General features: G+C 41.0%; 1 protein-coding gene and 1 pseudogene across 1 annotated transcript; both read left to right on the forward strand.

Moving 5' to 3' along the window:
• Positions 1–21,878: 21,878 nt before the first annotated feature.
• LOC142458545 (ribosomal RNA small subunit methyltransferase NEP1-like) lies at positions 21,879–23,403 on the forward strand (annotated as a pseudogene).
• Positions 23,404–52,467: 29,064 nt separating this feature from the next.
• On the forward strand, positions 52,468–53,361 carry LOC142459193 (ferritin light chain-like). Its single transcript, XM_075560527.1, has one exon. The coding sequence runs from the start codon at positions 52,660–52,662 to the stop codon at positions 53,185–53,187; it is 528 nt and encodes a 175-aa protein (XP_075416642.1). The 5' UTR covers positions 52,468–52,659; the 3' UTR covers positions 53,188–53,361.
• Positions 53,362–72,089: the final 18,728 nt, after the last annotated feature.

Genomic DNA, 72,089 nt, shown 5'->3' on the forward strand with positions numbered 1-72,089 from the left:
TGCTTCCCCACCTCACTTGCTGGTCTTTCCTGGGAGCACACATTTAATAAATGACACGGAGCTGATCCTGCATCTTCAGGTCTGCTTTCAGAAAACCTAAGGTAAGACACAGACATTAAAGAATGCCATTGAGACCACCACCCTAAATTTAAAGGTTTGGTTTTCAAGGAAGTTACTAAAAAACAGACAGACAAACCCACCGTCGTTTAGGTGATGCCAACTCATAGCAGCCACATAGGGCAGGGTAGAACCGCTCCTGTGAGTTTCACAGGCTGTAACTCTTTACAGGAGTAGAAAGCCCCATCTTTCCCCCGCGTAACGGCTGGTGAGTTTAAATTGCGGACCTTGAGCTTTGCCGCCCAACTCACATAGCACAACGCCACCAGAGCTCTTCTGAAGTAAGACACGCGCCACAGAATGATGGCTGGATTTAGCAATTACTGTTGATTCTAATTCCCCATATACAACATCAACAAGAGAACAAGGAGTCACTCGTGACAATGTCTGTGTCCTAGACACTGTCACTGCCAACATTAGTCGGGTCTTCCATTTCTCAGAAACCACACGTGCACATTAATCACATAGCTTTTAAAATGGTGAACCAAACATAAAACATAAAAAGCACTCAAGCCCTCCCCTATGCCCAATAAGCTATTGCATCAATTATTGTCTCTATTCATCTGCCCCTTCTGTCCTTCATAAACTAGGGAATATACCAAAGACAACAATAAAACAAAAACAGTATGTGCGCATTTATTTTTTTAAAAAGAAGAAGGAAGAAAGAAAAGACCACTGGCAATATCAAAATAAGCCAGAGAGAAAATCTCTGTTGAGAAAAAAGCAAAACATATTTAAAGGTGAACAAATCGAGAATGGGTCAAAAGGCAGATAAATTGACCAAGTATCATATTATGCTATTTCTATCTACCATAATTGAGTTTATAATAATTTCTGATAGGAAGGCTATTCATGTCCCTGGCTCGGTCAGGGGGATCTGCCAAAGGTTTACTCTAACTACTAACTTACTCTGACTAACTTCTAACTTACTCTGACTACTCCAAAAATGGATGTTTAGTTCCTGCTTTCCTCCATACCCTTCTGCAAACTGGGTGTTGGCAATTTAAACCCTGATACCTTTCCTTCCATCATATTTAAATTTTGTTACTTGTCATCTTTGGGTCACACAGGCTGCTGTGCTTCCTCCATCTGGACTTGGTTTAACAGCGGAGAGCAATTCTTTTCTCTTCTTTCGTATGAGAAGAGGTGATCTGTGGGTTCTTATCCTTGTTTTCGGTGTGTTATTTGCGTATATGTGTCTCGCTTATCACTTTGCTGTCGAATGCTTCTTGTGGTTCTTTCTATGTGAACAAAGGCAATGCAAACCGCAAGGCACTGGGTTGAGAGGAAGAGTAGCGGACCAACAGCTCGGAAATCTAAAGATTCATCCCAGAAAAAGGAGTAGGTCTGACACTGGCAAATATCCTAGACTTCTGCACTCAAGGGACAGATGCCCCAGGACATTGTTCAGCTATGGAATGGAGCCATGACCGCAGACACTACTGAATAGCCTACTTTGCAATTGCCTGATTTCCTACCCAAAATGAAATATTCCTGGGTTTTGCCATTTCTTCTGCATTTTCTAGCTCATAGTCTCATAAGAAATGGGAAAAACCAAGACTGTTTAAGACTCAAGTTTTCCATCTCCGTGATGGGGAAAATAGTACTGCCTGGAGGTAGGAGGATAAAACAAGAGCATGAATATGAACATGACTTTGAAACTGTCACATTCTTTTTCAGATAAGACAGAAATGGTAAGTCGATCTTGTGTTTTTATGCAATGCAATACCTTGTTTTGCTCATCTTTTGCTAAAGCAAATAGTTTAAGAGGTTATGCTGACACCGATACATTCCTCTTCTTTATTCCCAGAAATTCCAGCATTCAAAAGTTACTCAACTCATCAGACAAGACCAAAATATTATCACCAGCAGAAAACACTGTGGCAACACTGGGCAGTGTTCTCTAGGTTTCTATTGTTTATCTACCTCGAGAGAGAGCTTTGTGAGTCTTTGACCGCCAGACAAACATAACACTTCTGAGGCTCAAAGTAGTGTTCCCCGTAGTGTCCACTTCCCTGTGACCAACATTGAATACACACATGAAGAATTTATAGTCTATGGGGGGATGCGTCTACTCTTTGATAAAGGGCCTACATTTAATTTGCAAACATGTGGCTTTGACCTCCCTGAACCAATCGTTGGATACTTGACGCAGTGTGTGTGGGCCAGCTGTGGAATTTGGCTCCGCTCAAGGTTGAAGTCACCTCCCTTCCCTAAAAAATTCTCTGAGCTCTGGAAAAGAGTTGGGTGTGAGTGGAGGGGCTCGCAGGGAGGGGCGCCAGAGGTGTGGGGAGTCATGAACAAAAGGCAACAGATGAGCTCATGAAACTTTAACAAGCTTTGGGGAGCTTTCCGCGTGTGGGCCTGGAAGGCTGTCACCTCGCCTCTGGCGACAATAATAACTGTAGTAGAAGGGATGAAATGTTCCCATGGATTCTATTTTTTAAGACAGAGTGCTGTCTGTGACGAAGGAAAGGGCCTTGTGGTTCAGATTACACCGAAGGTCCCGTTGTGAACACACACTGGCTCAACTCGCGCTGCCACTTTTGTCCACGAAGAGTGGACACAGGGCCACAATTTTCTGTGAAATCGAGGGATTCCATGAGTGTTTGGAACGCAGGACAGATCTGAGTTAAACGTGGCTATCCAGTCGCAGACAGAGGGAAAAGAGCCTTGAGAATGAATGATGCATTACAGCACTTGCAAACTCTGAGCGGCCTTCCAAGGATGGCATGGCACGCGCAGCATCAGAGCGGTCCGTCAGAGTAAGCTCGAGAACGCTTCTTCTAGTCGAGTCAATGTTTTTGACTTGGCTTTTCTAGCGAGGAATTATTGGCCTCAAAAATTGCATGTCAGAGAATTGCTTTATTTATTGATGTTGATTTCATGCAGGAGTTTTTAAAAGTATACTCATGGGCTGTAGTATACATTTGCTCGACATTCCCGTAGAGAGGATACTCCCCAATATGGGTTTTGAAAAGAAAACCAGAGGGCTAAATTTCTTACCAAAAATACACCTGTGATTGTTTTATGTATTTTTCCACTGAATTGTACCTAAACTCATCAGCTAGATTGAAATGACAAGACATCGGCATGCCTTTTCTTTAATCATTGTTGAAATAAAACAGAATGCGTTATTTTAAAATAAACATTCTCAAAGTAAATAGCCCGCAGTCCTTTTTACAGTTTCCTACTGCTTTGTCTGAATGTCCTTGTTTATGTTCACAAAAATATATATTCTTTGCAGAATAAGCTTGATTTGCACTCTATTAACTACTTGACCTTCAGTAAATCACTAACCTCCAGATTTATTTTCACCTCCGAATATCAGAAAGTGTTCTAAACGACTCCAAAATTTCTTCTAGCTCTAAATATTTTATGATACCATGACCCCGTGGTCATTCTATAAAAGCAATGTTTTCATAGCATTTATATTTGAATTTAATTCTATTAAGTCTATTGTGCTATAGAGGCCTAGAAAAACTACAAGTCTGTAATCATAGAGAGAAACAATAAAAATACCTTTTAAAAGTTAACCTATTAGCATAATTTTTAAGTAAAGAAGAACGATACACCTATACACAAGAATATATAGGTGGCTAGTCGATTCAAGCAGAACCAAGGCAGGGAAACGGAGGTATTCATGAGGAGCCACTGTGTTTCAGGGAGGCCGTGGTGATTCAGTGGTAGAATTTTTACCTTCCACGGAGAACCACGTCTGATTCCCAGGAAATGCATCTCAGGCACAACCACCACCACCTGTCAGTGGAGGCTTGCTTGTTGCTACGATGCTACATAGAGCCTGGTGCAGACAGAGCCTCCAGACTAAGATGAACTAGGAAGAAAGTCCCACAGATACTGCCAGTGAGCCTCGGATCTGGAACGAATCATAAGGATGACCCGGAACAAGGAAGTGTTTCGTGCCCTGGTGCAAGCAGTCGCCACGGGCCGGGTTCACTAGACGGCTGCTGGTGGTGCTATGTTTCAGGCAGCCGGCCTGGGTTTCCGCATGTATTATCTCCACAGTTCTCAAAAGCAGACATTTTGTCCCCATGAGACAAGCATGATCAGAGGGGTTGTAATATCTAGCTAGTACTTTCAAGCATGGAATTATATCCATTAAGAATGCTATGTCTGAAGTGGGTGCATAAGCAAACGTGGTGAAGAAAGCTGATGATGCCCGGTTATCAAAAGATATAGTGTCTGGGGTCTCAAAGGCTTGAAGGTAAACCAGAGGCCATCTAGCTCAGAAGCAACAAAGCCCACATGGAAGCAGCACACCAGCCTGTGTGATCACGAAGTGTTGAAGGGATCAGGTAGCAGGTATCATCAAAACACAAAATAATATCATTGTGAATGAGGGGGAGTGCAGAGTGGAGACCCAAAGCCCATCTGGAGGCAACTGGACATCCCCTTACAGAAGGGCCACGGGGAGGAGATGAGCCTGTCAGGGTGCAGTGTAGCAACGATGAAGCATACAAGTTTTCTCTAGTTCTTAAATGCTTCATCCGCCCCCACCCCCCATTATCATGATCCCAATTCTACCTTACAAATCTGGCTAGACCAGGGGATGTACACTGGTACAGATAGGAACTGGAAACACAGGTAATCCAGGACAGATGATCCCTTGAGAACCAGTGGAGAGAGATCCCTTGAGAACCAGTGGAGAGAGTGGCGATACTGGGAGGGTGGAAGGAGAGTGGGGTGGAAAGGGGGAACCTATTACAAAGATCTACATATAACCTCCTTCCTGGGGGATGGACAACAGAAAAGTGGGTGAAAGGAGACGTCTGATAATGTAAGATATGACAAAATAATATTTATAAATTTTCAATGATTCATGAGGGTGGGGGAAGTGGTGAGGGAGGGGGACAAATGAGGAGCTGATACCAGGGGCTTAGGTGAAGACCAAATGTTTTGAGAATGATGAGGGCAATGAATGTACAAATGTGCTTGACACAGTGGATGGATGTATGGATTGTGATGAGTTGTATGAGCCCCCAATAAAATTATATTTTTTTAAAAGACGAAGAATGCTTTGTCAGAAAGTAAGAGTTTGTCAGAAAGTAAGAGCTGAATTCAATCTTACTGCCATAGAGTCGATTCTGACTCGGTGTGACAATACAGGACAGAGTAGACCTTCTCCATGGGTTTCTGAGACTATCTCTCTCTATGAGTAGAAGCCTCGTCTTTCTCCCGAGGAGCCGCTGGTGGTTTCAAAGTGCTGGCCTTGGAGCAAACCAAGGTGTAAACACGACACCACTAGGGCTTGCTGACTCCAAGAAGATTCTGTTTTCCTTAAGTTTCAAGAAGTCTGAAAGTAAGTAATTCCAAGAGTTATCAATAGCTCTATGCCATATCCGCTTCTCTGCGATTCTTGTTACCTTCTCCTCGTGATGACTGCTATGAAACAAACAAGCAAAAATCAAAACAATGTGTGTGCATGTGTGTGTGCGAAAGAAGGCTGGAGCTAATAGAAACAATAGCTTAAACCCAGCGAAAGCGAGAAGCTCCTAGAGATGCACACACCAAGCATCTCAGGCTAATTTTATCCAAAAAAGGACCCCAGAATAGTATTTTCCCAGGGAAGTGTCTTTAAAAAGGCAAATATAGCTGCTAACATGGCGAACTTTGCCTTCAAAGATGGGGTTTGCTGACCACACAAACTGGCAGTAAATGGTAACTTCTGAATGTGTGTTCATTTACAAACAATGACATGGCAGTGTGTCATGTCATCATGATCTTCCCCACACTACATTCCTCCTGCAGCACATACTTAGGACCCAGAAGGACCACGGATTGCATATATGACCTGCATAGCACCAAACCTTGTCACTACCAATGCTGTTTTTTCCATCTCAGCACACAATAGCTTTGAGACACCTTTGGTTTCCTGAATTAACCCTGCCTCTTCTTCCAAAATCTTCCTTCTGTTAGCCTTCTTCACCATCTCTCGTATTAAAATTTATCTTTACCTTTCATATTTTGTTTGTCCTTACTTTCTCCCTTTCTTTTTCTTTCCCTAAGAATTCTTCACAGTTGTAGGATCTATTTTAGAAGTTACCGTCATCTCGGCTCTCTGGGAGAGAGATGCTTCTTTACATTCTGCTAAAGGACTTTCCCAGATGTTCCTGAAAATCCGTATTCCAAGCAGGTTCGTAAAATGAACCAGGGCACGTTTCTGACTGGTCTTCCAGCATCACGTTGCTCAAATGGGTGAAGTAGGGTTGTTTATGTTGTGTATTATTCCCAAAGACTTCAACATGTGAAGAGAAAAAATTCAAGGACGGGTCTCGTATGGTCATTGTTCCATTCATATGTGGGGAGAAGGGGGTCACATCCTTTGAGGGAGAACAGTCATCTATATCTAGTTCCTACATTTTTTTTTTATTTCTAAAATTTTGACCGGATTCTTCTTCAGAAGGCATTAGGACAAAGGGGGAAACCAGCAATACACAATCTATTGTTGTTAGTAATTGTATACTCTACTCAGGCCATGATATTGATAAGCAGCTTCAGCATTGATTCATCATCAGTAATCAATTGCCATCAAGTCGATTCTGTCTCAGAGCGAGCCCATATACTTCAGAGTAGAATTGTGCTCCACGGAATTTTCAATGCCTGATTTTTATGGAAGTAGACCTGGCGTTTCTTCCAAGTACCTTGAGAGGGACTCAAACTTCTAACCTTTCAGTGAACAGCCTAGAACTTATCTGGTTACACTACCCACAGAGTCCTGAAATACGAATTGTGCCGCATTGTAAGTGTGTAGCCTCCTTGTATGAAGAACAGTGAGCTAGATACAAAACGCAGGACATAGCACTCTTGCAACCAATGTCAGGGCTGAGAATATGACTGAGGAAGATTTACAGGCTCGTGGTTAGATTGAAGCTTTATATATATTTTCTCCTGAGTGTGTGGCCTGGGACTCCAGCTATCTCCAAACAGCCCCCACCAATGGCACATTCAGGAGGTACTCAGACAGGACTGTGGCAGGAGGTCCTCAAATGCCCTTGAATCTGAGATCTGTCTCCTGCTGCAAGGTAGCAAATCAATTCCCTTCTGTAGGTCTGCTCCCGCCCTTGTAAGACGGGAATGTTCTCACAATCAATGTCAGACCAGGTCTGAAGTCATTTCTAACTACAGCATACTGTGTGGGATGCTCTAAAACCTAGCCAGTCCGCCTACAGAAAAGAACGAGGAAGAAACATGCTTGGCCATTTATCTCCAGCCATCTCCTCTGAGTCCCTACGATCATTTCTCTGAATCTTGCCTTGGGCACTTGCATAATGATTACCTGTGTGTGTGACAAGAAAGTAACAGGCACGGAGCTGTGAACTGCAAGATCGGTGTTCAAACCCTCTAACCACCTCAGAAATTCCATATAGGGAACCTAGGAGGCTGAAGAGGGAAAAAATATGGAAGGTACTGTGGACTGCCAAATGTATTAAATGTATTGGAATGTACTTTGAGGGCGATAAGCTTGTTTTGTGAAAAAAAATTAAATACAAAAGAGGAGCTGATGGCAAGGGCTTAAATAGAAAGTAAATGTTTAGAAAATCATGATGGCAACATCTAGAGAAATCTGTAGAACTGCTTGATATAATTGATGTAAGGATTATTATAAGATCCCCCAATAAAATGATCTTTAAAAAAAGAAGAACTGGGCTGCCCTGGAAGAAGTACAACCAAAATGCTACTTGATGGGAAGGATGGAGAGGCTTCTCATGTCCTCTGCACAGGTTGGTCAGGAGAGACCGGTCCCTGGAGAAGGACATCATGCTTGGCGAAGTAAAGGGAAGGGGCCATGAAAAGGAGGAAGTCCCTCAGCAAAATGAAATGACAGAGCGGCAGCGACAAAGGGCTCAAACACAAGAACGACTGTGGGACAGCGCAGGGCCGGGTGGGCTTCGCTCTGCTGCACATCGTCAGGTCTCTATGCCAGAGCGTCTCTACCCCTGGCGTCTAACACCAACGACGACGAGGGGAATCCACTCCCTGGCAGTGGGTTTCCTTGGGTTGTCATGTCACGGAGGCCAAAGGAAATACTAAACATTTCCTTTTAGTAAATAGTTAAATTCCAACAATGTAGTGAGTATGTAGGCCTAACACTTTGAGCCAAACAAACCATTGCTATCGAGTCAATTCTCATTGATAGTGAGCCTACAGAGGACTTCCAAGATGTTGTCGGTCTCTGCGGGAGCAGACCTTTCAGATATGCACCCAACGCTTACCCAGCCGTGCCACCAAGCAGGATTTAGATAGAGATGTTCCCAAAGAAAACTGAATTCTTCTACTTCATTCTCAAATAACTGCATCACTAATGAGACACTCACAGCTCCTCATAATTTTGAAATATATCCGCACTAACACCGTTATTTCCTGTTCTGGAGTGATTTTCAAGGGTACTGACTTTTTAAAGCAACCAATTAAAAAAACTGCAAAAATCCGATTCATTAAAAGGAACGGAGAGCTGAAGTTAAAGCTGCAATCTACTCTGTGTCCAACAGAGGGCGCGCGATCTTAAATTGTTTAAGTATCCTGGGTGATCTTGGCCCTAGGAAAGGCCACTGCACAGTGTCTTGAGAAGCCCAGCTCTAGCTCCTTTTACAGGGGAAAAGGGTTGGAATTAGAACCGAGGAAGGGCCGATTAGCACACCATTAAACCAAAGGGAGCAAGATAAAATCCACGGCCACCGAGTCAACTGCAACGCATAGCAACGCTATTGAACAAAGCAGAACGGCCGCTTAAGGTTTACAAAGCTGTAACTAGTTAGGGAAGCCAACTGCCCCTCTGTCTTCCAGTGAGCAGATAACGGATGGACTTTTGGTTAGCAGCTGAGCACTCTTAAGGGAAGCATCTCCAAACCACACCCAATTCCTGAGTTGTTTCCAATTCGTAGCGACAGAGTAGAACTGCTTCCTGGGGGTTCCGAGATAGCCTCACCTTTCTCTTACAGGCCTCATGGTAGCTTTGAAATGCCGCCCTTGAGGTGAGCAGCCCAACTCTTAACCTATACCACCACCAAGTCTCCTTTAACGGAAGCAAAGGTGGGTAAAAATGTGGCAGAGGAAGAGATATCAAAGCAGACGAGGGTGCGGGGAGAGGGCAGCAACTCTTAAGGAACCTTCTTGCAGGACCATGGGAACTGATAGTTGGTTCAATGAGGAAAATACAGTAAAATAGTCCACGTTCCTTTACCTCAGATAGTAGGCACATAAGTAAAGGTGGATGTGTCTGCTTCTCTCACTGGATTAAGGCCCAAGCAAGCAATCTTATTTGTTGCAGCATTTTCCCGAATATCTACGGGGTGCTGTATGCAATTCCCCTTGCCTGGAACACCGAGTGGAAAACTAATTGCAGTGCAACGTGCTAATTAATTTCTTCTGATTTATTTTACACCTCTATTTTATTTATTCAATACATGGATTAATTGAGAATAAGAAGGCTTTTCTATGGGTCTGCAACTGGAAACAGCCCCCCACTCCCTTTATCCTGCCGATACTCCAAGGAATGGTTTAGATTTCCCGTTTCCTTTATGCTTCAAACTGAGTACCTAAAGGAGGGGGAAATGACTGGCTAGGAGGGAAGTGTAAACCTAGCCATTTTCCCTCAAAAATGGAATCTGTGGGGTTAATTTTTCTTGTTTTTTACTGCGTGAGTATAATAGATGAGAAAATTGCTCCCTGGTTTCTGTTAGCCACAAGCTCACTGATGTCATCAAAATTCGATGTACATCTGGATCATCATTTGCCATGAACACATATAGCCAAATTATTGTTGCCCATAAAGATACATAAAATGTATGGCTCCTTTTTATACATTATTTTTGACATTTTATTGTGCCCTAGGTGGAGGTTTACATAGCGAATTAGTTTTCCAAATTAATTGTCCCATGGCATCGATTACAATCTCCGTAAAGTGTCAGTACTCCCCAATTTCCACTCTGGGTCCCCCCATTACCATCCTCCAGATTTTGCCAACACTCTTCTCTCGTTTTGTCATCCTAGGATGGCACGTATGTTACTGTAGTGCTGGAAGCTAGATCGTTGCTATTTCAAGTATCAGCAGAAACATGCATGGTGAGCAGGTTCCAGTGAATCTTCCAGAGTTAGATAGATTAGAAAGAAGCCTTTTATAGTCTACTTCTGGAAGAAAGAGAAGAAGAAGGAAAATAAGACCACTCAAAACTTTATGAATAGTAGCTGAACCGAGCCTGAGATAGCGCCAGAAGATAGTTCTGCAGGTTGGAAAGCATTCAAAATATGACGGAGTTGCCTTCTTAAAGTAGAGTCAACTTTAATGACATGCAGAGAGTAGCGCTTCGGATAGCTTCATTGATTCACATAGCCTGACTCACACGGAGAATAACTCCAAACATCCACGGATAATAAAGACCCTGAATGTACAAAGTGTGAATTGGGGGAAACTGAGAACCGAGAGGAGAGTGTATGTGGACAAATTCTCTACATTCATCTTGTAAGGAGTCTGGGAAGCCAAGACTCTCGTAGAGACAGGCCTTCACATTCATGGACTGAAGATGCATCCCGTCACATTCTGCTAACTAAAGTTGTTCCCCAGGATGCCCCCCATAATAATGCCAATTTTAAGGTGCTGCTTGCAAGTACATGGTTGCTACTATATACTCTTGGAGGTCAACTACTTGGAGGTTATCTGCTGTCAAAAGCAGTCAGACCATTAAGCCCTAAGTATGGCCCACTCCCTTCTAATAAGGATCATAGCTTGTTCCCTTAGAGAAGAGCTCAGAGACACCTAAGATGGAGTCAGCTCAGAGATGGCCAAAATTAGGATGCCATTTTAACTCTAGCACACACACCCCCATCTTGCTACATATGCACCATCCTGTCACGTGTGTGCCCCTAGCTCATCCCTTTCTGTTATGTGTACACCTCTAATACAACCCCTTTCCTGCCGGGCCACCCAAAGCCCATCTGTAGACAATGGGAAATCCCCTCTGTGTTAGTTACATAATCTGCTGTCAAGTTGAGAATTAAGAGCAAAGGGGTAGAATCTAGCTCATCAATCATTGTACAACCAATGAGGCCTCTGTGTGGGCATAGCCTTCTTGTGAGAATTCTGGGAACTCCTGTATTTCCACCTTGGAGGCAGGAGACTCTCTCTCTGCTCACGCCCTGGGAGACATTGCAGCAGACAAGATACATGGAATTGTGCTAGTGCCCTGAGCTGAAGGAGACATGTGGAGACCCTGCCAGTGCTGAGATGCTTACAGTGCCACTGGATCCACAAGACTTCCCACGCACTGGCCTGTGATCTTCCTGCATTCAGCATTATTGCATGTGTTTCCTGAGTCTGCAGAGGACTTTATAGATTGGTATCAGACATATGGGTTCATGTCGGACTTATGGACTTGATCTGAACTGGGTTGGGATGTTTCCTTAATATACAATTACTCTTTATATAAAGCATTTTCTCGTACACATATGAGCCTCCCTGGATTTGTTTCTCTAGTCTACTAGAACGAACACGCCCCCACAGAGGTGTCACAGGAAAGGGATGATTCAACCGGGGCACAGTAAAGCCTCGATGAAACACACAATATTCCTCTGGTTCCTTGAGGCTTCCTCACCCACCCCCCCACTGCCATGACCCCAGTCCTGCCTTTCACTGCTGGTTAGACTGGAGCATGTACAAAAGTACAAATAAGAGATAAGAGCTCATGACACATGGAATCCAGGAACAGGAATCGGAGTAGTAATACCAAAGGGGTAGGGGGAAAGTAGGGAGAAAAAGGGTGAAGGGGAAACTGGTTGCAATGATTGACACATAAACACACACACACACACACACACACACACACACACACCCTTCCAGGGGGACAAACAACAGAAACCATGAGGGAAGGGAGGCAGCAGTCAGTGTAAGATATGAAAGTAATAAGAACTTATCACTTATTAAGGGGTACGGGTTGGGGAAGAAACTGATATCAAGGGCTCAATAGAAAGTAAATGTCTACAAAAGAATGATGGCCACATATGTACAAATATGCCTGATGCAGTTGATGTATGGATTGTTTTAAAAGTTGTAAGAGCTCCCAATAAAATATTTTAATTTTAAAAAAAGAGGTGAGTCCTTGCATGTTTTGTCTGATGTTTCTTTAATTTACTCCTCAATTATACAACTGGCCCTTTAGACCCATTCAGTTGTGGAGGCTGGTCCCTCACAGTGAATTTAGGAAAATTGGAAGTTGTCGAAGATGAAATGAAATGTAAAAGGCATTAGTGAACTGAACTGGATTGGTATTGACAATTATGAATTGGTCAATCATATGGTCTACTATGTTAGGAATGACAAATTAAATAAGAATTGCATCACATTCACCATTATCAAAAGGAACATTTCAAGATCCTAAAATATGACCCTGTTAGTGACCGGATAATATCTATATTCCTACAAGGAAGGTCAATTAATATAATTATTTTTCAACTTTAGGCATCAACTACTGACAAAGACTTAAACACTAAAGATTTTGACCAACTTAGGCAATCTGAAATTGATCAAAAATACAATAAAGAGATGTGCTGATAATTACTAATGATTGGAATTCAAAAGATGGAAACAAAGAAAAAGGATTCACAGTTGGAAAAGATAACCTTTGGTCAAAGAAATCACTCCAGAGATTCCATAATGGAATTTTGTAATATAGACATCTTCATTGCAAATACCATTTTCGACGGTTTAAATGACAACTAAACAGATGGATGTTGCCAGACTTAAAGAGGGTCTCAAGTAAATTTGCTACATTGAACACTAATCACGGAAAACCAGAGGAGTTGTGGGATTACACCAAGAGCATTACACATTTAAAAAAATACTAAAAGACAAGAACAATAGAAAGGACCTAAATATATGGCAGAAACCTGCTCTTGAATGTAGGGTAAATAAAATCAAATGAAGAAATTATAAAGTAAAAGAGCTTGATAGAAGATTTCAAAAGGTAGTTTGACAAGTTACTGTAAAGCCCAAGCATTATAATGAAATGTGAAAAGATGGTGATAGAAAGCCAAAAGGGGAGAAGATGATTGGCATTTCTCAAGCTGAAATTCAAAAAGTTGAAATATTGAATAATTCTGTGGATGAAATATGGAAGAACGCATGAAGCATGAAAAGAATATGAAAGAAATGTAATCCCTGTATGGGTGAGAGGTCTACTGTGCCATTCCAAAGAAAGTTACTGCCACAGATTAGAAATTAAAGAATAGTATCATTAATATATTTGTAAGTAAAATTTTGTGAAAGATAAATCAAAAACAGTTGGATCGGGAACCACCAAAAGGGATAGCTTTACTAATATCAGGTGAATCTTAACTGAAAGCAGAAAACACCAAAAATATGTTTAAATGTACTTTTTGACCATGCAAAGGCATTCAACTCTGTGGATCATAATAAATTATGGATCACATTGTGAAGAATTAGAATTTCAGAACACCATGATGCCACTGTGGCCCCGTAGACAGACCGAGAGACCAGCCCCAAACAGAACAAGGAGTTACTGTGTGGTTGAAAACGATACTCATCCTACCTACCTACCTGCTGAGCAAATAATCTTAGAAGCTTCCCTCTGTGAAGAAAAACACGGCACCGGGATTGGAGGAAAAGCCGTTAACACCCTGCAATAGGCAGATGATGCAACCTTGCTTGCTGAAAGCGAGGAGGACTTGAAGGACTTACTGAAAAAATCAAAAGACTCTCGCCTTCAGTGTGGACTCTATGTCAACATAAAGTAAATAAAAATCCTCGTAAGTCGGTCAATAAACAACATAAATGGAGCAAAGACTGGCGTTGTCGAGGATTTCATTTCACTTGGATCCACGCCCGGCAGTCCTAGAAGCAGTCATTTGGCTGGTATTGCATTGAGTAAATCTGCCGTGAATGATCTCTTTGAATTATTAAAAGCAAAGATCACTTTGAAGAATAAGAAATACCAGACCCAAGCAGTGGGATTTTCAGTCTTCTCTTATACACGTGAAACGTGGACCAAGAATAAGAAAGACCAGACAATCGATGCTTCTGAATTATGGTTTTGGTGAAGCATATGGATTTTGCCAGAAACTCAAATGCCTCCTTAGAAATAAGGGTGGCAAGACGGTCTGAAGTACTTTGGCCACGTTGTCAGGAGGGAGCAGTGCCTAAAGAAGGACATTATATTTAGTAAAGTACAGGATTAGTGAAAAAGAGGAGGATTTTCAGTAAGATGAATTGACTGTAAGAACAAGCGCAAACACAGCAACATTTGTAATTATGACACAGGTTTGGGCAATGGTTCTATGTATTGGAACCTATTCCACAGTACCTAAAACAACAGTGATTAATAATCAAGGGCATCTTTGCATGTGTGCGCTAGATGCGTGACATGTGCCCGTTGTTTTACTGGGTTGTTTGTCTTTTTGTTGTTAAGGTGTCGACATTTTCTATAAACTTTGGAGAGCCGACCTTTATCAGATATGTCATGGTCAAAAATGTTGTGCGGTCCATAGGTTCCCTTTTTATTCTTTTAGAGGGTTTTTTTTCCATTGTTAGAAGGTCTCATTTACCTAATTTACCATATGCTATCTGTGAATCATTAGTTATGTTTGATTCTATTTGTTCCAGGTGTTAGGGCCCTTAGTGTTCTCCCTATTTTTCTCCAATAATCTTGATAGTTTAAGGTATTGCATTTTTGTGTATGGTATGACGCATGGATTTTGTTTCATTTTTCATCACATAATATTCAATTTTGCAGCACCCTTTGTTAAAGAGACTAGTTCTCCCCCATTTAATGACTTTGACCCTGTGTCAAAGGTAAGCTGTCCGTAGAGGGGAGGGTTAACTTTTGGGTTCTCAGTTTGTTCCATGCATCTGTCATTATGCCAGGATCAGGTTGTTTTGTTTACTACGGCTGTGTAATAGATTCTGAGACTGGGGAGTGGGAGACTTCCTACCTTGTCCCTCTGTAACAAAAATGCATTGCTTAGGCAGGGTCTGCTTCCTTTCCGTATAATGTTGGTTATTAATTTTTTCATCTCCTTAAGCAATGTTGTTAAAATATGCAGGAGGAACGGGTATAGTTAGGGCATAAGGGCTAGGTTGCAGTGTCCCCAGCCATGTGAGATCAGAAAGAGAAGAAAAGAAAATAGCGAAGTAAACAAACAGTTAGAAGATAAACATAGCATGGACACAGGTCCTAGAGACAGGAAACTGAGGTATAGGCACCCAAAATGGGCCAGCACCCTTTGCCAGCTGAGGAGCTGGGGAGAGGAGGGACAACCTAGATCACTCCTGCTGGCCGAGATGGTGTCTGGGTTCAGGGTACCTGCTGTGGAAGTAGTTTGTGGCAGCTCACAGGGTGGATAAGGTCCTCATGCCTGCTCCTGGAAAGAAGCCTTTGGGACCCTGAGGACATCTCTTAGCAGATTAGCTGGGGCTAGGAGGAGTTCTGTCTCTCCCAGAGGTGACCAAGCAGGGACTACCTGTCCAGCACGGTGCCTTCCATTGGTCTGATGAGATGGATTCCATGCACCTCTGAATGCAGGGCTGGTGCACCCAGCACCTGATCCACAAGGGTGGCACCCTGACCTCAGACAGAGCAGGGTCTTTGCAAGAACAGGATGTCCTCAATCTTTAGGTGAGTGTGGGTGAAGCTGGTCACACTTCTGGTCACCTGGAAGGTGTAAGGAACAAAGAGAGGACCATGCCTTTCTGGTCAGAAGTACTTGTACTTCTGCCGTCAGGCCATGATCTAACGCTGTTTACAAAACTTCAAAATGTTTGCACTGTGTTCAGCTAGCTGGCAATTCATGCATTCTCTCTGTATCCTCTCCTTCAGTTTCTTCTCCTCGTTGGTAGTCATTCTACTTCTCTATCCTTTCCGTTGAAGCTCTAGATTCCAAGATTATCATCCATCTCTGTTTCATTTGGTGTCTTATGTCTCTATTGGAGAGGGTCTGAGCAACGTGTATGCCTAGTCCACCAACATGCCATGTCTCCCACACACCGAGTTTACGGTTGCTTGTTCGTTCTACATAAAATCTAAATATATTGAGGAAGTTCAAGAGATTAGTTCTAGAATTTACCAGATGTGTTTCTGTATCAGTTGAGATCATCAGAAGCTATTGTGCTTCGGTTGATTTCAGTAGTGGATGACATCATCCTCTCATGCCAGGTGTGGAGTCCACTTGGTCTTAGTGCTCTCTTTGTTTTTTGTTTTAATATTCTGTTATGTTCAGGTGCTAGAATTTTTACATTGATATGTATGAAAGATATTGTTGTACATCTTTTCTTCATGGTGGTGTTTGATATCAAGATTAAATTGGTTTATATCAAAGTGGTATTTGGTATCAAGATTCAATTGGCTTCATATAATAAATTCAAAGATACACCTTCCTTTTCTGTTTTGGAGTAGTATGAGCAGTATTGTTATCAACTCTTTTCTGAATGCATGGTAGAATGAACCAGGGAAGCTGCTGAGCCAGGGTTTTTTGTTGGGAGTTTTTTGTGACTTTTTGTTGTGCGTCTGTTCAGATTTTCAATCACAGTTTGTGTTGATTTGAGGAGATTTTGTGTCTTCTAGATTTTCAAATTTAGTGGCGTATAATTTTTTTCATGATTTTCTGTTATGGTCCTTTTCAATTTCACCTGAGTCTGTTTTTCCATGTCTTATTTTTATCTTCTTCTTATTTATTTTTTGTCAATTTGATCAGTGGTTTGTTAATTTTATTGAGCTTTTGAAATAATCAACTTATAGTTTTATTGATTAATTTTATTTTCTATTTTCTGGTTATTGTAATTTTTGCTTTAATTTTTTGTTATTTCTTTTCATCATATAGTTGTGGATTTCTTTTGTTGTTCATTCTCTATTGGTTCAAACTGTTGGGTTAAGGTTTGGGTTTGGGCTCTCTGGTGTGTACATTCATTACAACAAATTAACTTTAATTACTTCTTCTGCTAGGTCTCAATCATTTTGATATGTTGGACATCCATTCTCTGGTGGTCCTAAGAATGTTTTTAACTTGTCTATTGTACAGTTGTTTTTAAGCAAGGTATAATTAAATTTCCGTATTTTTCTTTGTCCTTCCCATTATTTAAAGTATTCTGATGAGAGAAGATACATTGTACAGTTTCTATGTTTGTTGTTTTTAATTCAGTGAAGCCTTCTTTGTGTTCTAAAGTGTGGTCTATTCTAAAGAATTATCCCGGGGCATTAGAAAAGAATGTGTACTGTGCTACTTACTATTAGCTCATGTGTTCTATATGTGTGTCTCTATATAGGGGTCTATATATAACCCCCTCTAGGGTCACTCAGTTAAGATTGATTCAATGGCAGTGGGCTTGGTTTTTTGGTTTGAGAAATGTTTAATAGTAAACAAATAAGACGATTTTCAGTCAGAGATCTATAAGGTCAAGTTGGCTAACTAACATTTAGGTCTTCTGTGTCTTTCTTGTTTGTTCCAATTGTTCTGTTATTCATCAAAGTGGCATGTTAAAGGGGTCCTACTATCATTATGGACATCTATTTCTCTTATGAATTCTGTTAGAGTTTTTACTATATCTTTGAGCTCCATCATGGGGTGCATAAGTGTTTATTAAGAGTATAATTCCTTGATAAATGTACCGTTTAATCGTTATAGAATGCCCTTCCTTATCTTTTGTGGTAAATTTTACTTTAAATTTTATTTTATCAGATATTTGCTTTTCCCTCCTGCTATTTTGGGTTGCTGTTTGCTTGATATATTTTTTCAATTTTTTTAATGTTTGTATATTTTGTATCGAAAGTGCATCTCATATAGACAACATATTGGTAGGTCTTTTTTTTTTATTATTATGTATTCCACTTTACTTTGTTTCTTCATTGGTACATTTAACCCATTTTATATTCATTGTTATTATCAATAGAGGTGAATTAACTGTTGCCATTTATTTTGCTGTGTGTGTGTGATATTAAAATAATGGTAATAAAACACATATGTTGATAAATTAAATTATGTAGATGAAGTGGAATGGGATGACTGGTTTATATCCTTTCTGAAATTAGAAATGTCATCATTCTTTCAATTTACAAGTTCTAGAGAGAGTGTTTTTGTTCTTTATTTTGTTTTAGTTTGATGATATCATTCTTTTCACATTCTTGGAGTTCATCATAGTTGGCACTTACCTGTCATCAGAAAGTCACTTAGCCATTGAAAGCCCTTGCCATCAGATTCTCCTTTGTTGGTTGTGCAAAATAAGCAAGGCAGCTCTTAGAAATCAAAGAGATAAAGGAAGACAAGCCACTAGGTTCAAAATTCAAGAAAACCCTACCAGAAAAGGCACCTGAGAGTGCAGCTGGAATGGAACCAAATACCCCAGGGATCAAGAGAAGTGCCCACGTAGCTTGTGCCTACAAACATGCTATGGTCTTTCTAAACATCATCTCTTTCATCTGATTCCACAGATGAAGAAACTGAAGATATCCACGCAAATATAATTTTCCCTTCATCGATGAGAAATAGAAATCAAGATCCGGACCTTAGTTTGCTCTATAATCAAGTCAAAATCTCATTTGCCACTCTTTTTCCAGTCTGTTCATCTGGAAGAAAGTGCTGAACTTGAAGAGGAAAAGCAAATTCCTGGATTCTTCTTTTAAATCAAAGCATCACCCTACCTCAGGTGATATAAAGAGAGATTTAGTCCTTACATAAAGAGGTATTAAATAAATGGACAAAATGATACTGTACTGACATGTCTCAGCCGTTTTATATGTGCTGTTGTTGTTATTCATTTCTGTTAAATGGGCTCAGCGTCATGGAGACCCCACACACAACAAAACAAAATCTTGCCCAGGCAGGCACCATCCTCACAAATTTTGTGATACTCCAGGTCCTGGTCACTAAGAGCTGGGCGTGCTTAGAACGCCTTCCAACCGCTAAGCCACCACAAAGACCACGTGCTGACAGACCACTGGCTGCAGTCCACTGCGATCTAGTGATCTGTCCCTGTTCCATACTTACGGCCCATATCATCATTTCCATATAAGCACACATGCCTGCCCATCAGAATTCTTAACATTTGTGAACTTTACCTTACTAATGCTCCTTGGCTACAATTGGGTCTGATGTGCCTCATATGTTCTTCCTGCTTTCAATCTGTTAGAACTAAAAAAATGTTTAAAGCTGGACAAAGCGGCTACTGTTCTCAAAAAATGCTTTCAAGGAAACAGACTTGTATTTCACATCCCTTCCCTTTTTTGCTCAATCATTAAATATAGAATAAAGAGCCCAGGTGGCACCATGAGGTAGGCACTGATCTGCAAATCTCCTATTTGGCCAGTCAAAGTCATTAGCTACTCTGAGGGATATAGATAAGTCGTCTGCTCCTTTAAATACTGTCTCAGAAACCCCAAATAGAGTCACTCAGTCAAAATCGATTCAATTGCAGTGGGTTTTGTTTTTTGGTTTGGAAAATGTTTAATAGCAAACAAATAAAACCGGTTTTGGTCAGAGAACAGGTCTTGGTGAATATCCTTCACAGATTTTCAACCTACACGGTTTCAGAACAAGGACTTGCTCTGAATTTTAAGTCAACTTTTAGACAACTGCTAAAACCAAAGTTCTATCTTTTGTTTATTTTCTTAGGTTGGTGCTTCCTGTAAACAGAGCTAGAGATATGACTTTAGGCATCTGAGATTTATGGACAGTGTATTCTTTGAGAAAAAATAAACACTATAAAAGTGTAAAGGAAACAGGATATAGGAGGGGAAGCGACTTTGACCTTTCTCATACTGGAAAAAGAGAACAGATGGAAGAGGGGAGGTAGGGAGAATTACTCTGTTCTGTAAATCATACCAGAATAGCTCCACCTTGATATGAGAGGAGAGAAAGCTTTGATGCACACCTGTTAGTCTATTTTTATGGCTAGAAGTACTAGGAAGGAGGTTAGTAACTTCCAAAATACCTCCATTGAACCAAGGGAAATGTTCTGGAATAGGTTGACTGTGGTATATACTGTGAACTGCATCTGACATACAGTGGGTGGATGCATCAGCTGGAAAGGGGATCTGGATGAACACCAGGGCGTCAAATGGTGCTTTTGATTAGGGTTAAGTTGACTGTGACTCATGAGGACTCTGTGTCATTTTTCTGATCATTAATATGAGTCCATTGTTGCAACTACTGTATTAATCCATCTCATTGAAAGCGTTCTTCCCAGTGAGAGGATAATAGTGGGGAAAGAGGAAAAACAAAACCATATATATATGTGTGTGTGTACATGTATATAAAATATATAAATATAAAATGTGTGGGTTTTTATGTATGTATATATATGTAAATGCAACAAGGAAGCAAATGGGTTTGGGGCCTTTACTTAAATCTTAGACCCATACAAGGATGGTTTGTTCTAATAATGTGGCACTGTACGATACCCACCTTCCTGACATGATCACTAAAGACATAATGGGAGCATAAGCAAATATGTTGAAGAAAGCTAATGGTGCCTAGCTATCAAAAGCTATAGCATCTGCAGTCTTAAAGGCTTGGAGTTAAACAAGCAGCCATCTAGCAGGGAAGCAACAAAGCCCACATGGAAGAAGCACACAAGGCCGTATGACCATGAGGTGTCAACAGGAAGAGGTATCAGAAGTTCAAAACATGCATCCAAATGTATATGAAGGGAACTGGATGCAGTAGAGAGCCAAAGTCCACTAAAAAACAATTAGTCCCTCTTCGGGAGAGCCTCATGAATGGGTAAACCCAGGGTGAATATGGCATTAATGAAACACTTAATTATCCTCTAGGACAGTGGTTAGCAATCTTCCCAATGCCACAATCCTTTAATACAGTTCCTCATGTTGTGGTGACCCTCCAACCATAAAATTACTTTTATTGCTACTTCATAACTATAATTTTGCTACAGTTATGAATCATAATGTAAATATCTGATATGCAGGATGTGTTTTCATTATTACAAATTGAACATAATTAAAGCATAGTGATTAATCACAAAAACAATATGTAATTGTGTATGTTGAAATATTTATTTCTAATTAAAAATAAATGAAATTTTGTCTTGAAGCATGGTGTAGCATGGGTAACAGTCTTAATATAACAACAGTAAACTACATTGCTACATTTTGGGACAGTATGCATAAAGAGCCAGCGTCAGTGCGAAAGTTGAGATAGCTTCTTTCTCACCAGGTCAGAAATTCTCAGGGCAGTCTTTGCAAGAGCAAAACAAAGATAATCTTCCACAAGTCTACTTCCATATTTAGACTTGATAACCAACACACTGAAAAACCCTGTTTCACAACAATATTATATCGGAAATGGAAGAAGAAGGCGCAACACACTCTCAGACAGAACAGGATATGACTGCAAACACTTGATCCAGAATTGTGTAACTGGCATTGTAGAGAAATCAGTTGTCGCTGCATTGCTGTCTAGTGCTGTCTCAGGAACATCTTCAAATTTGACTGTGAATGGACTTCCTGCAAGTGCAAATGGGGTGTCAGGTGGATTTGGAAAGTATGGTGAAATTTTGTCTGCAAGCAGGTGCAAGTGTTCTTTCACAGATATCATCTTCATAATCCTTTTGTCTGGTTCAATGTCATGTTACTCAAAGAAAACAAAAGGTAGGCAACATGTAAATTTTATTTTCATCCATTTTTTTTTTCAAAAGCTGAAGTTTCATTTGGAATGATTGGATATTTTCAGACAAATCGAGGCATGTGGAATTTGGTCCTTGCAGTGATCAATTTAACTCATTCAAGATGGCAAGCAAGTAAGTTATTTTCTGCAGTTCACTTTGATCGCTGAAAAGTGCTTCCAACTACAGTCTTGCTTTCTGATTAAAAAACATTTTGAGTTCATCACGAAGCTCAAAAACATTTTTTAAAACTTTTGCTTTCGACAACCATCTCACTTGAGTGTGAAATAGCAGAGCATTATTCGGGGCATTCAACACATGGCACGTTAGTGAAAACAGTCAGCTGTTTGAAGTGCTCGCCTTTGTAACACTGACAGAACTTACGCTGCCTTTCATGACTTCTTGTAACTCTGTGGCAGCGTCTTCATTGCTAATATTTGCTGATGAATCATCCAGTGATTTCTGACGACTCATTCAGCACCAAACATTGAAATCCAGATCGACACCTAGCATAGCTGGAGCACCATCTGTGCAAACACCACAGACCTTTTCCCAAGAGATTGTATGCCCTTTCAGAAATGAACCAACGGTGTCAAATACATCACGTGCAGTAGTTGTCATTTCAAGGGGTTTGCAAAAAAAGAAGTTCATCTTTGAAGTCGCCATCATTAATATACCTCAAGTAAACCAGTAGCTGAACAGTTTGCAGCGTCTGTAGATTCATCAACTGGGTGCTAAATATTGGAAATGGAGCAGATTGAATTTCCTGGATTACCTGATCAAGAATATCAGCAAAGGAAGCGGCGCAAGTTCCGGCCAGCCTACAAGATCACTGCGCCTAGCGGCTGCTTCCAGCCTGGCAAGCAGCGAACAGAGCTGGGAGGCTGGGGCACCCAAGCGGCCCCGACTCGGGCCAGGAAGCAGGAGCGGAGGCAGTGGGCTCATCGTGGTGCTGAAAGGGGCCAGTCTGGAGACCGTCAAGGCAGGCCGGACATATGAACTACTCAACTGTGACAAGCCAAGGCTATGCTCCTGAAGAACGGTCGGGACCCTGGAGAAGTGAGGCCGGACATAGGCCACCAGAGTTTACTAATGCTAATGGACAGCCCCCTGAACCGAGCTGGCTTGCTACAGGTTTACATCCACACCCAGTAGAATGTGCTCATTGAAGTAAATCCCCAGAACCTTCGACCGTTTCTGTGGCCTCATGGTTCAGCTTTTACACAAACTCAGCGTGCGAGCAGCTGACGGTTCCCAGAAGCTGCTGAAGGTAATTAAGAATCCCGTGTCAGATCACTTCCCAGTTGGATGTATGAAAATTGGCACCTCTTTTTCCAGTCCAGTCGTTAGTGATGTGCGAGAGTTGGTGCCCAGCAGTGACTCCATTGTCTTTGTTGTGGGGGCCTTTGCCCATGGCCAGGTCGACGAGGAGTACACAGAGAAGACAGTGTCCATCAGCAACTACCCGCTTTCTGCCGCCCTCACCTGCGCGAAACTGACCGCAGCCTTCGAACAAGTGTGGGGCGTTGTCTGACGGCAGCCCCTTGACTCCCCAGCACAGATTGTTGACACCCCTTGACTCTTGCTGAGCTGCCTGCTGAGAGATGACCTTCCTTCATTGACCCTGGAGACTGGAAGCCAGGGCTGTACATGGGGCGTTAGTTTATCCTATAAACACAATTTTTATGTTAAAAAAAAATATCAGCAGATATGTCATCTGTTCTTCAGGAATTGCACTCAATTTCCTAACAAATTCATCTCCCATCGTAACTCTAACAATGTCTTTGGCCAAACAGTTGCCAAACAGCAAATCCTCAGCAATGGTGTGAGGTTTCATAGCTCTGGTGATTCTGAGTGCCACCAAACAGGAAGCTTCCACAGCTGCTACGTTGTGTTTGTGGTACTTGTCACCAGTGTCAAGTCTGACTTTCTTGAGTCTGTCAGCCTTGCTTCTAAAATAGTTGGTGTCCTTGTTGGCAGTGCTTGCATGCATGCTATTAGAATGGCATTTTAGTTTGTTTGGCTTCATAGATTCGCCTGATAGAACTTCACAGCAAACAACACATTGTGGTTTCTCAATTCCTGCTGTAATTATTGAGGGAAAACCATACAGAAAAAAATCCTCACTACATTTTCTTTTCTTAATGTTCTTCTCTACATGATCCATTGCCATGGGATGGTTTGCTAATGAAAATAATATATAATAATAGCTTAAGTGATACAAAATGATACATGTCATAGTTCAGCCAATTCAGTTCATCAGCATTTCCTATGAGTGACCATTTTTTTACATACCTGTTACAATCACAAGGGGCAGCATTCACATCAACCACAGCTGAATATAAAAAGACCGAGCAGCATCCAGATTATATTCCCATGGTACAGATGTTTTCTTTTTGCAGTAGTTGATGATTTTAAAGTACATGATTTTACTTTTACCCAGTAATTATAATCATTACATGTTGTTTTACCTCCAATATTGCTGCTTTCAACACAGTAGCTGCTTTTAAAAAAATCATTTTATTAGGGGCTCATACAACTCTTATCACAATCCATACAGTCATCAGTTGTGTAAAGCACATTTGCACATTCATTGCCCTCATCATTCTCAAAACATTTGCTCTCCACTTAAGCCCCTGGCATCAGCTCCTCATTTTTCCCCTTCCTCCCTGCTCCCCCTTCCTTTTGAACCCTTGATAATTTGCAAATTATTATTTTGTCCTATCTTGCCCTGTCTGATGTCTCCCTTCACCCACTTTTCTGTTCCTCCCCCAGGGAGGAGGTTATATGTAGATCCTTGTAATCGGTTCCCCTTTCCAAACTACCCAGCCTCCACCTTCCCAGTATCGCCACTCACACCACTGGTCCTGAAGGGATCATCCACCCTGGATTCTCTGTGTTTCCAGTTCCTGTCCGTACCAGTGTACATCCTCTGGTCTAGCCAGATTTGTAAGATAGAATTGGGATCATGATAGTAGGCGGGGAGGAAGCATTTAGGAACTAGAGGAAAATTGTATGTTTCGTTGTTGTTACATCACACCTTGACTGGCTCATCTCCTCCCTTAGTCCCTTCTGTAAGGGGATGTCCAGTGGTCTATAAATGGGCTTTGGGTGTCCACTCCCACCCTCATTCACAATGATATGATTTTTTGTTCTTTGATGTGTGATACCTGGTCCCTTCTATACCTTGTGATCTCACAGGCTAGTGTGCTTCTTCCATGTGGGCTTTGTTGCTTCTGTGCTAGATGGCCACTAGTTTACCTTCAAGCCTTTAAGACCCCAGACACTATATCTTTTTATAGCCAGGAAACATCAGCATTCTTCGCCACATTTGCTTATGCACCGATTTGTCTTCAACAATCATATCAGGGAGGTGAGCACACAATGATATGATTTTTTGTTCTTTGATGCCTGATAACTAATCCCTTCAGCATCGTGTGATCATGCAGGCTGGTGTGCTTCTTCCATGTGAGAGTAACTGCTTTCAACAAAGCAACTGCTCTCTACAATGTAACTGCTCTCTACACATGTGTGACTGGTCTGCATAAGTATATTGTGGCGCCAACCCTGTCACATACACCTGTATTTGTATGGCGTGTATGTGATGGAGTTGGCGTGATGATGTCATCACACCAGGTACTCGTATGTGGGCGTATCTGCATGTGGGCAGACCTGCTTGGAGATAGATAAATAAGCAGTGTATCAGTTCCTAAGACCACCAGAAATATGTGTTTTCCGATGGTCTTAGGTGACCTCTATGAAAACATCACTTGACACCCCCCCACCAAAGGGGTCACGACCCACAGATTGAGAACCACTGCTTTAGTCCCTTAATATTTCCTCCCCTTATTATTATGGTCCATATGTGATATGCCTCATTGGTCATGTTAGACTTGTGTTTGTTCATTTTTGCATTTAAGATCATTCGGTACATGGCAGTCAAGAGAGATGACTCCTCAGAGACACTAACAGGAGTAAGGGTTCCCTGAGGGTTGGGAAGTGAGGGGTGGGAGGTAGGTGAGGAGAGGGGAAGTTTATAGAGTTGATAGCATTGATGATTGTGTAGCCCCACCTGATTCAATTGAACAACAGAGCAGTATGGGAAGGGAAGGGATTTAATGAAATGAATAAGATATGTCAATAAAAATATTATTTGGTCAGGGGGTGAAACAAAAGTGTTTTTCTTTTTTGTTGACCTTTCTAATTTATCACACATGACGATGTTTTAAGGGGATTTATTTTCTTGATGACGTGTCCAAATTATACATGATCCTTGATACCTCCGTGCTGTTATTATAGTTTGCTGCTGTTGTTAGACGGTGTTGGGTCGATTCACAGTGACCCAATGCACAATGAAACGAACCACTGCTGGGTCCTGCACTTGCTTCACAATTATTATGTTTGAGCCCATTGTTGCAGGGACCATGTCAACTCAACTCCTGGGAATCTTCCCCTTTTTCAAGCATAACATCTTTTCCGGGGCCTGGTCTTTCCTGATAACATGTCCGAAATATGCAAGTTTCACCATCTTGGCTTCTAAGGAGCATTCTGACTGGACTTTCTCCAAGACAGATTTGTTCTTCTGGCAGTTCACAGTACTTTGAATATTCTTCACCAACAACATGATTCATATGCATTAAATTCTCGGTGGACTTCCTTATTCATTTCAAAGCTTTCATATGCATATCAAGTTACTAAAAATACCATGGTTTGGGCCAGGTGCAACTTAATCCTCAAAGTGACATGCTTGCTCTTCAACACTTTTAAGGAGTCTTGTGCAGATTTACCCAATGCAATACTCACTCACTACCATCGAGTCAATTCCAAATCAGGAGGTGTGATGGAATTATAAGCTTTGTGCTGGACAGCTAACCACATGCCAGGAGTTGAAAACCACCAGTCACTCCACAGGAGAAAATGAGGCTTTCTACTCTCCTAAAGAGTTCCAGTCTCCACAGAATCCAGGAATAGGAGTGGCGATACCAGAAGGATAGGGGAAAGGTAGAGAAAGGAGGGGAGGAAGGGGGAACTGATCGCAATGATCAACACATACCCACACACACCCCCTCCAGGAGGACAATCAACAGAAACTGTGAGGGAAGGGAGACAGAGGTCGGTGTTAAGATAGGAAAATAATAATCATTTATCATAGGGTCACCAGGGGCTTGAGAGGAACTCATAACAAGGGCTTAATAGAAAGTAAATATCTACAAAATAATGGTGGCAACATATGTACAAATATGCCTGATACAATTGATGTATGGATTTTTATAAAAGCTGTAAGAGCCCCAATAAAGTGGTCTTTTAATTTTTAAAAATTGCATTGCAGTGAAAATAAGCCAACACAATATATGTCATCTCAGCAATTCCTACAAGTGCAATTCAGTGACATTGATTACATTTATTTTAATATTGTATTTTCTTTTCATTGCTTAGTATATACATAGCAAAACAAGAAAGCATGTCCAGGTAATACCAGTATTTCAGTTGTTTTTTGCAGCTATGCTTCTCATTGAAAATCTACAAATAGATCGTCACATTAAATTATAAGAATAGGCAATTATAACCAATTTTTCCATGATTCTTGCCTGAAATAAATATCTGTGGTGCTTGCCAAATATTACTGTTGATATTTGTATATTTATTAGTTGAAATCCACTGCTAAGGAGAATTTTCTATTTTCCATTCATTTATTTGTCACATTATTTATATTATTTTTTTTAAGAGTTATAGTCTCAGAAGCACACAAAGACAATTGTACTTTGACTTACAGGGTCTATATGAGCCCAGTGCAGTGCAACCTTTGATTTCTTGGCTGCTGCTTCCACAAGCATTGGGTGTGGAGCCAAGAAAAATGAAATTCTTAACAAGTTGTCGATTGAATTGTTGTAGCCAGGTTCCAAGCCAGTCAGGACCACACCATACTGGTCAAAGGAGAAGCTTTATTGGAGCCAGTGACCGGGAGTCGGTTATCATCACTCTATGTGTCTTGGTCCAGGGCGCTGCTCGTACTCCAGTTGATAAAGCAACAAGCCACAAGTGGGTGGGGGGACCCTTCAAGTCCAATGACAACTGCCCACCCTGACTAGGGGGATGAACAGCTAGGGAACTTCCCACGGGTTTTTGTTATGGTCGTGGGCAGCAGCCCGCCAAAATTTTGAATCTGGTGGCTCTAGGCAAGAAAACTAACACGGAAGTAGAAAGCTTAAGCCATGGAAAAATACAGAAGTGAGAGTCAGCAGGTTAGCACATGAGTCTTCGGATATTTCAATCCCTCATCTTCTTTTGTGCAATAGTTGATTTATGTGGGGTCCATATGTGGGCAATTTCCAAAGTCATCCCACGCCTATGTAACCAGATGAGTGCATGTAAGTAATTACCCCATCGGAACGATTTCTTATGGAGCTTATATCTGAACACTGAATACCTTGATCCCCAAACCCCCTTTCCCTCCATTCAGTTTGAGCAAACACGCACACGCACAGGCACACACACACACATACAGGTTTAGCTTGAGGGGCTGGTCCTGGGTCAACTCCTATACATCCTCACATTGAAGCGGGTCGCCACTCAGGTCATCACCTGGGAGGAAAGTGGCTGCGTTCAAATTGTGTTGTGCAGCAGAACGAGTCGAGGATGGTCCAGGAGCAAGCTTTGGTACGAAATCAAATGGTTTATTCGCCATTCACCAGTGGCTGGCCTCCCACAGCAGTGTTTCATCGGCAGGAGGTGTGGTTATGAGCAAGTCCTGTCCCACCTTGAGTTATCAGCCTCCTTGCCCAAGACCACCGTGGCTGCTACAGGCCGGCCAAACCGAGGTTACTGCCTCCAGAAGTTTAGACAGGTAGGTTTAGACCTGGGTCGCTTCCATGGGCCCAACTGCTGAGCAAGCATCCCTTTTCCACGCTGTGGTTCCACGCACAAATAGCGGAAAGGGTCTGCTTATGTCCGGTAAGGCCAATGGGGGTGCTGCTCCAAGGCTTCAATGAGTTGAAAGAGTCCAGTGCTTTACTTGTCCACTGAAGGGATCTGTGGATCATCAAACGGGAGACTGCTCTTAAGTCATCTAATAATGGGCTTGTTGTTAGAGGGGGTGGATATTAATTCATGAAGCACATTCTCTCCAGTCAGGGGACAGTTAGAGCCAATGGAAGTGTGGTCTTCCCCCACCACACCCTCCTCCCCTTCTCTGTTCTACAGGTGGAGGGAGATGGCAGCCCCTGATTTGTGCAATAAATCCCACCCCCAACAAAGGGTAGGGGCTATCTGGTAGTACTAAAAATGAATGAGTGTTCCGCTTCTGTCCCAAGTCTACAAGTGTCTCAGTAGAGCGAGGACACTCCGTTGCTCCAGTAGCTCCCTGGATTTTGATGGTGGCCTTCATTAAGAGCCCCAACGGGCTAGGTTAGAACTGATTTCTTCACTCCAATGTCCAGTAACAAGTGACACATTGGCCCCAATTCAGGCATGTTCCAGTAGCTCATAGGGACCAAAAATCAAGGAGCCCTGTCCTGTTCATCCTCTCTGGCTGAAGACTAAAGGACCTGTTCCTTCCTTTCCCTTCCCCTACCTTCTTTGTCCCTGAGGGGAACATTCCCATCCCCAATGTCACTTTTTTTAGCACCAGGCACACTGATCTCTACCCAGTGGGGGGCTTCTACTCTTCCTTAACTGGCCTGTCTTTTCTCATATCCGGAATGTCAAACGGGGCGCCTGCGAGGCAGCAGCCAAACCCTTACATCTGTTCCTTGGTGTGTTTTCCTTCTGCCTTTGCCGTCTGGCATCCCTATTGCTGTAGACCCTCCGTGCCACTTCCCCAAACTGGGCTGTGTTCATACCCGCAAACCCATCTAGTTTTTGCAACTTTCTTCTTATGTAGGGGATAGCCTGCGGGACACAGGCCACATTCCATGCTCTAGCATTTTCAGGGGCTTGGGGGTAAATGGGCTGTATGTCCCATAAGCCTCCCATCGTCACTCAAGAAAAAAACACCTGGAATTTCTGCCAGTCCCTGAACCACCTCAGTAGTTTTAGACAAATTCATCGGCTTTTGAGAAGCTCCCCTCAACCCTGCTATTCGAGCCTGGTGGAACACTTCAAGGGCTTGAACCCCGCCAGAGTATTAGGGTCCCAATCTGGCCAAGTAAGGGGAAATATCTTTCTATTCTTTCTACATCCTCCCTCCCTTTCTTCCACACTTCCTTTTAATGGCTTCCAGGCATCTTCTCTAATTCTCTCTCTCTCTCTCTCTCTCTCTCTCTCTCTCTCTCTCTCTCTCTCTCTCTCTCTCTCTCTCTCTCTCTCTCTCTCTCTCCCCCACCTCCCTCCCACCCTCCTGCTTTCTCTCTTTCCCCCCTCCTTCCCTCCTTTTTCCCTCTTAGCAGAGGGTCAATAAAAGTTGCTGACAGTTGTCCTAGTTAGGTGGTGAGTGGGTAGCACAGATTCTAGCCAGGAACCGAGTGCCTGAGGCTTTTCAGAAAATAGAGGTTTTGTGTAGTCCAATTATATCAGTCTGAAGAGGAGAAAGGCAAATACATACAGCAAAAATGGCCTGTCCCCATATCAAGCGCTGTCTGGCTGCGGTGCCTCTCTTGATGATAGCGGTGGGACGGATGTCTGAGCTACCTTCTGTGGTTTCCACAGTGGATGGGGTCTGCCGTGCTCTCCCACAGGTCACAGGAGCTGAGGACCAGTCTGGGAATGTGGGATTTGGGGTGTGCTTTTTTTTTTTAACTAACCTCACAGGGTTGTAGGTCGGCGGGAGGTCTGGATTTTTGGGATGGGGAAGGGGGCAAAATATGGGACCCTCTCCTGCTCCCCCTCCCCAGTGGAGCTAGTGAAAGGCCAGGATGCCAGAATATTTGCCAATCATGCATCCTTGAAGCCATGGTTGGGGCTGCTGAACCAAAATTAATCACTGATCTATATATAGGAATTGATCTGGATACCCTGAATGTTTGGCCACTATTAGCCACACCTATACGAACCAACTCAGAGTCAAATAATCCCGAATCCAGACAACCCATCCCCCAAAACTGGGCCAATCTAATTGGCCAAAAGTTTTAAGCTTTGTTTTAGACAGTCTTACTCCATAATTATTGGAAAATCCTATTGCAAAATTCCATAGCATGTATTGTAACGTGCCTGGGGTTTATTGGGGGCATTTCCCATGCTTCCTAGTATTCTTTCAGCCCTTATCTTATACCCTAAATATTTATAATGCCTCCAAGAATCAAAAGAATACAGCAAAAAGAGTGCAAATTCAGGCAAGGGCAACAGGATTTATCTGCCTGCCTGCTCCTTCAGGGGCATCAGTCCCTATGCCCTGGTTCTGATAGAAACAACATTTTTATAAATTTTCCTTGGTGAAACATTGTAAGAGTTTAACTAATTTTTAACTTGGTCATTCTGAAAGCCTTTGAGTTTCTTCCAAGTTAAAATGAGGAGAAGCCAGGGAAATCTCCTAACCCTAGTCTTCTGGATTTCCAGGTCTCCACTGGCTTAGTTGTACCTCCTCCTGTGTGAATGGCAACCAAACAATAGGAAACCGTGGAGGTTAGCCGGTCAGCTAGAGGGGGTCTTGTAGCAGTCCAAAGTGCAGCAAGAGGAAATAAAGGGAAGAGACTCTCATGGCGGAAATCGATACCTGACACGAGCTGGCAAAAAGGGCAAAAGGTCTCCAGGGGCAGAGAAAATGAAAGCAATTGAGTGTCTTTGGGTCAAGGAATTCCTCAGAAATTTTCTCAAAAAGAAATCATCCATTTATCCAGGGACAAATTTTCTTCCGAACATATACTGGGCTAAGTACTCCTTTGAAATCCCTTTTACTTCCCTCCCGGCATCTCGTTACACGGGAAGCATTATGCCTCTGACTGGATCCCACAACTGCAAGTTTGTCACCTTGTGAGCAAAAAATCTTAACCAAGAACACCCAAGGGTGAAATTAAAAAAAAAAAAAGATGACTAGAAATATACACCTTGCCTCTTCAGATTTTTCAGATAACCTTGAAGATCATATAGAACATAGATTGACTATAGCAAATATCATGAATACTACATAATTACAAAGTGTGCTGAAATGGCCAAACATCTGAATTCACATAGTTCACTGATCTAGCCAACCTCAACTATGATTCTCTACCTTGGTTTCATGAGCTGCCTTTAGAATTTTCTGTTATGTCTTTTTACGCCATCATTATTTTAGGTGCCATCAAGTCTATTCCAAATCATAAATATCCTTTATATTCATACAACAGACCAAAATATTACCTGCTCCTGCACCATTTCCACAATCAGTGCCGTGTGAACCCATGATTGTCGGCTCATCTCACCGACCATTTCCCTCTTTCCCACTGACCTTCTACTTCACCAAGGATGATGCTCTTCTTCAGGAACTGGTCCCTTCTAATAACATGTTCAAAGTATCCTCAAAGATTCTCACTTCTAAAGAGAAGTGCACGTCTTCCAAGAAAGATGCGTTCATTCTTCTGAAAGCCCATGGTATGTTCAATATTCCTCACCGAGACCATAATCTGAAGGCATCCATTGTTCTTGTGTCTTTATTATTCATTGCAGATGGTGAATAATATGCATGCATGAGATCACTAGAAATTACCATGGCTTTGGGACAAGTACACATTAGTCCTCAAAGTGACATTTTGCTTCTTTGCTCCTTTTGAACACTTTACAGAGTTTTGCAACAGGTTTGCCCACTGCAATATGTTGTGGGATTTCTTGACGCCTGCTGCCTTGGGTAGTCATTGTGCATCAAGTAAAGCGAAATCCTTGTCAAACACAGTACTCTCTCCATTTATCATAATGTTGTGTCCGTGCCTTTGGGAAGATTTTTGTTTTCTGTCTGGTGAAGTACGAAGTGAAGATTTTAGTGTCTGATCTTCATCAGAAGGTGATTAAAGCCTGTGTGATCACGAGCTGTCAAAGGGATCAGGTATCAGGCATCAAAGAACAAAAAATCTAATCATTGTGAATGAGGGGAGTGCAGAGTGGGGACCCAAGACCCATCCGTAGGCAACAGGACATCCCCTTTCAGAAGGGTTGCAGGGAGGAGAATACCAAGTCAGGGTTCAGTGTAGCAATGATGAAACATACGATTTTCCTCACGTTCCTAAATGTTTCCTCCACCCCCCCCCACCCCCATCATGATCCCAATTCTACCTTCCAAATCTGGCTAGACCAGAGGATGTACACTGGTACCAATAGGAACTGGTAACACAGGGGATCCAGGACAGATGATCCCTTTAGGACCAGTGCTGAGAGTGGCGTTACCAGGAGGGTGGAGGGAAGATGGGGTAGAAAGGGGGAACCAATATCAAGGATCTACATATAACCTCCTCCCTGGGGGATGGACAACAGAAAAGTGGGTGAAGGGAAACATCAGACAGTATAAGACAGGACAAAATAATACACCACCAGGGTTTTACCAAAACACCACCAGTGTTCACCAATACACCACCAGGGCGTCTTTGAGACACCATGAGTCTAAATCAACTGGCGAGCAACTGGTTAGTTTGCCTCACACATTTTCAGCTTTAGTTCATTTTTCTAATTTCCTGAACTTTTCCAATTATTTAATTCCCTGCGCCATATCTTCCCTCAAGTCCTTTTAAGGGCCTTAATTGGACTCATCTCTTAACAGGGTCATCAAGTCCACCTGCTCCCAAGGGAGTGGTTTGTAGCTCAATAACAAAATTGTGTTGTGTTATACTCTTCTTCTGGAATAAAACCCATAAGTACTAAAGTGACATTTTGCAGTCTTTGGGCCCCAAATAAGACTTTATTATTTTCTTAACTAAGCAAGGTGAAAAATATTAGGTATCCTACAATCGAATATCTTTGTTCCAAGAAGTCATGACTAATGAATATTCTAGGGTCACTGTTTCTCACTAGTCAGAGGGTTTGGAATAGAAGTTTGAAAGATCATTTTTATACTCCTTCAACTTTCCTTTGTGCCATTAAAAAATCTACATTTAAGTATTATCTTAAACACTGGAAAAATATGATAAAAGTTGTTTTAAAGAATCTGTGCTTTTTAGAACTACTGATTTTTTTCATGGTTATTCTGTCAAGCTGGGTTTTTTTAAATCATTTTACTGGGGGCTCATACAGCTCTTATCACAACCCATTTATACATCCATTGTATCAAGCACATTTGTACATGTGTTGCCATCATCGTTCTCAAAACATTTGCTTTCTACTGGAGCCCTTGGTATCAGCTCCTCATTTTCCCCCTCTCTCCCCACTCCCTCTCCCTTCATGAATCCTTGATAATTTATAAATTATTATTATATTGTCATATCTTACTCTGTCCAACATCTCCCTTCACCCACTTTTCTGTTGTCCATTTCCCAGGGAGGAGGTTATATATATATCTTTGTAATCGGTTCCCCCTTTCTCCCTCACCTTCCCTCCATCCTCCCGGTATCACCACTCTCACCACTGGTCCTGAAGGGATCATCTGTCATGGATTCCATGTGTTTCCAGTTCCTATCTGTACCAGTGTACATCCTCTGGTCTATCCAGATTTGTAAGATAGAATTGGGATCATGATAGTAGGGGGGTGGGAAGCATTTAAGAACTAGAAGAAAGTTGTATGTTTCATATTTGCTACTCTGCACCCTGACTGGCTCCTCTCCTCCCTGCAACTCTTCTGTAAGGGGTTGTCCATTTGCCTACAAATGGGCTTTGGGTATCCACTCTGAACTCCCCCTCATTCACAATGATATGATTTTTTTGTTCTTTGATGCCTGATACCTGATCCCTTCAACACCTCGTGGTCACACAGGCTGGTGTGCTTCTTCCATGTGGGCTTTGTTACTCTGAGCTAGATGGCCATTTGTTTATCTTCAAGCATTTAAGAGAGTAGAGAGAAAAAATTAATGATATTTATTCCCCACCTTGCGGATTTTTAAACTATTAAATATTTTGAAAGCATTTTCTGACCCTTTCTTTTTAATTGGTGACATTATTATTTTAAATTATTTTTTATTATAAAAAAGCTTTATAGGCAGTGTTGGGATTCATTTATACCCCTCCTCTATACCACTTTTTTCTCCCTGGCATTGACTGACTTTTCCCCCATCGGCGTTTTATACTTTTTACATTACATTGATTCATAAGTTGTGTATAGTAATATAATAAGCATGTGTACACTTAATATAAATGATGGAACAATATGTATTTTCTCTGGCCATTTTTTTGTCCTTTATCATTTTAGGTGCACAGGGTTCATTCATTCTTCATGGAACACAAATATTTGTAGACTCTTCAATATTCCCAATTTTCCCCTTAAACAAAGGTAAGAAAAACATACTGTTATTGCTTATTTCTACTAAGCTATTTGTATCCTTGATCTTAAAACACTAAAAAGAGCATGGGATCTTCAACTGGGCAGTGGTGGTGCAGTTGCTCATGATGCCAAAGCCAAGGAAGCATTTCGGAAAGGGGCTTTGGGAAGAAGAGATAACCACTGCCCTCTTAAATGCCAATTTGGGAGAACCGTCTGGTGCCTGAATGCAGAGGACCCATGAGGGTCACAGCAAAAGGAAGTCCATCCAGAGGGATCCAGTGAGCCCACTCCTTCTGCACCGGTAGAGTTCTGTGGTCATTTATGGAAGCAATCTAATGTACTTTACTTTTTTATTTTTCATAAAGGTTTGCATTGTGTTATAGGTTAACATTAAATGTTTTATACAAAGAAACAATGTATATATGACTATTAGGGTTCCAGTTCACACATGCATGAGTTTATTTCAAATAAAACGTGTTTAAACATGTTTCTGCAGTCCGTGGATGACTGTGGACAAGGCCTCTTAGTAATATACTTCTTTTTTTTTTTCAACAGATTCACCATTTATTTTACCATGTCAATGCCTGAAAAGCACATACCATTTGAAAGATTAACATACAGAACTCAAATAAAGTCACTTGTGTTTATTATGACTAGTAATACACTTCTTAATCTCTTTAAAACAAATAAACAACAAGAAAAACAAACTTACTGTCATCAAGTTGATTTTTACTCATATCTCTTTAGTGTGCATTTAAAAATGTTTAGTCAAAGCAGTGGCTTCAGAGGGCATTTGCTTGGTCAGTTAAATTCAGACAAGAAATCAACTTCAAAGGTTATGGTGACTGATTTTGGTTTTGTTTTTGAATTCTACAGGGGTGATCTTGATAGAGGTATTCTTCTTCAAGAGGGATTTCCAGTCCTCTTCACTTGTAGTAAGCAAGGTTATGGCATCTCCATATCACAGCCTTCCTCCCAGCCTGAAGCCACGCTCTTTTTCCTGTAGCCCAGCTTCTCAGATGATTTGCTCCGCATACAAATTGGATAAGGAGGGTAAATGGTACAGTCCTGACTTGTACCTTTCTTGATTTTGAACTCCACAATGTCTGCTTGTTCTGTTCAACTGTTTCTTGGTCTAGCTAAAGAATCAGCATAAGCAATTAAATGTTCTGTTACTCCCATTCTTTGCAATGTTATCCATAATTTGTTATGGTCTGTGAAGTTTGATGACTTTACATAGTCAATAAAACACAGATAAATAGATTTCTGATATTCTTTTCTTTTAGCCAAGATCCATCTGATGTAAGCAATGATATCTTTCAGTCCACATCCTCACATTGTATTAGTTAGAAGAAAATCACTGAGTACAATCTACACTCAAGGGAAAAGAATTACATCAGGTCATGGATGTTAGACATTTTTTAATGTTTGTGGAGGATTTTGCCAAGAATATCTATCAATATTGCTAGTTTTAATTGGGTAATTTATTGGTTGACATTTAATTGTTGCCTTTCACTAGTGTTGCAATCTCATGCACACTTAGCCCCTGAGATGAGTTAAAATGGGGAAAAATTATTCTGTAAGATTTCAAACATAAATGTAGACCCTAACTACATTACTACATGTTATTTTAACCTCAGAGTAGGTGCCTTATTTCAAGAATTGGGCTGGCAGGTAGGAGACAATGATGGAAGGGGAAATGATGGGAGATTGGAGAGCCTGACACTAACATCATTTATTTCTTGGTCATATGTATAAAAAATAATTATTATTACCTATCCTTTACTAAAACTACATTCCCACCAATTGCTGCAGCAAAATGCAATTTGAGAATAATGGGCAGAATTAGGTCATTTGTCCTTTATCTGTTGTTAGAGCTTAAAATGTGTCTTGATTAAAGAGGTCACTGACATAGTTTAATTGGAACGTTTTATAACACAGTCAAATGGTACATCTTCAGACTTTATGCATTATAGGGATTAGAACTTTCGAGAGGAGCTAATGTTATGCACCTGTTGCCAACATGATATCCTGAGCAATGGAAAATCCAACTTCATCTTAGCTGTCCTTGGCTCTTCCAACCAAAGAGTGTGCCTAGTCTCCCTCATGGTGGCAATGAATCAGTGGTACTGTCATCTCTGGGTATAGTATCTCTGTTTAATTGTTGAAAATGACAACTATTTTTGCTTCTCTGTTCATGCATTTCTTCTCTCAGATTTGAACCTTGTACCAAGAAGTTACAAAATAACTATTGAATTATTTAGTAGTGGACAGGCATCTACATTAGGTTTATTATACTATTCACCCTCCTATCTCTAGATCATGGTGCCTTGAACTTATGAAGTACTGACATCTGGTAGACCCAGTGAGTTCCACTAGACTACTAATCTCTGAAAAAACATAACTGAAGTCATAATTTCTATGTTTATAGAACTAGGATATACAACTTTACCATTAGATAAAGCATAAAAATAGGATAGTGTATGTGAAAGAGTTTTATAAATGGTGGGTTTTATTTTTTAAGTAAAACATCATTATGTTGTTATTATTAATAATCACAACAGGCATAGTTTATATTCTATTATGTAAAGGTTTGGTCAGAATGGCAGTTTTTGGTAAGAAAAATCTACCTAATAAGCATAACATGATCTGAGGTTTGAGAATATCATTGCTTGGCCAAAGTATAGAATATTTTTATTGCAATATATATACAGATAACTTGGCTTAAATAATGTAACCAGAATAGGATTTTAGAAACCTTCATCAAGCTAACCCTAAACTACTATTTTAAAAATATTAGTGATTCCCACCAGGCATGATAATTAATCCATGAATAAGTACATGTAAGTATTATATCCTCCAGTCAGCCATCTGTATAGCTATTGACAAGACCCTCTAAGTAAGGTAATAATGAGACCTATGTACAAGAAAACTGGGTTGTCACACTGCTCAGCCTTTAACTAATTGAGATGTATTTTCTAATGTGTTACTTCACATCTCAGTTTCCTCATGTGCTAAAGAAAAAGATTATAGACTAGATCCCTGGTTTCTGGAACATATTGTATGGAACTCTAACACCACTAGAACTAACCTACAGGACCAGGCTGGGGTCAAGGATGCTAACATAGTAGGGCTCAGATATTTGCATCCTTCTGATTTCTATTTTGGGATGACCCATTGATTTTCACTTGAAAAGTGATTCCAATTTGTGTCTTGTCCGTTCAGTAAGCTTTTTAAACTTATCTTATCCAAAATTGAACTCAGCAATGTCTTCTCGTCTCCATTAGACAATGAGGGTATGCTGATAGTGGTAAGAGAATCAGGTTCAGATAAAGATATTTAGAATAAAGAATAGAATAGTAAGAGGTACCATTTGCTTATTCCTTCCAATGTATAGGAAGTGCTTCTAAGTGCTGAAAATGATCGACTAATTCAATCTTTCCAACAACCTTGAAGTTGGTAACTTATTAGAGCCATATTTTACTGAGAGGAAAGACTATCCGAGATCATAGAGAGAGTAGCAGAGGGGGATTTGAGTCCTGAGAGTCTGACTTTAAAGTGCAGAGACCCTAAATTACAGACTCAGAGTTGTGTGGACCCCACACTGCTGTGGCAGTGATGCGAGTGTGTGAGGACAGAGGGAGGTAAAGCCAAGATTTTGAAAGAATTCATAAGCTATAGCAAAGGAAGGGAAGTGAGACCCGACGGCCACACCATTGCAATGGCATTTTTCACTCCCCATTATGCTCACAGGAAGATTAAGGTGAGGTTGTCACATCTGGAAAGCACTTTTAGAACAAAGTTGCATTAGACAAGCCAGTCAATCTATTTCCACAGGAGGAATAGATAACAATCTAATGCTAGATGATAGATAAGACTATTATGGGCTAAAGAAGGAGGGCATGGAAAGAGTGCTCTATAGAATTCACCAGTGAGCAATAAGATCACTCCCTCGGAGTATGTCACAACACACAATGGCCAGGTTTCTCTTTGTCTATAATGTAGAGTTAGAGAACAAATCATCAAATTTCAAAATAAAATAAGATACTAGGCACTGTCTACTCTGTGTATTGGATTTCTCAAATTATGATAAAAAAATTTTCTGAGTCAATGTGAACACAGGCTTGGTATTACATAAAATGAAAGAATCATTGGTAATTTTAGATGTGATAATGGCATAGTTATAATACTTTGTTTTTCAGTTTTATGTGTTTGAGTTGAACACGGAAATTCTGACAAACAGAATGATGTTGCATTTAGGATGGAAAGGATAGACATATTACTCGCTCATTGACTTCGAGTCAATTTTGGCTCATAGCACCACCACCCCATCCTCCACCACCACCCCTGTGGGGTTCTGAGACTGTAGCTGCTTACGGGAGTAGAAAGCCGAGTCTTTCCCCTAAGGAGCTTATGGTGGTTTTGAACTGCCAATCATGTGGATCACAGCCCAATGCACAGCCACTACACCACCAGGGCTCCATACGTATATGTTGGCGTGCCATAATGGAAGAAATTAGATTCTCAAATGTTGAAAACTTATTACACTGAATGCTGGAAATAAAGGGTTCGTTAAACCAGTCTCTTTACCTTTATGCAGGTTTGAAAGTTTCCATGAGAGTTGTTTTAATTATAGGTGATAAAGGCATAAAGGGGTAGTTTGATTTAAAAGGAAATGGTAAGCAAATGCCAAAGGCTCTGTCTACCTAAGGGTTTCTTTGGGGTTTTTTTTTGTTTTTTTTTTGTAGAAAATAGCATTGGTAAAAACATTAAATACTGGAGAAAACTGCAGACTTGATATCCCAAAATTTCAATAGCTCAACAAAATATCAAAATACACACCAAGGACAGAGAAATATGGCACTTTCAAATTAACATGACAAAGGAAGTGGAATTCTATCTACATATGAGCTTATTATTTTAGTTTTTATCATTATTAATGGAAGACTAAAGTATAATGAGCCCAGGTGGAATAGTGCTTACACGTTAGGCTGCCATCCACAAGGTCCACAGTATGAAACCATCAGTGGCTTCTCGGGAGAGATGAGACGTTCTACTCACATAAACAGTTCGTCTCAGAAACTTGAAAATGGGCAGTTCTACCCTGCCCTAGAAGGTCCACTACGAGTTGGCATCGACTTCATGACAGTGAGTCTGGTTTGGGGTTGCATAGCACAATAGCACTAAACATAAAGGGCTAAATGAAAACATAGATTAAAAGTTAATAGAAAGAAATAAACAATGCATGGACAAATGGGGACATAAAAACGAGAGCTAGCAACTAGAGAGACAACCAGAGTGAGGAAGGCAATAGGACTTACGAACTGTGCTAGACAGGGTTCTCTAGAGAAACCAAACAAGGACACTTATGATTTTATAGAGAGATGGCTAGATGGATGGATAGATAGATAGATAGATAGATAGATAGATAGATAGATAGATAGATAGATACAAACAACATGAAGGAAAAAACAGCTAATTAGTCCACAGCGTAGTACAGAGGGTTCTGTTCAACTCACTTCCATGAGACAGTTAATATACTGATAGCCCTTCAACTCACGAGGGCTGCTGGGTGCAAATCACAGAAGCAGACAGCTGAGTCTTCAGCAATACAGGCAGTCCAGCCACAGGCAGCAAGCAGCAGGGCAGGTCTCCAACAGGCAGCCAGATGACAGGATCCGACAGTCCTCAGCTCAAGTGATGTATACACCAGCAGTGTAGCAAATCAGGTCTTTAAAAAAAAAAGTTTTATTAGGGGCTCATACAACTCTTATCACCATCCTTACATACATCAATTGTGTAAAGCACATCTGTACATTCATTGCCCTCATCATTCTCAAAGCATTTACTCTCCATGTAAGCCCTTGGCATCAGGTCCTCATTTTCCCCTCCCCCCAGCTACTCCCTTCCTCATGAGCCCTTGATAATTTATAAGTTATTATTTTATCATATCTTGCCCTGTCTGACATCTCCCTTCACCCCCTTTTCTGTTGTCCATTCCACAGGGAGGAGGTCACATGTAGATCCTTGTAATCGGTTCCCTCTTTCCAACCCACTCACCCTCTACCCTCCCAGTATTGCCACTCACACCCCTGGTCCTGAAGGTATCATCCGCCCTGGATTCCCTGTGCCTCCAGCGCCTATCTGCACCAATGTACATCCTCTGCTCTATCCAGACGTGCAAGGTAGGATTTGGATCATGATAGTGGTGGGGGTGGGGGGTAAGGGTGCGGGGGGGGCATTTAGGAACTAGAGGAAAGCTGTATTCTTCATTGGTGCTACATCACACCCTGACTGACTCATATCCTCCCCTAAACCCCTCTGCCAGGGGATCTCCAGTGGCCCACAAATGGGCTTTCAGTCTCCACTCTGCACTTCCCCCTTCATTCACTATGGTAAGTTTTTTTATTCTGATGATGTCTTATACCTGATCCCTTCGACACGTCGTGATTGCACAGGCTGGTATGCTTCTTCCATGTGGGCTTTGTTGCTGCTGAGCTACATGGCCGCTTGTTTACCTACAAGCCTTAAAGACCCCAGACACAATCTCTTTTGATAGCCGGGCACCATCAGCCTCCTTCACCACATTTGCTTATGCACCCATTTGTCCTCAGAGATAGTATCATGGAGGTGTGCAGCCAATGATATGATTTTTTGTTCTTTGATGCCTGATAACTGATCCCTTTGTAACCTCGTGATCACACAAGCTGGAAGGAACCTCAAAGTATAGCAACATGGTCCACATGTTGGGTGTCCAACAGGTAGTGTAGCTCGCAAGTTGAAGCAGAGAACTAGCTAAGGCAGCCACACACTGGTCTGAACATCAGAGGACAAGAGACAGAAAGGCGAGGCTTGCAGAGCCATTTATCTCTTTGCCCTTCAATTAAACTGCAATTTTATTAATCCCATATGTGTTTATTAGCCAGGTTAGCACAATAAACTTATCTATCAAACCAGCAGATTTAATCAGGCAAAAGAATGAGTCCTTGAATTAGAGTATAAGATAATTAAATGGCATACACTGAAGAGCAACAAGAACAAAGGTTCGAGAAAGTTGAGCACAGTTTAGTGCACACAAAAAGGAGACTGACTATATGTGGCATGGGAAATACAAAAGGAGATTTTTTAAAAAGGAAAGAGCAGAAATAATATTTGAGGAGATAATGACAACATTTTCCCAATCTAATAGAAGACAACTTTCCTCTGGTTTCTAAATGCTCCCCACCAGCACCCCCCCCCCCCACTATCATGATCCCAATTCTACCCTACAAATCTGGCTAGACCAGAGGATGTACACTGGTACATATAGGAACTGGAAACACAGGGAATCCAGGACAGATGATCCCTTCAGGACCAGTGGTAAGAGTGGTGATACAGGGAGGGTGGAGGGAAGATGGAGTAGAAAGGGGGAACCAATTACAAGAATCTACATATAACACCCTCCCTGGGAGGTGGGCAGCAGAAAAGTGGGTGAATGGAGACATCAGCCATTGTAAGCTATGACAAAATAATAATAATTTATAAATTATCAAGGATTCATGAGGGAGGGGTAGAGGGGTGGGAGGTGGGGGGAAATGAGGAGCTGATACCATGGCCCAAGTAGAAAGCAAATGTTTTGAGAATGATGATGGCAACAAATGTACAAATGTGCTTGACACAATGCATATATATATGGATTGTAATAAGAATTGTATGAGCCCCAATAAAATGACTAAAAAAAGACATATCCAAGAATCTCAAAGAACCCCAAGCAGAATAAATATCCTCTGAAATCTTCTTCAAACCAAACAATAGCTTAGCTTAAGTAGTCAAAAATGTCTGCCTTGAGCATTATGCTGTTTTGAGAACTATTTATTACAACAGCAACTTGAAAAGTTAGAGTGGAACCTAGAGGCAATGAGCTTATGTTAACAGGGAACAACTCAGAAAAGGGAGTTGAAGATGGTTATACAAGTAGAAGAATGTGGCCAATTTCACTACTTGGCACATGCAGACACTGGTGAATTGCTGTATCTTCTACTGTGCATATTCTCAACAACAACAAAATTTAAAATATTCTCTTTTAAATTGTATACTATGGACAACTGAATTATATTTCACCTTTATTTGGGAAGAGGAAATAGAGGGCCTATTCCAAAAGAACTAGCTCCGTTATGTTTTTCTTTTAGATGAAAACAACCAAACTACTTCTCTTAATGGGATGGATCAAGGAACACTAAAACATGTTTCTTTCTTCCCCAAAATATGTTTTCTTGTTCGATGGTTATAATCTAACTTCTTCCTGTGGACTGAGAGGATTCCTTGAACTTTTCAAGTGGAAGGTCTATAAGACCAGGTCCAAATGTTCTGTTGTGAGGCTCCCTCTGCCCTTTTCCATCCCGAAAGTGCAAGTCTGGGACTCCTGGCACTTCCGTCTGTGGCACCCGGGGCATGGTTGGTGATAACACAGAACAAAGGAGAAAACTCTGGAGCTCTACTCAGCTCTTTGTGCTAAGCTGCTTTGGGCTTGTCACTGAAACTCCCATAAGCACAGTTTCTTCATATGTCAACTATAAAGAAGAGCATCAATTTTATTGTATTAAGTAAATATGTCTAGTGCACTGTCTACTCCAAAAAGTTACATAATGGACAGCTATTGAATAAATATTTTTGTTTAAAATCAAAAGCCCAAAAAGTATTAGATCCTAACTATATTTTGTTTTCTTAATGGTACAGTATGTGAGATCCCCCTTCTCGATGCAGAGAAGAGATTTAGTGTTTAAATTAGTAGGAATCCATCTATCCATCTTTACTCAACTAGCGCCTCCCACACACACCCTACCCAACCATTTTCTGCCTTGATATTTCCTATTCATATGTAATAGGAATTCTTTCCTCCCGGTGTTCGTGTCCTGTGTAGTCTGTCCCACGGTGACTGAGGCTGACCTGCATAGCAAATAGGATAATTGTAGAAATGACAATGTGACTTCTGAGTCTGGCTCATAGAAACACATTGCCATTCTCAACTCGCTTCCTTTTGGATCACTTGCTTTGGAGTAAACCAGCTGCCATGGCCAGGGATGTTAAGCAGCATTTTGGAGAGAGCCACACTGTGAGGAACTGAAGCTTCCTGCCAACAGCCAGCACTAATTTGCCAGCATGACAGGTGACCCCACCTTAGAGGCAAATCCTTCGGTGCCAGTCCAGCTCTCAGATAACCGGATCCAGGCAAACTTGTTAACTATCATCTCTCTCTTTGAGCTATAAATAACCATCTGAGCCACTTCTTAATTCCTGACCCATGAAAATGATAGGAAAATACAATTTGATTTTTTTTTTTTAAATCATTTCACTGGGGGCTCCTACAATGCTTATCACAGTCCATACATCACTCCATTGTGTCAGGCACATTTGCACATTGTTGCCATCATCATTTTCAAAACATTTTCTTTCTACTTGAGCCCTTGGTATCAGATCCTCATTTATTCCCCTCCCTTCCCCACCCTCCTTCCATCACGAACCCTTGATAATTTATAAATTAATATTATTTTTCATGTCTTACACTGACCAATGTCTCACTTCAGCCACTTTTCTGTGGTCCATCCCCTGGACAGGGTTATATGTAGATCACTGTGTTCGGTTCACCCTTTCTCCCCCGACATCTCCCTTACCCTTCTGGTATCGCTACTCTCATTATTTGTCCCGAGGGGTTGTTCTGTCCTGGATTCCCTGTGTTTCCAGCTCTTTTCTGTACCTGTGTACATCCCCTGGTCTAGCCGGATTTTTAAGGTAGAATGGAGATCATGATAGTGGGGGGGAGTATTAAAGAAATAGAGGAAAGTTGCATGTTTCCTCAGTGCTATACTGTACCATGACAGGCTCATTTCCTCCCCTCAATCCTTCTGTAAGGGAATGTCCAGTTGCCTACAGATGGACTTTGGGTCTCCACTCTGCACTCCCCCCTCATTCAAAATGATATGATTTTTTTGTTCTTCGATGCCTGATAGCTGATCCTATAGGCACTTCGTGATCACACAGGCTAGTGTGCCTCTTCCATATGGACTTTGTTGCTTCTGAGCTAGATGGCTGCTTGTTTATCTTCAAGCCTTTAAGACCCCAGAGGCTATATCTTTTGATAGCCAGGCACCACCAGCTTTCTTCACTATACTTGCTTATGTACCCGCTTTGTCTTCAGTGACCATGTCAGGAAACTAAGCATCACAGAATGCCAGGCTATTAGAACAAAGTGTCCTCACATTGAAGGAGTACTTGGGTAGAGGCCTAATGTCCATCTGCTACATTACTACTAAACCTATAAATATATGCACATAGATCTATTAACCCATCATGAAACATAATATATTTACATATGCACATGCCTGTAATTAGACCTCTATAAATGCTCATTTGCCTCTTAGTTCTTTCCTCTATTTCCTTTTACTTTCCAGGCCTCCTACACTCTCCTCACCATCAATTTTAGATCACTTGTTGTTCCCTTGTCCCTGGGTTATCACCCACTTCCTTTCACCCGTCTCCCCTCTCCCATGTGCCCCTTGGAACTGTCGGTCCTATTGTTTTCTCCTCCAGATTGTTTACCCCACCTATCTTATCTAGACTGACCTGCAGAGATAATAATATGCACAAAAAACTAGACAGCAAAACAAACCAACAAAACAACAAGAACAACAAAAAGCAGTGACCAAAAAATAGTTCAAGGTCTGTTTGTTGACCCTTAGGAGTGTTTTCCTGTCGAGTCTGATGGGGTGCCATGCCCTGAGCCCAAAGTCTATTTTTGGTATTCCCTCGGGACTTCCTTGTTCTGTTGAATGTCCTTAGTGTTTGGCCTTGGTATGGTGGGGTCAGATCAGACTCAATTCCCACACTGGGTCTCCAATGTTGTAACCCGGAGCACTATGGGTCAGTGAGGGACGTCGTATTTCATAATGGGGCCAGCCCTGTGGTCCTCTCTGTGCATTGGCTGCTCTGAGCAGGAATATTGTCCTCTGGGCTTGGTGGGCCAGGATATGCTCCACTCTCTCTTCCTCCCACTTCATTTGCTCCTGGTTACGCTGCTCAGACATGTCCCTCTCCCTGAGCTGTAGCTTCAGTGAGTGCTGTCCTCTGAAGTGAATTCTTCTTCAGAAAGGGAGGACTGTTCACGTAGTTGGGATTGGGGAAAATTTCTTGTTTTAAGCCACTAATTTTGATATAATTTTTTGTTTGGCAATAATAGATAAACAAAAATTATACATTCCTTCAACTTAAGGGATTAGTACTTGTTTTCTGTTGTCGGAGAGTGATGTCTTTCAACGGAGTGAGGCAGTTGATAACATAGCTGAGATCTGAAATGGCACAGAAGTGCTTAGGTGGCAGAGATCCCAACGACGGCATCCTGTTTTGTCAGAGGTCAAAAGCTTTAGCTCTTGGAGTGAAACAGGAGTTTTAGCTCCAAACACTTGTAGCTCCTTCTGGATCACCAGGCTCCCAACAGTGAGAAAGCTTCTGTGGGAGTAAAGTGTATTAATTGAAGTACCAAACTGGCATTCACTAGTGTTGTGTTCTTAGAACAATCATTTAACATTTCTGAGTTTTGTATTCCTTTCCTGTAACATGTAATTCACATCAGACAAAGTGATTGTAAAGATCGGAGATAAAATTCATGACACAAATGATGTGATCCATATGTGGGAACAAATATTGCTATTAAAAGATGTAGATCTAAATAAGAGATCATTCATTAAAGAATGCTTTGTTTATTAATTTGCCGAGTAAATGTGTGAGGTAATACTCAGTATTAATGAAGTTGGAGATATTGGATTCTTTCCTCCACAGCAGCTGAATATAATTGTTTTAACATTTCTGAAGGACAACATGTGTCAAAAGCCAATGAGCACATGTTGTTTTCAGTTTGTTTTTAAATCGCCGAAGAAAATTACAGCATCTTTTGTTAGAATGTGTGCATAGGAAACTACTGAAGGCCCCTGAGAAAAATGATTCATGGTTTAAAGTGTAGTTATTTTGTTTCTTCTTTGGGAAGAAGGCTTCTGGTCTTGATAGTGAAGACAGGAGCTCCAGCTAAGGTTGAATCACATGATAATTAGGGACTCAATCGTGTGGGTCCCAGTTCTTATGGCATAAAACTTCTAATTATTTTTTATCCTCAGTTTCTGAATCAGTTGCTTTGAATCAATGTTTGGCCAACATTTCCCCTTCTCAGAAAAGAATTTACTCAGCACACCCCGGCCATTAAAAATGTAAGACCATAGCCCATAATCCAAGATAAATTGTCGATGTCTGCTTTCACAGTTCTCTTGGATTATTCCTGACCTCACCCCCAAAGCATTGCCCACTCAGGGAAACAATGCTAGGTCATGATAAACTAGGTTATCATGATTAGCCAATTTAGAGAATGAGACACAGAAGTAGCAGTGGCCCAACACCACTGCAGAGAAACACAGCTGCTTCCTTGAGTCCTAAAGGGGTCACCTCACTTAAGATGTTTGTTGCATTTCTGACCCATGGAGCCTGCAACGCCCACATACAAGGCAGGTAGGGGATTTCTAACCTGATTGCTATGGAAAAATTACTTATTTTATGAGCCCCTGATTTTAAGTGAGGGGAATTTTGATTTTAAGAAAATCTTCCTCCAATTACTGAAACCCAAATGAAGGCCAAACATGATAGTGTGACAAGAGGAAAGTAAAAGAAAATAGAGGAAAGAACTAGGAAGCAAATGGGCATTTATCGAGATCTATATATAGGCATGTACATATGTAAATATATTTCAATATAACAATAGGGAAATAGATCTATGAACATATATTTATATGTCAAGTATTAAGGTAGGAGACAGACATTGGGCCTCTACTGAAGTACTCCCTTAATGCAAGAACACTTTGTTCTAATAACCTGGCATTCCATGATGCTCAACTTCCTGACATGATCACTGAAGACAAAATAGGTATGTGAGCAAATGTGGTGAAGAAAGCTGATGGTGGCCAGCTATCTGGGGTCTTGAAGACTTGAAGATAAATAAGCTGAAAAGCAATGAAGTTGACATGGAAGAAGCACACCAGCCTATGTTATCATGAAGTGTTGATGGGATCAAGTATCAGGCATCAAAGACCCAGAACAAAGCATTATATCAATGTGAATGAGTGGCCTTGCAGAGTGGAGACCCAAAGCACATCTGCAGACAATTGGACATCTCCTTACAGAAGGGTCACAGGGAAGAAATGAGCCAGTCAGGGTGCAGTTTAGCACTGAGGAAACAAGCAACTTTCCTCTAGTTCTTTAATGCTTCTTCCTTACCCCACCCCTAATACCATGACCCCAATTCTACCTTACAAATCCAGCTAGACCAGAGCATATACATGGGTACAGATAAGAGCTGGAAACACAGGGAATGCAGAACAGATAAACCCCTCAGGACCAATAATGAGAGTAGCAATACCAGGAGGGTAAGGGGGATGTTGGAGAAGAAAGGGGAAACTGATTACAATGATCTACATAACCCCCTCTCAGGGGGACGGACAATAGGAAAGTGGCTGAAGGGAGACATCAGGCAGTGTGAGAAATGAAGAAAATAACAATAATTTATATATTATCAAGAGTTCATGAGGGAGGGTGGGAAGGGAAGGGAATAAATGAGGAGCTGATATCAAGGGCTCAGGTAGAAAGAAAATGTTTTGAAAATGATGATAGCAACAAATGTAGGAATGTGCTTGACACATAGATATATGTACGGATTGTGATAAAGACTGTACAAGCTCCAAACAAAATGATTTTTTATAAATAAAATATTGCCCCTGCTCAAATAATGGTTATGTTTTGCAGAATATGACTTTCCTTCCATTACTTATTTCCCAGTAGAGGTGGGTACACCAGGAGGAAAAAGGACTAAATATCAGATGAAACAAGTGAGGAGTTTGGCAAACGTCAGATGGCCTTACTTCTGAAGGCATCCAGTGTTTTCCCAGGGGACACATGGCTTCTGGAGGAAATGCCGAGAGAGAGAGAGAGAGAGAGAGAGAGAGAGAGAGAGAGAGAGAGAGAGAGAGAATAAACTCTCAGTTGCCTCCTAATTTATTGGAGGAACAATTGGTTGGATCCAACTGTTTATTAAAAGCTCATAAAAGGTCAGTCATACTGTGGATTATGGTTTACTAACACATGAAGAAAGATGTGGGGGAAATTAAAATAAGATAGGGAGCAAGGCTTTGGACAGCTTCAGAGTAATACTTTCTTACTGAGAATGTCCCTTGTCCTATATGAGTTACCCTGTCACAAGTACAACCTGGAGCAGGTCAAACTCTCCAACAACTGCCTTCCATGCTGATGACTAAAATGCAGTGTGGTGAGAAATCAGACATGTTCCCAATGACCTTACAAAAACTCGGTAACAGAATTTTAAGAGGCTTTATACAACATAAAAATCTTAACAGCATCTGCTCCCAATTGTTTTTGTTTTTAACGTTTATGGTCCATTAAAGGAAATAGACCTTTCTCATGTGTCCCCACCCCAATATCTTTAAAAAGTGATTTTAAATTTAAATTCCAATTTAACAAATTGAAAGCTATCTGACTGGCCACAGGCTGCAGTGGAAAGATTTCGTAGCCTCCCGGATAGAAGGAAAGAGTGCAGGATAGCTCTGTCTTGGGTGTGGGCCCAGCCTGCAGGAATCTTAACACTTGTCTGCAGTGACTCTGCCTCCCTCCACAGCTCCCAGGTGAGAGAGCTGGCAGCCAAATCAGGGACAGGTGGGGACCTGCTCAAATCACAGTGTCACCAAGGTCCACTCTCCTTGTCTCCATAGCAACTGCCTGGGCAGCCAGCTTGGGAGCGGAGCAGGAATGGCCCAAGACCATGCACTTTAACCTATTCACTGTATAAGACGTTCTCTCAAGGAAGTGATTGGAAAGGTACCAACACTTTTTTGGTAAAATATGCTCTTCACAGAGTTGTCAAAGATAATAGATATCAGAGATGATTTAAATTTCTTCTGATAGCAGATTCACGGATTTGATCAGGAAAGACTGAAGCAAATGTGAAAGGCAGCCAGTGGCCTTATAAGGTGAGTTGAACACTCAGGTTAAAGTGTGGAGCTTGAACATATGTTTTTCTTGTTTGCTCTCCAAATACCCAGTAAGTTATATGCAAATGTTTTAAAAGAAATAAAATCATCAGTGAAAGAAATACAAGTGAGGGCCATAAATGAGTGAGGGATTTCAACAAAGTGCTGGTAAATACAGGGATGAAAAGAATAATTGTAGTAGCTACACAATCTGGTATCGATTTGAGAGGATTACAAGTGAAGGGGTAGAGTCTGGCCTATCAATCAAGATGTAACCAATGAAGCCTCTGTGTGGGCATGGCCTTCTCCTGAGAATTCTGGGAATTCCTGTGTATCCTCCTTGGAGGCTGGAGACACTCCTTTCTCTTGGCTCACTCCTATGGAGACTCTCTACTGACAAGACACATGGCACTATGCTGAGAGACCCCATGCCCTGGGAACTGGAGAAGCCATATGGGGACCACTGCCAGCACTGAGATGCTTACACCACTGGACCCACAAGACTTCCCACCCACTGGCCTGTGATCTTCCTACATTTGATGTCTTTGCGTGTGCTTTCTGAGTCTGAAGAGGACTTTATTGATTGGTATCGAACATATGGGGTAATATCAGACGTATGGACTTGATCTGGACTAGGCTGAGATTTTTTCTCAATATTCAACTGCTCTTATATATAATAAACCTTTTCTTATACACATATGAGTCTCCCTAGATCTGTTTCTCTACTCTACCAGGACTAACACAGTAGTGTTGAAGCTGAACTGTCATAGGCATGGAAACTATAAAGAAGGAGAAAACTACAAATCTCTGGAGAGACTTTGGCCTCAGAGGCTACAGGTATAATGCACATGAAAGAAAGAAGCAAAGCTTAAAATAAGAGAACTAATTTAAGATCTACATATAACATAGTAGCTTCCCCCACTCAATCTACAATCATAGTACCAGCATTTTTCTAGTCAGAATTAGACAATCTATTAGAGATGGAGGTATCGGCAACCCAGTCCAGGTCCTCTTCATCCTCTCCATATTAGGGAACTTCCACACATGTAATAGTGAGGTCCTTGATCCCTGAACCCAAAGAGAAGTCCACATAAGGACAAATTCATAAGCAGCTCTCCAGCTCTCTCTTTCTTAAATACAAGACTAATTAAATTTTTAAGAAAAACAGATATCATGAAAGAGAATGACAAAGGCAAATAAACAGCAAAACTGATTCCAGATGAAACAAGTATTTCAGGGAACAGAAGAGCAGTTTTTAAATCCCTAATTGATCTCCTCTGAGAGTTTGCAAGTTATTGCTTTCATGAAATGACAACAGAGTGCTTTAAAAAGACATGATCTTAGAATATGAAAGAACTCTTAAATATTAAATATATGTTTCAAGTACTAGAAGACTTTCTGTTTCAAAATGCAGAAACAGTAAAAAAAGATTGAAAATTTGACTGAATGAAAATTAAAATATTTGCATGCACTGTGAGCAGATCAAAAGACAAATTGCACGTGGGGAGAAAGTATTTGCAATAGCTATATCACAACAATAGCTAATCCTCCTGATAGCTAAAACATTGTACATCATCAATAAGAAAGAGACCAAAACACCAACAGAAAAGTAGAATAAAGACTCTCACAGACAAAGAAAGGCAAATGACCCCATGTATTTGAAAAGAGCTTTAATTTCTTTACAGTAAAAGAAATGGGAATAAAAGTAACACTGAGATGTGACTTCTTACCTATAAAATTAGCAAAAATCCCCACACTTTACAGTGGAAGAGAAGCAAACATTTTTATGAATTGAAATTAAAAAATGGCCCTGATTTTTGGAAGACCACTTGATTTAAACAAAGTAAAATTACATGTATATTTACCCAGTAACTCAGCATTCTCACTATGGAAGACGCAGGCTTGCTCAGGTTCACATGAGTTGCCATGAGTTGGACTTGACTAGATGGTAACCAGTTTGGGTTTTTAGCAGGGAACCAACTGGAAAAACAGAAATATGGTTTGCAAAATCCAAGCCCGTATCACAAAGCAGATTGCAGAAAACTGGAAGACAATAGCTTAATAGCTAGGGCACCATATAAATGTTTTGTATAAATATTCGAAAAATGAAATCAAAAGAAAAAAGCAAGCAATAAATTTGAACACAACCAGAAACAAATAAACCAACTGTATAAAATTGATTACCACACAGAGAGAATTATTTCAAGTGCAGTAAGCCATTTATTCCTACGTGATATATTCTAAGGACAAAAAGCATTCCAAATATATGTGTAACTTCGCTTAGCAGGTTTAATGTGGGAGTAATGTTGATATTGTACTTTAGAAATCATTTTACGGCTAAGCTCGCCCCGAGGTCCCGAGGATCTGTGTCTTGCTTCAACAGTGTTTGAACGGATCAGGTCCGGGGACTCCCTGCCGCCAACCCTCCGCCACGCAACAGGTTTCTTTCCGGAAGTAACTTGGGGACCAGCTTCTCGGCCAGCCCCTCCTCTTGGGATCAGCGGACACTTTTATTTGGCGTGCGGTGACCTCCAAACCGACGCATCATGAGCTCTCAGATCCGTCAGAATTATTCCGCCGACGCGGAGGCCGGCGTCAACCGTCTGGTCAACCTGCACCTGCAGGCCTCTTACACCTACCTCTCTCTGGGCTTCTTTTTCGACCGCGACGATGTGGCCTTGGAAGGCGTGGGGCACTTCTTCCGGGAGCTGGCGAAGGAGAAGCGCGAGGGGGCCGAGCGTCTCTTGAAGCTGCAGAACCAGCGCGGCGGCCGCGCCCTCTTCCAGGATGTGCAGAAGCCGTCTCAAGATGAGTGGGGTCGAACCCTGGACGCCATAGAGGCTGCCCTAGCCCTGGAGAAAAAACTCAACCAGGCTCTTTTGGACCTGCATGCCGTGGGGTCCACTCACACCGACCCTCATCTCTGTGACTTTCTGGAGAACCACTTCCTGGACAAGGAGGTGAAACTCCTCAAGAAGATGGGCGACCACCTGACCCACCTCCGCAGGGTGGCCAGCCCCCAGGCCGGCCTGGGCGAGGATCTCTTCGAGAGGCTCACTCTCAAAGAAGACTAGGAGCCTGCGGCGCCAAGCCACCTGCCAGGGGCCCTCTGCCTCCCCACGGCCGGCCTTAGCCCCTCTGCCTGAACCCGTCCGCAGTGCCACCGCCCTGGAGCCCCTCCCCCAGCTGGGGACCAAATGGAAACAATAAAGCTTTCTTTTGCAGCAAAAAAAAAAGAAAAAAAGAAATCATTTTACATAGTATAGGATAAACCATATGAGGCCATTAATGGTACTAGAAACAAAGATTTTTTTTCAGTGTTACAGAAGAGATTAATAAAGCAGAGTAAATTTTAGTACCCCTATAATATTAAATCTAAACTGGAAATATCAGTATTGTTTTTTATAAGAACTTTTTCTAACTCTAGAAAAGGATAAGAATAAATAACATTTAGCAATGAGCCTACTTGCCAACAACAAAAGATTTGTAATAGATTACTTCACTGAAGAATACGTATGTATTAGTATCTTAAACAAATACCAAACCCACTGTTGTTGAGTCAGTTCTGGTTCATACTCGACCCTATAAAAATTTCTGAGTGTGTATTTATGCAAGTAGACAATCTCATATTTCTCCCTTGGAGCAGCTAGTGGTTTTGAACCTCTGACCTTGCCTAATTTCAGCTTGTTGGTTTAGTCAGGTTTCTTTGAAGACTCTAAGTAGGATCCTTTCTTCTTTTCCATTTGTTAAAAATTCCCACTACTTATTTGTGATTATGAAAATAACACCAGCATTAGTTGTTGGAATTTTTTTCATCTTGTTCAGCATCTGGTAGTCCTCAAGAACTCCTTGGTTTGTAGCAGGATAGCTCCAATATCTGCCTCGATCACCATGTAACCATCTTCCTTCTGTGTGCCTCTATGATTGTCTCCTCTTTTTATAAGAATGCCAGTCATTTTGGAGCAGGCTCACTGCATTGTCTCAAACAAACAAACAAAAAACCACTATCTACTTTGTCATTTAGCTTCTAATATCATTGCAATGGCTACACAGAAGTCACAGACAACATTAATCATTTTAGGGTGTGTGAAAGAAGTTAACAGATTGCAATTCGAGTGACAAATGGTTCCGTTGTTCATTATGACATGTAACAAAGTTGTTTGTTTTTTTCACCACTGCTAATACATGCCCAAAGGGAATGCCACTCCATTGTCAGCCTCAAACTGAAGGCATTCAGCTCAGACTCTGTGGGTCAGAAAATCCAGCTTCCCCAATTAAGTGGGAACTCCAGTGTCCTCAAGCGAAAGTCACTGAGCTCCACCTCTTTAGGTCAGCAAGTCCAACTCTCCCAATTAATTGCCCAGAGGCACCTTACTCCACAAGCAAGCTTCCTGGCGCGAAGCACTCAGCTTTACTTGACCCATGAGCTGGTAAGTCCACTGCTCTGTTCCATGCTCTGACTCCTGGTTCTCTTGCTCCTGCTCTGATTTCACAGCTCTCTTCTAGTTACAGGAGGTTCACTATGCAGAGATCCCAGTGTCCAGAAGACACATTCCATTCATGGCTCTCACTGGTAGTGAGATCCTCTCTCCAGCTTCTCAAAGAGCTCATTTTTATACAGCATATGAACATTTGAATTGTTCATAGATTTTTTTTAGGTGTTATGGGCTTGGTGTCTTTTCTCTTTTTCCTGTTACCAATTACACACAGGTGAATCTTAATTTTAATAATCCAATAGACAGATACGCCAGATTTTGCTTATTCATTCACCAGATGATTGATATTTGAATTGTCTATTTGGGCTTTGGGAGGGCACTTTTATGAGTAACACTAATAAAGTTTTTTGCGTAGCATATATATTTATTTCTTTGGGGTAAATATTTAGGAGATATGTGTCAGGGGTACCTACCCATGAAGTAGTGGTTACATATTGGGCTGATAACCACAAGGTTGAAACTACCCATCAATCATTCCACAGGAGAAAGATGGGTCTTTCTAGTCTCATAAAGCATTACACTCTTGAAAAATGACAGGGACCGTTCCAACCTATCCTGTGAGCTTGCAATGAGTCAGCTCCAAATCGATGGCAGTAAGTTTGGTTTGGGTTTTATTAATTCACTCTGTGTGTTGAACAAATTATCTGAGAAACCGGACTGCATGAAGAAGACAGTATCAGGCTTGGAGGAAGACTTACAATATACATATGACACAATGTTGCTTGCTGAAAACGAAGAACACTTGAAGCACTATTAATGAAGAACTACAGCTTTCAGTCTGGATTACACGTCGACATACAGGAAACAAAATTCCTCACAACTTGACCGATAAGCAACATCGTGATAAAAGGAGTGAAAATAGAAGTTGCCAATGATTTCATAGGTCATATACGATGCAAAAGAATTCATTTAACTGTAAAAAGACAAAGATGTCACCTTGCCTAAAGATGAGCCTTAATACGCCATGTTATTTCCGGTTGTTTATATGCATGTGAAAGTTGAACAGTGAATAAGAAAGGCTGGTGAAGAATATATGCCTTTGAATTGTGGTGCTGGCAAATAACAGTGAAAGTACCAGGGAGTGCTGGGAGAACAAGCATGCTCCGTAGAAGCAAAAATGGCAAGATTTTATCTCACATGCTTTGGATGTGCTTTCCAGGGACTAAATCTTGGAAAAGGACATCATGTTTGGTAAAGGAGAGAGAGTCAGCAAAAGAGAGGAAGATCTTCAAAAAGATGATTGACACAGTGGCTGCAATATTGAGATTAAACATAGGAATAATTATAAGAATGACGCAGGACTGGGCAGTGTTTACTTCTGATGTACACAGGGCTGATATGAGCCTGAAAAGTCTCCATAGCGCCTAAATAATAACGATGAACAACTCAAATATCAATCAAGCAGCGAAAGAATAAACAAAACCTGGCATATTTGTACATTAGATTACTACTCACCAATAAAAACGTAGGAACTATTGCTACAAGCAATAGACACAATGTTGCTAACATCAATGAACATATATTCGGTGAAAAGGAGTCAGACACAAAAGGCTCCCCAATGTGTCACCCAGTTAAACGAAATATGTAGAAAAGACAAACCTAGAGACTAGTGTTTGTCCACACATAAGGGAAGGAGCAGGAATTGACTACAAACAAGAAAAAGGAATGTTGGGAGTGATAGAAATATTCTTTTTTAAAAATAAATCTTTTTATTGGGGGCTCTTACAGCTCTTTGAACAATCCGTACATCAATTGTATCAAGAGCTTTTGTACATACGTTGTCATCATCATTTTCAAAACATTTTCTTTCTACTTCAGCCCTTGGTATCAGCTCCTCATTTTTTCCCTCACTCCCTGACCCTCCCATCCTTGTGAACCCATGATAAATTATAAATTATAGTTATTTTCATATCTTAACCCATCTGCTATGTCCCTTCACCCATATTGCTGTTGTTCCTCTCCCTTGGGGACGAAGGGGTATTTTATGTCAGTCATTGCAATCAATGCCCCCTTTCTCCCCCAACCTTCCCCCTACCCTCCTGGTATCACTACTCACATTACAGCTCCTGTCCTGGAGTTTACCTGTCCTGGATTCTGTGCATTGATAGCTCTTATCTGTAACAGTGTACATGATCTGGTCTTGCTGGATTTGTAAGGTCATGATGATGGGTGGAGGGTTTGGGGGCAACAGCATTAAAGAACCAGAGGAATGTTGTATATTTTGTTGGTGCTATACTGCACCTTGGCTGACTTGTCCCTTCCTTGTGACCCTTCTGTGAGGGAATGTCCACTTGTCTACAGATGGACTTTGGGTCTCCACTCCAGTCCCCCTTGTTTGCATCAATATAATTGTTTGGGGTTCTCTGATGTCTAATACCTGATCCCAACACCTTGTGATCACACAGTCTGGGGTGCTTCTTACATATGGGCTTGTTGCTTCCCTGCTAGATGGCCGCTGGTTTATCTTCAAGCCTTTCAAACCCCAGACATTGTATTTTTTTTTTAATAGCCAGGAACCATCAGCTTTCTTCACCACATTTGCTTATGCAACCATTTTGTTTTCAACAATCGTGACTGGGAGGTGAGTATCACACAAGGCCATGTTATTAGAACAAACTGTTCCTCCGTTGAGGGAGTACTTGAGTAGAGACCCAATATGCATCTGCTACCTCAATATTTACCATATAAATATATGTACATAGACCTATATCCCTAACATACCCCAGTGGGACAAAGCCATAGCACAGCCACGCAGAGCAGTTGGCTACAGGCAGTCTTCAAAAGCAGTCCTACCAGCCTCCTAAAGACAGAGCCCAGGGCTCTTTGGCTCATGGGAAAATGACTCCTATTTCCTCCAAGACAACATGCAGAAACCCTTCTGCCCCAACCACCGTAATGAGAAAAAAGGAAAACCAAAATGCAATGTCAGAAGAAGCCCTGAACTTAGCAGCATTCATAGAAGAAGAAGACGTTGATGTGCTCTAGAAAGAATCTTCAGAATGCTTCTTGGAGTCACAAGGCTATGAGGGAGACCATACGGAAAAGGGATAAACTGATAGAGGAGGCTGTGAATAAGCCTTCCTTTAACCTTGATGTTGCATTCTTCCTCATATAATCCAGCTTCTCTGATTATTTGCTCATATCAAGAAGTACTTGGGAAAGAAGGCATCATGGTCTACTTTTGAAAATTCAGCCATTCAAAACCCTATGGCGCAACTTTCTACTCAAAGTCATATGGGTATCATGAATTGGATAGAACTTAATGACCATTGGTTTTATTTAATAAGGAGGCAATTTGTTGTGCCCCACTCCCAATCCAAGTGAAAAAAAAAAAAAAAGCCAAATTGATATCGCACCACCAAGCCCATCTCTACCTTCTACTGCCAATGCCTCCAGGAAAAGACGTGATTCGTGAGTTTGAAAATAAAATATGTATGCATTTCCCAGTGCCTTTCTTCATTTGTCTAGGGAGAGAGCTATCAACAGAATCCAGATTCTTATTTAATTCTCAATGCTTTCCATTTAGGAATAGCCTGTCCCATGTAAGGAACCCTGGTGGAGTTTTGGGTGATACATTGGGCCAATGACCTCAAAGATCAGCAACCCAAACCCATTCGCTGATCCATGACAGAAAGATGAGGTCTTACCACTACCATCGTGATTTACAGTGTGGGCACCTCAAAGGAGCGGCTCTGTTCTATCCATAAGGTCACCCTGAATTGAAATCCACTTGATGGCAGTAGTTTGGTTTGCTGTGGTTTGGGGTGGGGGGAGGGGTGGGGAAAGTGTTGCTGGTTTGATTTTGCCTCCGTGTGACAAGGTCTCTGTGTTCCAGTAATACTTGTGAAAAAATCTTTCTATTTATCAGTCTCAGCGTTAAGAAGTCCTCCTGACTGCATGTGTAGGCCTGGATTATCTAAAGAAACAAAATCAGTAATAAATAAATATATATACACACAATTATACAGTATTTATACAGTGACTATATACACAGTCTATATATACATATATTTATATATGTATTAGAAAGAACTTAATCAAGAGAGCAATTCACACAGCTCAGTGTGGGCAAGCCCAATCTGGCTCGGGTCTGTGAGACAGATACTGAACTGGAGGCCCTTCACAACTAAGCTGCCAGATTTGGGGACCCAGGAAGCAAGAGGATAAAGCAGGGAGACAAAGCAGCAAGGTAAAGCAGAAGACCATAGCTGGTAGATGCAGATTCAAGTTGGTTGGTAAGATGTTAAGCTCTGATGGCTTAACATCTGTTGGTAGCTCCCAAGGCTGGCAGACCACATGATGGGCCAGCAGCCCATGTCCCAAGATGCCAGGTGTAGAATTTAAAGAGAGAGAAGGGAGTTTTCCACAATGCCTATTTAGAGATATGAAATAAGCTGCATGCCCAAGAAGACATCATCGGGCTGCAATCATAAAAAGAGGTTTCCTTGCTGCCCAGTTGCCTGGAGTTATTTATATTAGGCTAAGCCCAAACTACTGAAAATTCTGGTCCAGTAAAGTTGACACAAACCTGTCACCCTCTCTAATCAACATTTAATGAGCATTCACTTCTAGAAATATATCCCCAAAGCACACTCAGAGATTGTTATACCAATATTCATTATAGCACTATCCACAAGAACCAAAAAGTGGAAACAACAAATCTTCATCAATAGATTAATGGATAAACAAAACGTGGTATATACATGCACACAAAGGAATACTGCTCAGTAAGTAAGAGAAGTAAAATCAATAGTATGGATGGAGCTTAAAGACCTTATGCTGGGTAAAAGGAATCAATCACAAAGAGGATAACTAAGGTATCAAGCATCAAGGAACTAAAAATCGTATCATTGTAAATTTGGGTGAGTGCAGAGTGGGGACTCAAAGCCCATTGGTAGCCAACCGGACACCCCTTCCTGAGGGGTTGTGGGGAGAAGATGAACCAGGCAGGGTGCAGGGTATCAACGATGAAACATATAACTTTCTTATAGTTCTTAAATACTTCCTCCCCCACCCCCCATTACCATGATCCCAATTTTACCTTGCAAATCTGGCTAGACCAGAGGATGTACATTGGTACAGATAGGAACTGGAAACACAGGGAATCCAGGACAGATGACTCCTCCAGAACCAGTGATGAGAGTGGTGATGTCTAGAGGAGGGAGAGAATGTGGGATTAAAAAGGGGGAACTGATTACAGGAATCTGCATATAGCCTCCTCCCTGGGGGAGGGACAGCAGAGAATAGGGCAGAAGGAGACATCAGACAGTATAATATATGACAAAATAATAATAATGTATGAATGATGAAGGGTTCAAGAGGTAGTGGGGAGTGGGGAGGTAGGGGGGAAATGAGCAGCAGATATTAAGGGCTCAAGTAGAAGGCAAATGTTTTGAGAATGATGATGGCAACAAATGTACATATGTTCTTGACACAATGGATGTATGTATGGATTATGATAAGAATTGTATGAGTCCCCAATAAAATGATTTTTTTAAAAGGATAACTATTATCTTAAATTATTATCACTTTTTGTTTATTGTGTATTATAAATTGTTATATATTTATTATTATATTAATATATTGTTTGAATAAAAAGACAAAAAGGAAAATATAGAAAAACCAAATTTATTAGTGGTTACTAGGTCACGGGGTGGGGGGCAGTTAACAGTGATGGAAAAATCTTATTGATTAAGGAAAGAATTGCAAGGTCAATTACTATAATTGCCATCAATAAGTTGTACACCTGTAGAAGGTTGAATTCCTAAAAGTTTTTATGATAGACATATCTACAATGACAACAGTACAAAAAAAGAATAGCTGCAAAAACTGTTGACATACAACCAAACACTTCATGGGATTCGGTTCCTTGATTTGCAGTTTTAGAGTCAGGGTTTCCTGGAACATGCTAATGAATTGGCCTGACATTAGGTTTAGCGCTTCTATTCTACTTCCTGGTTCATTGCACCATGTCTGAGATGCTGAAAACTTGAAAGAGTTTGCTCTATTCACCTGGAATAATAAGGGAAGAAGAGTGCAGGAAGATGTGAACTGTTTGGCTAATTGCCTCGATTACTAGCGGCCTCCTTTGCCCTAAGAACTGAGGAACTGGAAAGGACTCAGCTAAACAATACTGAATATTTGGGTCAAAGATTCCATAGAAGGATCCTAAGTGCGTGATGGGGACCCAGTGCCCATCTGTAGACAGCTGGATATCCCTTGCAGAGCTGTAGTGGGGAGGAGATGAGTCACTCAGGGTTCAGTGTAGCAACAATGGAACTCACAACTGCCCTCTAGTTCCTGAACGCCTCCTCCCCTCCCAATTATCATGACCCCAATTCTACCTTGCGGACCTGGTTAGACCAGAGGATGTACAGCGGTGCAGTAGGGATCTGGAAACACAGGGAATCTAGGACGGATGAACCCCTCAACACCTGCGGTAGGAGTGGCGACACCAGGAGGGAAGGGGTTGTAGAAAGGGAGAACCGATCTCGGAGATCTATGTGTAACCTCCTCTCTGGGAGATGGGCAATGGGAAGGTGGGTGAGGGAAGACACTGGGCAGTGTAAGATAAGATATAATAATTATTTATAAACTATTAAGGGACCAGGGGGAAGGAGGGAGCGGGAGGGAGGGAGGGGGGGGGAGGGAAACCGAGCTGATTCCAGGAACCCAAGTGGTAGGTGAACCTTGAGAATGATGAGTGCAACGAATGTATAAGGATGCTTTGCTCAATTGATGTATGTATGGATTGTGATAAGAGTTGTATGAGCCCCAATAAAAAGATTTATTAATAAAAATTTTTTAAAAGAAAAAGAAAACAATGAAAATTCAAAGCGCAATTTCAAGTCTTCATAATCTCTAGACTCTGGAGCCATGGAAGGTAGATTGCCCTGAGATCATCTTTAATCCTTAAACCAAAATATATATATATATATATATTTCCTGAAACCATCTTAAAAGTGAACAATAGTTTAGCTTGCCAAACCACTGCAACTGAGTTTTTCCCAACTCATATCTACTCGATGTAGGTTTAACCCACTCACCAGCAATGAGTCAGTTCTAATGCCTAGTGATCCTATGTGCAGAGCAGAACTGCCTCTGTGAGTTTTCAAGGCTGTAGATCTTTACAGGAGCACACAGTCTCATGTTTCTACGTCAGAGTGATTGGTGGCTTGAACTACCAACCTTGCAGTTATCAACCCAATGCCTAACCCACCGTGCCGCCAGAGCTCCTTGAGAATGCCCTCTATGAGATGACATCGACAACTTTATATATTGGATAGAAAACTTATGAAGTCCGGGAGTGTTATATTAAAAGGGAGGAACAATTCAGAAAGGAGGTTTATAATGATTATACGACTCCAAGGATGCAATCAATTTTATTTAATGTTAAGAAATCATCAAATTAGTGCACCTTTTGCTATGTATATTCTAAGTCACAACAAATAAATAAAACTTGGGGAAAAAGACAATGAATACATAAGGCAATACTTTGGACTTCATTTACATTAAAATTTGGTTTCGAATTCTCATTCTATTCAAAAATGGTAGGGAGGGAAGTACTATTTCTTTAGTTCCCATAAAGTTGGCCTGCTAACTATACTGTGTTCCCACTTCTAAAGTCTTTATGTGTTGAACACACACACACATACACACACACACCTATATAAGGTTTCTGGGACCATAAATCTTGATGGAAGCAAGTAGCTTCTTCTTCCTGCTTGAGATGTTGTAATAAATGGGATTTACTTTCTTCTTTAACTCACGTGGACTTCTTGAATTGTTTCCACCCGACCACCAAAATAAAAATAAAACAGCCCTGTGTAAATTTATAACCTGAAATAACTAATTTACTTCCATTGGGAAAATGTTTTTTAAAAATTAAACAAAACTTGATGGCCAAAGGAAGGACGTGAAAGAGGCAATTACTCATCAACAGGCAACGTAATTAAAACTCTACAGGCACATGTGTGTATGGTTCCCGATAAGAGCATCACTAGAGTATAGTAGAACAAGGATGGTCTGAATACCAACATAGCTCTGTCCTTGACTTTCTATATATTTTGTCTGTTTACAAATTAACCATAAAAGGAGCCAGTGGAGGGGTGGGGCTGGATTCTTGTATATATTAGATAACATTTCGTGGGGCTGGCCAAGGTCATTTGATATGCCCAAAATGCTTATAACCAGAAACCATGGATGCTTGGATTGGTTTCACATACTTTTCTAACCATAATGAGAAACATTCTGATAATATTTTAATAATAAGATGTTGAATAACTGTAGAGGGGATTATCATGCTTCAATGTATCAGTGGAGCTCAGTAAAGAAAATGAGGACTAGAACATAAAATGATCCTGGATTAGTCTACCTTGCAATTATTAAGTAAAGTTGTTTTGTTTTGTTTTTTTCATTGACTATCAGTATGGGATTGCACCCAACCAGTCCCTGCGTGGGGCCACAGTTAGAAGGCATTCTCATCCTAATTTACGTGCCTTTGATTTTTTTAATGGTGGCAGATATTGATCTGTTTTGTGCCATCAGATCAGAATCTGTAACCCAGGTCAGGACCAGGATCATGTCTGTAGGTGATCAGCCTTTAGCGTGCAGGAGTAATAGAGGTGGAAAGTGATTTATTTGCTTTTATAAGCCTCTCGTTACAGACACAGATGTTGGGGATTTCCTCGGCTAGAATCGCCCGTGCAGTGGGGCAGGTGAGCTGTGGAGCTCTCCGGACGGTCACAACCATAAAACAAGCTGCACATTCCAGGAATGACTCATTTGATGAGAGCCGCCAAAAACAGCACGGAGAGCAAGGAATGAGAACAAGAGTCATTTTCTACAGGGTTATTGATGGTTCTTGGACGTGGGCAAAGAAAGAATGGAGAAAGGATTGTCTGCTTTCTACATAAACTAAGATAGACTCAAACATCATTAATATCTTTGTTCCAGGGCTGAAGGCAAGAGAAGTTGGACTTGGTTTGGCAATGTCATTCTGTTGTTTATATTCCCTTATGGGGTTCACTGAGTATGTTCTGAGGCTGGCTGCATTGTTACAGCAGAACTGTATATGCCAAATCCCCTGCAATGCATTCCAAGAGATGGGCGACATTGTCTTATTGGCTTGGAGTGCCAGCATATCATATCTACTGGTTCTAGGAAGCATAGGGACTACCTGGGCCCTCAAATTCTTATAGATGACTATAAGCAGTATTGAGATTTAGAAGAAACAAGCTTCCTCTGCCTTGAAACATTGAAACTAAAAGAGAGCGTGTGGTATTTTAGGTACTGTGCATATTTCCTCATTACCTAGAGTGGCTGTAACAAAAATATCAAAAGTAGGGGGCTTTTTTTGCATACACATATTTTATAGCAGTACTATCCACAATAAACAAAAGGTGAAAACAACCCAAGTGCCCATCAACAGATAATTAGATACATTAACAAAATATGGCATATACATATTCAGCCATAACACTATTATTATATATGTGGTTATATTATTTAGCATTAATAAAAATATATTATAATAATATTATATTTGTGTTATGTATTATTAATAACCATTATTCAGCCAGACTAAGGAATAAAGTTCTGATACATGCTACAGCGCAGGAGGACCTTGAAAACTGGTAAAGTGAAAGAAGGCAGAACACAAAAGGTCACATAGGGTATAATTCTATTTCTTTTTTTAAAATCATTTTATTGGGGGCTCATACAAGTCTTATCACAATCCATGTATACATCAATTGTGTAACGCACATTTGTACGTTCATTGCCCTCACCATTCTCAAAACAGTTGCTCTGCATTTAAGCCCCTGGCATCAGCTCCTGATCTCATTATCCCCCTCCCTCCCCACCCCCTTCCCTACCCTCTCCCTCATGAACCCTTGATAATTTATAAATTATTATTTTGTCATATCTTACACTGTCCGACATCTCCCTTCGCCCACTTTTCTGTTGTTCATCCCCCAGGGAGGAGGTTATATGTAGATCCTTGTAATCAGTTCCCCCTTTCCAACCCACCCTCCCTCCACCCTACCAGTATTGCCACTCTCACCACTGGTCCTGAAGGGATCATCCACCCTGGATTCCCTGTGTTTCCAGTTCCTATCTGTACCAGTATACATCCTCTGGTCTAGCCAGATTTGTAAGGTAGAATTGGGATCAAGTGGGGGGTTGGGGGGAGAGAGAAAGGAAACATTTAAGAACTAGAAGACAGTTATATGTTTCGTCATATTTACACTGCATCCTGACTGACCCATCTCCTCCCTGCAACCCTTCCGTAAGGGGAATCTCCAATTGCCTACAGGCTGATGGGCTTTGGGTTCCCACTCTGCACTACCCCCCTCATTCACAATGATATGATTTTTTGTTCTTTGATGCCTGACACCTCATCCTTTCGACACCTCATGATCACACAGGCTGGTGTGCTTCTTCCATGTGGGATTTGGTGTTTCTGAGCTAGATTGCCGCTTGTTTACCTTTAAGGTTTTTAAGACCCCTGATGCTATCTCTTTTGATAGCCGGGCACCATCAGTTTTCTTCACCACATTTGCTTATGCACCCATTTGTCTTCAACAATCATATTGGGGAGGTTAGCATACAATTATATGATTTTTTGTTCTTTGATGCCTGATACTTCAGCACAGTAGGTGGTTTTAGAACAGAAATTTTCTCACAGTTTGGGGGGCTAGAATGCCTACTCAGGGCCTCAGCCATGTTGATTCTTTCCTTGTCAGTATTCCTAGGAATTTCTTGCTCTGTTGATCTTTCTTGGTTTATAGACAATCCTCACATTGATTTCTTCTTTTCGTGTGTGTGTGTGTGTGTGTGTGTGTGTGTGTGTGTGTTTACACGCCACTCTCTTTGGGTATGAGTCAATGAACAGAACAAAGAAAACTATATTTTCAAAAAGGATTACATCCACAGGTCTAGGGTTGGTCTACGAATACATATTTTGGGTGAACACAATCGAATCCACACCAATATTGCTGACAACCACTATTCTAAGTCCTTCCTCCAACCCCCAAATGACTAGGGATGGAAGCTGCTGCAGAAAGACGGATCACTGACAATGTCAATGTCTCCATAGAAATATTTTGTCTCCCCACAGAGAAAATAAGTTCCTGAATAGTCAGGACTATTTTATCTTTACTTTGGCTAGTTTACCACCACTGAACTAAGCAAATAATAGGCCCTGAAAAAATCCTTTATAGAAGTAAATCACTAGCATTAGCCTGAGAGTTGCATCACCCTGTGATTAAAATTACAAACCAAATTTTCCGAAAACATCATTCCCCACACTGTGGAAAATTCACTGCCTTTACTATGGTTTGCATACATTCACAGAAGATTCAACTTCATTCAGTCACCTCTGGTTTAACATCAAATATCTGCTTAGGTTTTATTCTCCAACAAAGCATCAGAGTTGTAAAGACCCTCAGTGTGAAAAAAAAATTGCACGACTGCAACATAAAGCAACATAAAATTCCATGTTATGTGACCCTGTTCTTCAAAGTTCTTTCAGCTATACTGACACCAAAGGTTTCACCCTCGTTTTGCCACCCACAGTAATTTGGCTGTCTTCTCATCTTGATTGCTCCTCTCTCCCCTTCCTCCATTCACATCTTCAGTCCCCGTCCATCTCCCATCTCCCGGGCAGATCCTCTTTCCTGCTCCTACTAATAAAAAGTTGTAAACCCAATCCCTGAGGTGATGGTTATCTTAAACTTGCTTAGCACCCTGAAAGACTAGATGAGACCCTAATATTGTAATACTTATTCTCAACTGGGAATTTTCCAAATAGATCTGTAATGGGTTACACTTGGGACTGCTAACCACAAGGTCAATAGTTCAAGCCTAGTAGCTGCTCCATGGGAAAGGGTGAAGGTTTCGTCTTTGCAGAAGATTTACAGCCTTGGGAACACGCTGGGACAGTTCTACTCAGTCCTGTACAGTCACTATGAAGAGAAATCAACTTGATGGAAATGAGTTTGGTTGGAAGTTTTTTGGTTTCTTGGATTTGTGTGTTTTTCAGTTTAACTGGTTAAAAAGTGCCTTCCTTGAGCATTATACTCTTTTTAAGAGCAATCTATATGGCAATATAGATATATGAGCTTTCAAACTGACAACAGTAACGCAAAAGATTAGATAACAATCAAATGATAAGATAGTATAACAAAGGTTATGCTATTAAAGGAGGGACAACTCAGAAAAGGAGGTGAGGATGTATGCACCCCTCAAAAAATATAATGAAAGTCACTGAATTCCACATGTAGAAATTATTGAATTGGTATATATTCTCAACAACTAAATAAATAAATAAGATTAATAACTAAGATAGTCCTCAAATCCAGTATTGTTGTACTAGTGGCTAATTCAAGACTTTAAATGGATTACTAAAGTGCTTCTCAGCTTTGAGGCCCAAGTCTATTTGATAAAAGAAGGGCATGTACTTCTGCTGGCTATGTGGTATTGAATTTTTAAACCCCACAGTGTAAACTTTGTAATAGAAATAACCACATATTAGAGGCATCTAAGTTAGCATTTGAAATACACTGGTGAGGAATCCCAACCTCCAGAAGATTTTAGTTAAAACTCCAACACATTCATCAAAATCCACACCAGATGGTCTGTTTATTAATAATGGGAATATTAAGAGATCATTTCTCTAGAGAAATAAATTAAATTCCAATTATATCACAGGTTAAAAAAGATTATTAAGACCTTATTCAACATTTCTTGAACCAGAAGAACCCTATTCCTTGGGACAATAATTCCTTGGGACAATTTCATTTGGGCCTTCCACCCTCCCGTTGTCATAGAGAACTCTGTCATCTGACCCAGATAAAGAACGGCTAAGAAAGAAAGGACTGAATCCGTGTCACATCGAACCTCTCACTTACAAAAGGCCCAAAGTCAGAGAATAAGGACTTCTTTGTAATGGCAAAGCCAGATAGTACGGCTATTTTGTTTTTTCCTAACAAATAAAAATAGGAGCATTTGGCAGAACTGGGCCTACAGTCATTTTCAATATAAAATGCTACCAGGTAGAAAAATGATGGGGTGAATAGATACAGGAATTTGTATGGCATTTTGATAGACAGACCTGATGTCACTGAACCCGCACATTAGTTCAATTATTTTGGCCGCATAGGAGTGTCCTGGTTCTAAAAGAGAAAATAAGACAGTACTTTTCGGGACTGAAAGGGGCTCCTCATTTTGAGAATAGCTCCACGTGTGCGCAAGCCTCATTTTAGAGTCTCCCCGGCTCACACAGTCAGTAGTAGCTAAGCTGCACAGAAAGTGTTGGGTCTGCTCACTCCAAGCCAGCTATGATTTTCTTTTTTTTTTGTATTTAAATTTATTTTTTTAACAATTTATTAGGGGCTCATACAACTCTTATCACAGTCCATACATATACATACATCAATTGTATAAAGCACATCTGTACATTCTTTGCCCTAATCATTTTCTTGCCAGCTATGGTTTTCATCACCCATAAGCCTCCATTTCCTAAAAGTTTGGGGTCCTGGGCACATCATTCTCACCATTACTCTGGCATTTGTAGTTTTAGTGTTGTGTTTTAGAATAAATATGTAGTTCTTTATAGCAGGACTTTAGATTCATTGTCCTCAGACTTGTGCATGCAATAAGAATCAACCCAAGAGCATTGAAAAAGTGCACATTCGGTTCCCAAGGTTTACTCCCTATTTCACTGTTGGAGTAGAACCCAGAAATCTGCATTTGACTGGCATTTCCAAAAGACTCTTGTGAAAGCAACCTGGACCATTATGGTTAGATACATAAATTCTAGAATTTTGTGGATGACTAGAGATTGTGTCAACTAGGCACCCCTCAGTATGGTGGAGCCCAAACTTTCAATAAGGCGGCAGCCTGATGACACCTCCTTGGGGGCTGTGGCCTTTTGTAGAAGAGAGACCAAGCACAGTCGGACTCTCTTTGGCTCTTCACCTGGTGCGAGAGCTGGATCTTGCATCTGGTTTCTCCATCTCCTCTTTTGTGATCTGCCGATCCCAGAAGCCATCATGGGACTAACGGTGGTGGATTTATTTGGGCAATTTTGCTCTTCTGCTTCCTGTTTGTCAACTTTCATGAGTCAGGAGAAGTCTGACTTAAACTGATTTGGATTTACCTATTCCTTCAACTGTGTAAGTCAGTTCTTGATATAAATCTTTTTCTGTAAACAAACACATACAAGATTCCCTGGTTTTGCTTCTCTAGAAATATTAATCTAACACAAATGATCAGTTGAACTTCATTAGGGCAAAGGAGGGTTATTCCAATAGAGAAGTCTAATGAGGATGCTCTGAACAACTGCAATGGATGAAGAGTACATATACATTTTCAGATACTGCTTGAAACCCTTAGAAGAGTTTATTTATCCTGGGATTTGATTCCCTCATCATTATTGGCTTCCAACTTTTTCATTAGGCTTAACAGAAACTTAGTACCCCTTAAGCAATTTCCCCTCTGACCCTTTTCTGATAATCACTAAACAATGTTGGTCTATGTAATATTGGGTTTGACTTATTTCCCTCAGGTATGTGTGCTCAGGGTTCATCCCTGCTGCACCGTGTAGCAGACCTTCATTTCTCCTTATGGCTTCGTAGTATTCCACTGGATAAACTTATCAGAGTTTTTACCCATTCATCTTTTGGTAGCACAGTTGTTCCCATGTTTGGGCTATTGTGAATAATGCTAAAGGGGACAATCAATGCTGTATCATGATCTGTTTGAGTTCCTATTTTCACTTCTCTTGAGTATATGACTGGGAGAAAAATTGCTGGGCCATATAATGATTTTGTGTTTAACTTTTTCCACAGGGGCTGCAAAAAAGTATTCATTTTTAACATCCCATCTTCTGGTGATTTTTATGGACACTGAACTTGAGAACAACCTCCGCAGGGGTCCTTCACAGTGAGATCCATGTAATTTACAAAACCTCTCAATCTTGAGCCTACCACTGGACCTCTGTGCCTTGTTAGAGTCTCCCTGCAAAGAAGGGCAACTTTAAACAGAAAGAACCCGTAAATAGATGGGATCATGGGTAGACACGTAAGCATACAATAGGAAGATCGGAGTCAAGAAGATTTAAAGATTAAAAAAATATATCTAAGATGAAGTTTTATGGATGGAAACACTACATTCTGCCCAGTGATTGAAAACAGATAACTGGCGTTTAGAAAATGCCAAATGTGATTCATATTCTGTTTTATCATAATGTAGATTTCTGAACACATAAATGATGCCTTAAAATATATAGATTGCTAAGAAGAATACGGAGCCAATAAAGCATCCAGATGTGTAAACTCAAAGCATGGGCTCTTTAGCATCACCATACCTACAAAGCAGAACGATAGAGGCTCTGTTCTGTTGGGCGCCATGGACCAGGGCACAGAAATCCACTTCTGAGTCAAACAAGATTTCACATGAGGGAAGATCTTGCAAAATGCAGTTTATGCTGGTGTGGTTGGAACAGAAAGAAGAGTGGGCGGAGGGAAAATAAATCACAGGTCCAGCTCTCCAACTTGGTTCACCTTCATGTACTTTAAGTAATAGCACAATTGATAACAACATAGGACATGGAGGCTCGTGGAATGATCCACTTGAAAGTGGCCTTAGCTCCTTGAGTAGACCCTCATCATTTTAGAGATAAGGAGAGTGGGCCAATAATGGAGCCCCTCTGGGCTTTGTCGTCATACCCTGCTTTCAGCAAAGTCAGACTGCAACCCCTAACAAGAGATAGCTTATCAGTGTCCTTTCCTCTACATAAATTCCCCCAAAGTTCTACTCTGTTGGTGCTGACATAAAATCAAATTCTTTATGACAAATGTCTCTAATTCTTAAAATAAGAATATTAGATACATGATTTTCAATGTAACTGCTAACTGAATAGCCCCTGTCATTCAAATACTTTGGTTGATGTTGGAACTGACTCTTCCCTGTCAGAAATCCAAAGGGATGCTTTTGAGAGGAAGGTGACTACAATGCCTTCTGTTTCAGATGTGCTACCCAGGGGTCAGAAAACTGCAGCCCACCAGCCATACGCGGCTCTGCCAGCGCACGCAAGTGACTCTGAAGTAAAGTTGAAAATGAAAAGAAAATTATCATGGTTTCACTTTCAGGGACTGGTGATTTCATTTGCTTACTATATATATATATATATGGCTCTTGAACGATTGTTAAATTGTTCTGATGGACAAGATTAACTCTCCTGTCTCAAAGGTTTTCCAAGTCCTGTGCCGCACTGTTCTAGCATATTAGAAGGATAGAAGATTCTGATACTAACACTTTAAGACAGTGCACCTATTATATGATGTGGTTTTTATGAGAGCTGGGGTATTTTTATTTAGCATTGAAGCCAAAGATTAACAAGTGAAATTTTTTAATTATGAAATTACTACTTGTATTGAGTAAAGAGAGTTCAGAGGCAGAGATTGCAGAAGGTTGGTCCAGGTCTCTCCTCTGGGAAAACCAGAGTCTGTTTATTTCTCCAAGAAATTAATTGTACTCTAAGTTTGACTCAATAGAGAAATGGTTTTCAAACTGTACAGACTCCAAAAGATCCGGCGAGGTGCTTCTTCCTCTATGGGGGGAGGGGGTATGGAAAAGTAAATTCTGCATTCAACACCAAGAAAAAAAGATGTGTTCTTTTACTCAGTATCTGAGGGTCTAATATAAACTTTCATTCCCTGCCCAAAAAATGTTTCTGCTACTACCAGAAGAATCTGAAAACATCACACTACATCATTGTCTAGATGAAAAATCTTAAATTTCAGGAAATAGCATATCTAATATTTCACAACAACCAAAAGCCCTGGTTTACAATATATTTATTTCTTAGTTTGCCTTGCTTCTCTGTATATGAATACATCTTAGATCAGAAGACTGTATGATTCTCTTTCAAGATCAAAACAAAAAGAGCCCTTTGTTTAAATAATTGGTTTCTGTCGAATAGACGAGTATATGAAAACATGAAAGTCCGAAGTGCCCGTCAGTCATCCCTCACTTCCCTTTTGAATAACTCAGTAATTTCCTGAATAGTGGTCCTTTGAAACCTATCTTAATTCTACCCTCACTGGTAAGTTTTCTACATAATACTAATCCCAGATGTCTACAATACTAGTCTAGTGAAAATGGCAAAAGAAAATCTGCGTGAAATCTCTACTACCACAATGTGGTTAAAGGGCCTGGTGTCGTCTGGACTTGTTTCTGTGGAGATTTGAGACAGGGATTCATTGGGCATGTGGCTAGCTGAACAAATGGGTCCCTGCTAAAACTAAATACAAGTCCATCACCATTGACTAGATTGGTGGAACAAACATCAGAAATAAAATGCTTTGGGGATCTGAGAAATTAAATACATGGTAATAGTCATGCCAATAAAACTGTTCTGGCGATGACTAATGAAGCAGCTCCATTTAATAGAATCTTTGTCATGCTCGAAAAGC

This window comes from Tenrec ecaudatus, chromosome 10, assembly GCF_050624435.1.
Source record: "Tenrec ecaudatus isolate mTenEca1 chromosome 10, mTenEca1.hap1, whole genome shotgun sequence".
Classification (NCBI taxonomy): domain Eukaryota; kingdom Metazoa; phylum Chordata; class Mammalia; order Afrosoricida; family Tenrecidae; genus Tenrec; species Tenrec ecaudatus.

Excerpts from the sequence above, each read along its gene's own strand:
- LOC142459193 (XM_075560527.1), top strand. The coding sequence starts at position 52,660 with ATGAGCTCTCAGATCCGTCAGAATTATTCCGCCGACGCGGAGGCCGGC.